This window comes from Physella acuta, unplaced genomic scaffold (assembly GCF_028476545.2).
Source record: "Physella acuta isolate Inbredline_101_S28 unplaced genomic scaffold, ASM2847654v3 ptg000164l, whole genome shotgun sequence".
NCBI classification, from domain to species: Eukaryota; Metazoa; Mollusca; class Gastropoda; family Physidae; genus Physella; species Physella acuta.
The window spans coordinates 480,855-550,803 of NW_026731683.1; the positions used below are offsets into that span (position 1 = coordinate 480,855).

At 36.7% G+C, this 69,949-nt stretch overlaps 10 protein-coding genes across 14 annotated transcripts in view; all 10 read left to right on the forward strand.

Annotated features, from left to right (window-relative positions):
• The first annotated feature begins 218 nt into the window (after window positions 1-218).
• LOC131935910 (sodium-coupled monocarboxylate transporter 2-like) lies at window positions 219-5,283 on the forward strand. Its single transcript, XM_059292654.1, has 6 exons — window positions 219-407; window positions 1,823-2,030; window positions 2,510-2,601; window positions 3,139-3,309; window positions 3,565-3,694; window positions 4,571-5,283. Exons 1-6 carry the CDS (start codon window positions 219-221, stop codon window positions 5,281-5,283), a joined length of 1,503 nt encoding a protein of 500 aa, XP_059148637.1.
• Window positions 5,284-7,261: 1,978 nt separating this feature from the next.
• Window positions 7,262-11,417, forward strand: LOC131935911 (sodium-coupled monocarboxylate transporter 1-like). The gene is made up of 7 exons (XM_059292655.1): window positions 7,262-7,536; window positions 7,872-8,141; window positions 8,352-8,505; window positions 8,881-9,019; window positions 9,474-9,654; window positions 10,275-10,404; window positions 10,503-11,417. The coding sequence occupies exons 1-7, from the start codon at window positions 7,348-7,350 to the stop codon at window positions 11,357-11,359; spliced, it is 1,920 nt and encodes a 639-aa protein (XP_059148638.1). The 5' UTR covers window positions 7,262-7,347; the 3' UTR covers window positions 11,360-11,417.
• Window positions 11,418-15,857: 4,440 nt separating this feature from the next.
• Window positions 15,858-21,449, forward strand: LOC131935962 (sodium-coupled monocarboxylate transporter 1-like). The gene is made up of 7 exons (XM_059292721.1): window positions 15,858-16,067; window positions 16,167-16,436; window positions 17,515-17,668; window positions 18,174-18,312; window positions 18,544-18,724; window positions 19,904-20,033; window positions 20,531-21,449. Exons 1-7 carry the CDS (start codon window positions 15,879-15,881, stop codon window positions 21,385-21,387), a joined length of 1,920 nt encoding a protein of 639 aa, XP_059148704.1. The 5' UTR covers window positions 15,858-15,878; the 3' UTR covers window positions 21,388-21,449.
• A 2,097-nt stretch (window positions 21,450-23,546) lies between these two features.
• LOC131935912 (sodium-coupled monocarboxylate transporter 2) lies at window positions 23,547-26,668 on the forward strand. Its single transcript, XM_059292656.1, has 7 exons — window positions 23,547-23,946; window positions 24,482-24,751; window positions 24,970-25,123; window positions 25,430-25,568; window positions 25,751-25,931; window positions 26,160-26,320; window positions 26,593-26,668. The coding sequence occupies exons 1-7, from the start codon at window positions 23,758-23,760 to the stop codon at window positions 26,666-26,668; spliced, it is 1,170 nt and encodes a 389-aa protein (XP_059148639.1). The 5' UTR covers window positions 23,547-23,757.
• A 102-nt stretch (window positions 26,669-26,770) lies between these two features.
• LOC131935914 (sodium-coupled monocarboxylate transporter 1-like) lies at window positions 26,771-27,801 on the forward strand. The gene is made up of 2 exons (XM_059292657.1): window positions 26,771-26,804; window positions 27,039-27,801. Exons 1-2 carry the CDS (start codon window positions 26,771-26,773, stop codon window positions 27,782-27,784), a joined length of 780 nt encoding a protein of 259 aa, XP_059148640.1. The 3' UTR covers window positions 27,785-27,801.
• Window positions 27,802-28,776: 975 nt separating this feature from the next.
• On the forward strand, window positions 28,777-34,448 carry LOC131935963 (sodium-coupled monocarboxylate transporter 2). Of its 3 annotated transcripts, none has more exons than XM_059292722.1 (8): window positions 28,777-29,116; window positions 29,440-29,677; window positions 29,941-30,210; window positions 30,422-30,575; window positions 30,787-30,925; window positions 31,405-31,585; window positions 31,801-31,930; window positions 33,344-34,448. In XM_059292722.1, exons 2-8 carry the CDS (start codon window positions 29,489-29,491, stop codon window positions 34,120-34,122), a joined length of 1,842 nt encoding a protein of 613 aa, XP_059148705.1. In that variant the 5' UTR covers window positions 28,777-29,116; window positions 29,440-29,488; the 3' UTR covers window positions 34,123-34,448. The 3 variants fall into 3 exon arrangements, with proteins under 3 accessions (XP_059148705.1, XP_059148706.1, XP_059148707.1); XM_059292723.1 differs by lacking the exon at window positions 28,777-29,116 and adding an exon at window positions 29,220-29,352; XM_059292724.1 differs by lacking the exon at window positions 28,777-29,116 and adding an exon at window positions 29,232-29,287.
• Window positions 34,449-35,767: 1,319 nt separating this feature from the next.
• Window positions 35,768-40,153, forward strand: LOC131935964 (sodium-coupled monocarboxylate transporter 2). 3 transcript variants are annotated; one of them, XM_059292726.1, is made up of 8 exons: window positions 35,768-35,900; window positions 36,018-36,213; window positions 36,754-37,023; window positions 37,235-37,388; window positions 37,497-37,635; window positions 38,220-38,400; window positions 38,604-38,733; window positions 39,122-40,153. In XM_059292726.1, exons 2-8 carry the CDS (start codon window positions 36,025-36,027, stop codon window positions 39,883-39,885), a joined length of 1,827 nt encoding a protein of 608 aa, XP_059148709.1. In that variant the 5' UTR covers window positions 35,768-35,900; window positions 36,018-36,024; the 3' UTR covers window positions 39,886-40,153. The 3 variants fall into 3 exon arrangements, with proteins under 3 accessions (XP_059148709.1, XP_059148710.1, XP_059148708.1); XM_059292727.1 differs by having other exon boundaries at window positions 35,771-35,815; XM_059292725.1 differs by lacking the exon at window positions 35,768-35,900 and having other exon boundaries at window positions 35,989-36,213.
• A 276-nt stretch (window positions 40,154-40,429) lies between these two features.
• LOC131935915 (sodium-coupled monocarboxylate transporter 2-like) lies at window positions 40,430-42,972 on the forward strand. The gene is made up of 6 exons (XM_059292658.1): window positions 40,430-41,158; window positions 41,475-41,744; window positions 41,839-41,992; window positions 42,300-42,438; window positions 42,648-42,828; window positions 42,928-42,972. Exons 1-6 carry the CDS (start codon window positions 40,970-40,972, stop codon window positions 42,970-42,972), a joined length of 978 nt encoding a protein of 325 aa, XP_059148641.1. The 5' UTR covers window positions 40,430-40,969.
• A 12,258-nt stretch (window positions 42,973-55,230) lies between these two features.
• On the forward strand, window positions 55,231-58,782 carry LOC131935947 (soma ferritin). Its single transcript, XM_059292704.1, has 3 exons — window positions 55,231-55,505; window positions 57,315-57,461; window positions 58,316-58,782. The coding sequence occupies exons 1-3, from the start codon at window positions 55,401-55,403 to the stop codon at window positions 58,580-58,582; spliced, it is 519 nt and encodes a 172-aa protein (XP_059148687.1). The 5' UTR covers window positions 55,231-55,400; the 3' UTR covers window positions 58,583-58,782.
• A 133-nt stretch (window positions 58,783-58,915) lies between these two features.
• Window positions 58,916-69,949, forward strand: part of LOC131935943 (hydroxylysine kinase-like) — a 13,682-nt gene continuing 2,648 nt past the window's right edge. Inside the window, exons 1-4 of the mRNA XM_059292699.1 lie at window positions 58,916-59,214; window positions 60,734-60,985; window positions 62,075-62,194; window positions 63,770-63,894. Coding sequence (XP_059148682.1) covers window positions 59,028-59,214; window positions 60,734-60,985; window positions 62,075-62,194; window positions 63,770-63,894 — 684 coding nt within the window. The 5' untranslated portion in view covers window positions 58,916-59,027. The remainder of the gene's footprint in view (window positions 59,215-60,733; window positions 60,986-62,074; window positions 62,195-63,769; window positions 63,895-69,949) is intronic.

The window sequence follows — 69,949 nt, forward strand, 5'->3', positions numbered from 1 at the left end:
TGGGATTAATAATATTTTATCTAAACTATTTCTGTAATGATTTTGTAAGCCAATATGAAGTTTTATTATTAAAATTCTCGCTTGAATATAAGCTTAAAATGAACTTTATAATTAGTTAATTAGCGGCTTTGTTTTTGTCTACACAAATGTTGCTAAAAACCCAATTTTACTAACAACAGGTGTAAAGTATTTGACACAGCAATAGACACAGCATAAAGATGGACGTAGAGACCAGCATCCAAATGGCCGACTATGTTGTATGTGTTGTTGTCTTGTTGATTCCTATGGCCATCGGGATTTTGTTCGCTGTTAAAGACGCGAAAAAGGCGACCAGAGAGGAATATTTGTTTGGAGGAAGACGGATGTCTGTGGTGCCGGTGGCTTTGTCACTTTTCGTCACGTTCATTGTAAGTTCTTCTTCGATATTCTAATTGTAAATTGTGATTTGGTTCACTATTTGTAAGTCAAAGACGTTTTTTTTACAAAATTAATAGTGTTCATAGTTACTTTTGGCAACCATTAAACTTACTCCAAGACTTAAAATTACATAAACGTATGTGTACTATCAGAAAAAAATGGATTTGTTTTTACAAGCTTTTATTTAACTCACTTCCTAGTTAGTTTGTCGTCAGTCTGTCTGTCTGTCTGTCTAGATCGAAACGCCGGAGCGATATTGCAGGCACATCTTCTTGACAGATACGGTTCGTAGTTGGTACATGGGTCAAGACATGAAGACAATGCATCATGACATTCAATTAGACTAAATTGGTAGCCTGATTAATTTTTTATTAATTAATTAAAAATTAGTTCAAATTAGAAGGCAGTTCTATCCAACTACTCCACACGCGTCATCACGTTCAAGAACGCGTCTTCTCGTTCACTAGGCGCGCAATGGTTTTTAGTCATGTAAAACTATTGTAAATAAAACATGTAAAGTACTGAAAAATAATTCATAAAAAACGTTTTAATAACAAGCTTTTATGTAATAATGCACTAAAAAGTAGAAAATAAATTATAGACTACTATTTAAATAATTATAAAGAAAAGCGTGGATCTCTTCTCAAATATTAGTAAAGGTATCAAAAAGGTACTAAAGTGACCCACGCTTTTCTTTATAGTTATTTAAATAGTAGTATATAATTTATTTTCTACTTTTTACAAGCTTTTATTACAAGCTTTTATTTAACTGACTTCCTCTGTCGTCAGTCTCGATCGAAACGCCGGAAATTACAGACACTTCTAACAGACAGATACGGTTCATAATTGGTACGTGGGCCAAGACATGAAGACAATGCATCGTGACATTAAATTTGACTTAATTGGTCGCCTGATTAATTTTATATGAATTAATTAAAATTTGGACCAAATTAGCAGGCAGTTCTATCCGCACGCGTAATCACGGCAAAAGCGCGTCATCTCGTTCAATAGGTGCGCGACGGTTTTTAGTCATGTAACTCTATTGTAAATAAAAACATGTAAAGTACTAAAATTTTTTCATAAAAAACGTTTTGATAACAAGCTTTTATGTACTAATGCACTAAGAAGTAGAAAATAAATTATAGACTACTATTTAAATAACTATAAAGAAACATTCCTAAACATTAGTAAAGGAATACTTAATTTTTAAGGAATACGAAACGTAAAAACATTATTAACTACGATTAAGGATTATTCTTTCTTTACACAAAGTTTTTCATGGATTGCTCATTGAAAAAGATCAACCATTTTACAGAAGCGATAAATATTATTATTTATAAAATGTTATTTATAGATATCTCAAGAAATCATACATCTTTTATTCCCCTTATATAATTAATTCCAGTCTGCCATTGCCTTGATGGGAAATCCCGCAGATATTTACAGTTATAGCGTAATGGTTATCACCCTATATGGAGGCTACTCAATCAGCTATGTTATTAGTCTGTTCGCCATTGTGCCACTGTTCTATTCCCTACAACTGACAAGTATCTATCAGTACTTCGAGTTGAGGTTCCACTCACGTGCAGTGAGGATATCAGCACTGACCGTTGGTATGTTACAGACCATCTGCTACATGGCTGTAGCTCTCTACAGTCCAGCTCTAGGGCTACAGGTCAGTTTTATTCTAATCATCAAATTTTATAATTTATTAATAATCTAGCAATATTAATTTTTTAAAAAGTCAAGTAATTAAAATCATATATATTTAGCTTTAATGGCACAGGATCTTATTTAGTGGAAGGATTAAATTTAGCCCGAATTGTTCTAGACAACAGCAAACATCCCATTATGGATGTCTATTGTTATTGTTGGCATTATTCGGCACCGTGTACTCAGCTCTGGGTGGTATCAAGAGCGTTGTCTGGGCGGACGCTTTTCAATGTTTTGTCATGTTTGGTGGGGCTCTTCCTATTATTATCGTAGGTATGTCTTTTTCCTATTTTTAGTAGGCCTATATCTTTATCTATTTTTTATTGCAGTTAGTTAAGCTGTTAATTTGTTCACTTTAAATTATCGTTATATTTATCAGGTATAAAAACTGCTGGAGGATGGTCAGAGGCGTGGCCACTAGCTGTGAAAGGTGGAAGAGTTTCATTTGACGTTTACGACTTTGATCCAAGGGTGAGACATACATGGTGGGGCGCCACTGTTGGGGCTACATTCTTGTGGTAAGGTTTTTGTTTATAAAAAAAAGTGCATGGATACATTATCTATATATATAATCCTCTTCTTTGAGACGTTAGAAAACAAGCTGGGTAGGGTTTGGGCGAAAGGAGGGTGGGGTGTGGGTGGGTATCGTCCTTAACGAGCTACTGATAGCGTTAGCAAATATTTTCAGTGGCAGCATTGGTACTGTCAAATTCACAAATTATGAATTACTGTAAAAGTAGAAAAAACAACAACTAAATAGCGGCGTATGATACGCCGCGGGTCGGCTAGTATATTATAGAATACAACAGGCGCTGTACGAAGTTCGTATTAATTTATTTTCAGGCAACTGTTATTCATTTATAGTGTACAAAAGCTGATTCTTTATTTTCATATAATAATAAACAAACACCATAGAAACGTCTTGTTGTGAGGTGTTTGAGTTACAGTTTTTCTTCTCAATTTCTCTTTAATTTGACTTAACACACGTCAATCGTGTACATCCTTTAGGCTTGGTACTACATTCAACCAATCAACCATCCAAAGATTGTGACAATGAGAGACGCCAAGATTTCTTATATATTAAACATCCCAATTATGTTGGCTTATGGTGTTCTGCTGTTTTTTGTTGGATTCGCAATTTACGTCCATTTTGCATTTCTACGCTGTGATCCTTATGAAGTTTGTTTATATTAAGTAAATTAGTGTAGTAAAAATAACTAGATTCATTTAAATGTTTTATAAAGTCTTTTAAAAATAATCTCGAATCTTTGTTTATATAGGGCACTGCCATCGCTTAATTTGCAATTTATTTACTCCTAAATGAATTTAGAATATTATTTGATGTTTTCAATATAGACAGAATGTAAAATAACAGATTCATTTTTTTGTGTGTGGATTTCATTGAAAATATTATCTTTAAACTATTTCTTTCAGGGCGGTCTAATTACCAACAGAAACCAACTGAGTCCATTTTTCGTCATGCAAGCTTTTCAAGACATGCCTGGGTTTGCCGGTCTTTTCATGGGGACGATGTTCAGTGGATCTCTCAGTACTATATCATCAGGTTTGTTCTTAATATAAATGTTTTGAAATATTTGCGTTTTGGGACAAAAATGTATTTTGGTTCTGTGGTGATGTAATGTGTATGAAAGGTGAATACGTGGAACGGTTCAATGCGTGTGTGTATGTATCATGTAGTGAGGCGCGAGGCCGGGTGTGTTGACGTGTTTGTTGTTGTACGGAGTGAACGAGGGTACAAGGGAAGCGACTGGTCGGGTGACAGTGGCTGTGTTGTGGGCGAGAGAAAGGTGGTGTGTAGGAATGAATGCGGAGGACAGTTGAAGGTTGAGTGTGAAGCAAGGAGGTTGATGTTGGGACTGGAGGACGGGAGATAGAGAAATAAAGAATACTGTAATAGCCTCAATCGTGTTGTGCTTTCTTTGAGATTCAGACGCCCTCACAGGTTCTTCTTGAAAATGTATCTGAAATAAAAAGACTATTAAATAAATTTTCAGCCTGTTGAAATTTATGTAAAAGCTATTAAACGTATTATAACCTGCTATGACTTACATTTGAAAGCAAATGCTTTCGTCATTTTGGCCCTTATTTTGAAACGTACACCTAACACATCTTTGTCTGCTTAGAAAGGGTAGCAGAGTAGTATAGCACGTGATTAGTGTTTGTTCTAAGAACTACGACCACACCAAGACTGACCAATTGTACAAATAATTCGTAAGGCGTGGTCTTTGCCTGAGCCAGTAGCTAAACAATTACAATTGTTCTCTGCCCACACAAAGCAAAAATGTTGGCTAGCATACTGCATTTAATATAAATTACTGCCTCAATGGTGCCATTATGCACTTGCTAAAGCCAAAAGATCATCTTCATTGCGTATGTTAATGATATCCACCTTATGAAATTTCTTGCTTTATTTCTGCAGGAATCAGTGCTTTGGCGGCAAACACAGTTGAAGATATTCTATCGAAATGTCTAAGTGGTTTTAAAGAAAGCAGTATCACGCAACTAACAAAAGTACTGGTCTGCTTGTATAGACTTGCCATTGTTGGACTTGCCTATGTAGCTGACTCCATAGATGGTCCAGTCACACAAATGAGTTCGTCAGTTTTTGGAGCCTGTGGGGGTCCTGTGTTTGGGGTGTTTATACTTGGGGCGTGCATCCCCTGGAGCAACAAGTACGGCGCCTTAGGTGGAGGTGGGCTGGCTCTTGTTTTCAACGTGTGGTTGGCCATTACAGGACAGATGTACGGAAAGAAAACTCGACCACTACAACCCCCATCTATAGAGAACTGCTATACGAACTCCTCCATGTTGCTAAACCTTACTTCTACAATACTAACTGCTGAACGATTCCCAAATGACAACGACTCATACAGTTATGGTTTCTTCTTGTACGATATATCCTACATCTGGTATGGTTTTATTGGATGTTTTGTGGCCTTCACCTCTGGTGCTCTCATTAGCTTTTGTTTTAAGAAGTACGACCACACCAAGACTGACCCACGCCTCATTATACCAATAATTCGTAAGGCGTGGTCTTTGACTGAGCCAGAAGCTAAACAAGAGGAAAGCTCAGCAACGATGAAATGTCAACTCGAACTTTTAAATTGCTCTGACGATGTAAAATTTCGTTAAGTGATGGAAACCGTGTTAAAAACTGGCCAGATTAAACTTTTTCAAAACTTTAAAATTTGGACTTGAATCGAAAGTTTAGTAGTATAAACCGACTTGCTGTTTTAAAATAGTTTTCGTACGGTATAAAAATAAACAGTTTAGTTAAAAGAATTTTATCTTAGTTGTATTTTTGACGACACTGAACACTTTAATACATATAATGATAACACAGTTACTCTTGCAAAAAATAATTTACTAAACAAGAATGCTTTTGGTAATAATTTACATTCACAATGTAATGTTGATAATTTAATAAGGTATTGTTTTCTTTCATTTTTTGTTACATTATGTCATATGGGCTTAAAAAATTCGTATTTATTTTTTGTTTTACATTCAGTTATCGAATTAAACAACGTTGAGGCTTATTATATAAATTCCTATACTATTTTTCAGATTTATTAAAAAACTCAAATGTCGCCTAGAAACAATCACACGATACAAATTGTAATGAAGAAACACACACACACACACACACACACATATATATATATATATATATATAATATAATATATATATATATATATATATATATATATATATATATATATATATATATAAAATACATATATATATATAATATAATATAATATACACGCACGGACACACACAGACACACACACACATATATATATATATATATATATATATAGATATATATATATATGTATATATATCCTTTAAAGCTCAAATTGGCTCTGTTTATCTGTAAATGATTTTTGATGTGCGTGCAAATAGTGAAAACCTCCACTTCATCGCAAATGTGTAATATTTTAACCTAACCTATACTATACTAGTGTATATACTATACTACGTGCTAAATTTCAGAATTTCCGTTGTCTATGTCGACCCAGAGAGATAGAAAGGCAGACAGAGGAAGCAAGTTAATTAAAGCTTTTAATAAACATTTACACATTGTAAGGAAAAAAGGCTTTTATTATACTCACAAGTGACATAACAATCACAAATAAAATAATGCGGGAGTGATCTCCCATAAACTTTCTCGAATAGTATTATCATATAACAATAGGGTGAATGCAACTCGTGATATCGACATAATTTTAATCCATTGTTAATTACTAAAAAAATTTAAAATAGAATATGGTACGACAAAGAATAGGCATGAACAGTCTATGTAATCATACTAAATTTAAAAAAAAAATCTTTTAAAAATATGTCAAGCGATAAAATTATAATTACATTTTTAAAAATTAAAGCCGTTTGGAAACCATCGATTAAACTCAAATTTATATTTTTATATCGAATATAATCCGTTGAAAAGCGGCGGAGAGTAAAACAATAAAAGTTAGAACAATGGTTTACATGATAAAAAGTACACAATAGTGATCTATGGCCATATAGGTCAAGGACTCCCAGTTGCACCCACTTTTCTCTTTGGATTTGTTTCCATGGCCCATGCCCAACCATGAACAGACTGAAAGGCGGAGTTCGTTTGATTTTAGAGGTGTCTCCTATATGAGTTGCTGTCCTCAGCAATCTGCCAGGGATTCGTATTCGGGAATGAAGTCTAGATGAAGTGGAACCTATTTTGTTTGGTATATTAAACAGTTGTAATAATAATTATATTAACACCTACATATTTAACTATCGTCAGTATATATGTATATATACAAATAGATATGTATTTGTTTTCTTCCTTCTTTTATGTTCATTTCACAAACAAATCGTAGAATTAGGTAACGATACTGCACTGTTTAAACCTACCCATTTTGTACTCAGATTCACAACTGCTTACACATGCTTATATGTTAATCTGCATAGTCTCGATACACTTATAACCACTTCCATGCATTTTTCACACCAATTAAATTTGTTCTAGCTTTAAGCATGTCTAAAACAATATCAACGTTTCCAGCTTATCTTTGTAAAATTGCATGTCTTACTTTTTATAAAGTATGACCCGTGCTGAGTGTACCTTAAACATACACACCATTGTTATTGAAAAACTATACAATCTTTTCCAAGTAGACCTACAATTTATTCTCATAAGCATTTAGATTTTCTCAATGGACCACAACGTGAGTTTACAGACCGCGGACTACGTGGTGACAACGCTGATGTTGGTGGTGCCGCTAGCCATTGGCATTTTCTATGCAGTTAAGGACTACAACAAGGCGACACGGGATCAATACCTGCTGGGAGGGAGGCAGATGTCCATGTTACCTGTGGCCATCTCGATTTTTGTCACGTTCGCAGTAAGTACACGTTAGTAAAATGTAGCAGTAATTTGAGGGTTATTGTAGCATAGAGAGGAATCGTAGTAGTAAGGCAAATCGGAGTGGTAAGTAGATAGTAATTGTAGCTATAAGTAGAGATGAATCGTAGTAGTACAGGGCAATCGTAGCAGTAAGTATACAGTAACTGTAGCAATAAATAGAGGGTAATTTATCATTAAGTGAGGTAACTACAGTAGATACATGTAATCGTAATACACAACGAAACATTCATACTGAAAAAACAATGTTTGTGTTAATATTTGTTATCTATTTCTACGGTCCCATGAACGTAAACAAAAAATTTTCTCTTTCAGTCGGCCATATCCCTAGTTGGTGTCCCCGCTGATGTTTACTTCCACGGTCCCATGATCCCCATCTTCCAACTGGGATTCGCCATCGGCTACTTGCTGGGGGTCGTCACCATGGTCCCCCTCATCTACCCCCTACACCTGACCAGCATCTACGAATATCTCGAGATGAGATTTGATTCCTCGTTTGTCCGGCGTTTTACGGTCATCATCGGCATGTTGCAGACAATGTTGTACATGGCCATGGCGCTTCTTACACCAGCCCTTGCACTGCAGGTATGTATTCCATTTTTTGTCATTGTGCATATTTCATTCACTTTCGTGATGACATGGTCTTAGTGGGACCCTAACAATATCCGATAACCAGAAAAAATTATAATTGATAAATAGAAGATTTAACTGTTTTTGTCTTTGTCACTAATTGTTTTTCAAGATGCATTACTTTGCCTCTGTGTTGATTTTATGATTATTTGTATATGATTCCAGACAGCTGCAGGGATCCCACTTGAGGTGTCAGTCCTGATTGTTGGTGTGACCGGCACTGTGTACACCACATTGGGGGGTATCAAGAGTGTCGTGTGGACGGACGTCTTTCAGTGTGTCGTCATGTACGCTGGGATCTTCATCATGCTCATTAAAGGTTGGTCTATTTAAGCATTAGACGTATGTTTCTTTATCCAAGAAAGTATGGTCTTCATTTATAAAATCTTAGTTAAGTTTCGAATAATTCTGAAATTAATAGGTAGCTATTACGTCTATAAATAATTCATATCACGAATCAATAGTTTGTTTTCAATATATTTCTTTTTCGTATATTATTAGTTTTTTCAAAATAAATTTTCTTTAATGACTAATATGTTTTCAATTGCATATTATGTAACTCACTTTGAAGCAATTAATTGATATCTTGGTTACACTTAATAAATAAATGCTATAAAAGTGGATGGAGAGTTGCTCTTAATAAAAATAAATCGTCTAAAAACACAAACATTCAGAAATTGTGTTTGTGTTCAAGGCGTGATGTTGGTTGGCGGTGTTGACGTGACTTTACAGATTGCCAAAGATGGTGGACGGACATCGTTCATGGCATTCAGTCCCGACCCTAGGACTAGACATACCTGGTGGGGGACAACTATCGGTGGAGCATTTATGTGGTAGGTGGAGGGTGGGTACAAATAAACGCGGAGATTTTATGTGGTAGAGGGAGGGGTGGGTACAACTATAGTTGCAGCATTGCAGGTGGAATGTAGGGCACTACTATGTATTATTAAGTGTATATATATATATATATATATATATATATATATATATATATATATATATATATATATATATATATATATATATATATGGTTCAAAGAGCATAAATTATTACTATTTTGAAATAAGTGTCATATATTGCAAGTTATTTTGCGAAGAGTATATGTGATATTTAACACAGTTGTGTTTTAGTTTTAGGTGTAAGTTAAAATTTACTGTAAACCATTCTGTAGATGATTACAATAGAAAATGATAACGTCATAATATTTGCTCTAAAAATGGCATCTATTTTTTTAAACAATCAGCTATTGTTCAGTTTATAAAAACAACTACAAACTTCGTTTGCAGGCTCGGTAACATATTCAACCAGTCCACTACACAGCGAGTCTGTTCCGTGAAAACGATGACCGCAGCCAGAATATCTCTGATCATTAATGCGATTGTAACTGTTGTGTACGGCGTGCTGCTGTTGCTAGTTGGCATCGTAATCTTTTCGTACTTCTCTCACATCCAATGTGACCCGTACGAGGTTAGTATACAGAGTGACCAGCAAATCTGCGACAAAACTGCTGGGTACACCATGCGCATGGAAACTTCGTACACTGAATTATTGCGACAAGAAATATTTACGCACCAAATTCCAAATATTAAAAAATAATAATAGTTTTTGTATACTAACTAGTTAACTTTTCTTTTGGTTTGTATCCTTAAGTCCATGTCAATACCAAAGTAAGTTTCTATTGAGCTATGTAAAGAGTCAAGTTCACTCTTAAAATTGTACGGTACATTTCGCTGCAGAGGGATCGAGCCTTATCTCTGGCAGATAAGGTTCGATCCCTCCCAACACTAAAAATTAAGAACGAAGAAGAAGAAGAAGCTGCAGTATGTGTTATCCTTTGATCATAAAAATAAGTTGCATATTTTATTATTTCAAGAAGTAATGAAAAGAAAAATCATACGTTCTTGATAAAATACCACAGTTCAACTTATTATAATTTAAAAAAAATTATCTTTTAAAATGTTTAGTAAACATAGCACATTTACAAATGTAGTTATTTGATGAAGTAACATTCTCATCCAAAAGTATTATTATAACAGTCATAAAAGACCACACATGTCAATGACTAAAAATGCTTCTACTCTAAACAGGCTGGATTAATAACAAACAAGAATCGGATTCCTGCATATTTTGTTCTGCATTCGCTTCAAGATCTTCCGGGCATGGCTGGAATTTACATGTCAACACTGTTCAGTGGCTGTCTTAGTACTTTGTCTTCAGGTTAGTTGATAGATGTAGCCTCAATACTTTTTCTAGATACACATGTGCTCGTATACACAGATGATGTACATCTAACATTTTTATTTCCATTGTTTAAGGTATCAATACATTGGCAGCTGTTACAGTGGAAGACATTTTGAAAAAACCACTAGAACGGTTCTCAGAAAGCAAGGCCACAATGATCACCAAGATTATCGCCTGTGTGTACGGGGTTATAATTATAGGCTTGGCATACTTAGCCGACCAGGTTAAAGGTTCCATCGCTCAGACAGCAATGACCGTATCTGGTGCATGTTCTAGTCCCATAGTAGGCATATTCCTACTCGGTGCAACAGTGCCTTGGGCTAACAAGTACGGAACCTTGTCTGGAGGTGTTATCGGCATCACTGTCAACATCTGGATCTCTCTTGCAAACCTCTTGTACGGCCGTAAAGCCGCTGCACTCCCATCAGCTTCGACTGAAATGTGTTTCCAGAATATTACTACGCTGCATAACATTACAACAAATATCATGAATAGTACTTCACTGACAAATATATACCCCTATTTTAACAATATGTTTACACTGTCGAATGGTACCCAAAACATCACTGATTTTGGTATTAATGACAATAAAAATTTCACTAAGAATGTTACAGATTTTGATATTTCGGAAACCAACGTTTTTCTTCATTTCATTTACAACTTATCTTATGAATGGTACGGCGTTATAGGCATAATTATAACTTATTGTTCTGGATTGGTTATCAGTTATTGTACAAGACATTACGTTCAAAATCAGATCAATCGGGAACTAATTTTTCCGTTTGTTAGAAAATTCTGGAATTTACCTAAAATCCATAGAAAAGAAACAGACGAGGAAAATTTTCAAGTTGTAGAAAAGAAAAAAGTTCCGAAAAAATTGTTGGAGAACTACAAAGAAACAAAACTATCAATTAATTTAGGTACTAATTAACAAGCAAGATGCTGATAAGGATTTAAACGTATTAGTAATGTGTGTCTTACGTACCCAGTGGTCGAAGGAAACTAAATATGAACTTCCAGAGATTTTAAAACATTATTCCAAAATAAAAGAAAATTAAATTGCATTTATATTATGAGAGTGTTATTTTATTTAAAATTTACGTTAAAATATTTGAATGGTTTACGAAAGCAAAATGAACTTTACTTAAAAACGAATGATAAAATAAAATATTTCGTTATTGTTATTCGTGTATTAACTTGGTTGTTTCCCGTTTGTTCATTAAAATTCTAGAACAAAAAAAAAATCTTAAAAAATCTATATATATAAAAAGCAATGTATGTCTGTCTGTCAGCTTTTATGCATTACTACAACTTTTATCCGATTGCCAAGAAACTTTGGGAAGTTGTAAAGAATATTCCCGGGGAGGTTTCTGCGGGAAAAAAATTTCAAATTCGCAGGGGTGGCGCCCCAGCAGGGCGCGATTTTTTTTCTTCTTTATTTACATATATAAAAATAAAAGTCGATTGCAGTTTTACACCGTTCATTCGATCGCCATCAAACTTTGGGGAGTTAATTAGAACACTTCAGGTGAGGTTTCTGTAAAAAAACATTTTTCAATTTCGCAAGGGTGGCGCCATGGGATGGTGTGATTTTTCCCTATAGACGGTATATAAACATAAAAGAATATTGCGGTTAGACACAGTTTATCCGGGTGCCATAAAACTTTAGGGAGTTGATGAATACTCCCGAGAAGTTTTCTGGGGTGGGAGGGGATATGGGGTTGGGTGGGGGGAGCGGGAATTTAATTTTGCATAGGCGTTCGCCCGGCAGGATGCGATTTGGCGCCCTGGTCTTTCCAGTAAGCGCTATAGCGACTACGTTGGGTCTAAACAATGCGACAGACAATGGATAGGATGGGGCATTACAAACGCTCGCTAAGTTGAATAAGCGCCCTGGTAGGGTGCGATTTGGCTGTAAATAAAATTTTCTGTTTGGGCCCCCAAAGGCTCACATGGGCCGCTAAGGGCCATGTAATACGTTTTCTTTTAATAATCAGAAATTAACCAAGGTTAGATTATTAACTAGGATGTTTCTTTTTGTCCGTAAAAAAATCCAAACAGTTTCGTCACTTTGCGAATGATGCAATTAGCATCTATTTTTAGACAATCCAATCAGAATTTGAGATCGAGCATCTAATAATAGACAATTAGTAACGCTAACATATTGCATCACTCACACTGATGTTTAAAACACGTCAAATAATTTTTTTACATGTTAAAGAAAAAACCCTGTTCATATGTGTTACTTTAGCAAATGACGAAATCTGCATCAAAGTTAACAGGATGCTATTTGGCTCTCTGGGTTATCCCATGAGCATGATGGCGCCTGTTAGTTTTAAGGAGCCTATGCGGTAGTGTAAGCGGGGGGGGGGGGGGGCTCCTGAAAGCGTTCCTCTACGTCCCTTACACATGGGCGGTCACCGAAGTGTGTTATACCTCATTATTTCGGTAAGTGATTTATGTACACTCAAGGTTTTCATGCGGTAGTGTAGGTAAACCCGTTGCACTGATATTTATGATCCAAGCGCAGGCATTATTTACGTCTAAATAACTCACTTTTAGAAAACAAGGTCACGTGTCTAAGAATATAGGATTGGTAACGCATGGATGAAACCCTTCTTATATATTTCGTCGGACTTTCTTCTATTCCCGCGTCAATGCGCGGGGACGGGTACTCTAGTAGTATATAAAATTATTATTTATACACCTATAGTGGGTTTTATGGTTAGAATAAATTTTTGTTTAGAAAACATAGTACCTGCCATCGCTTAAAACTGTCATTACAAATATAATGAAGACAATTTTAATTTTATATAGACGGATTTTATACAACATCAAATAAACTGTGTTGGTGGTAATCCTTCTTAGTTTTGTGTGAGTCTTTGTATCACTCTCCATGTAGTATTAAATGCAATTACAGTTCACCTGTTTCAATTGCCTTTGCATATGACGACAATGCAGTCAGCACTATGCCCATACGCCTTTACTTACCCTGAGTTAGGTAACCAATAATTGGTATAATCAGACGTGGGTCTGTCTTGGTGTGGTCGTAATTCTAATGAGAGCACCAGAGATGAAGGCCACAAAACATCCAATAAAACCATATATATATATATATATATACATATATATATATATATACATATATATATATATATATATATATATATATATATATATATATATATATATATATTACTAGCGTACCCGTCCCCCGCGCGTTGCAGCGGGGATAGAAGAAAGTTTGACGAAATGTATTAGAAGGATTTCAACAACGCGTTACCAATCATCTGTTCTTTGACGCATGACCGTCTTTTCTAAAAGTGAGTAATTTAAATGTAAACAATGCCTGCGCTTGGATCATAAATATCGGGACACGGTTTTACCTACACTACCGCATGAAAACCTTGAGTGTACATTAATCACTTACCGAAATAATATCGTAGAACACACTTTGGTGACCGCTCATGTGTCAGAGACGTAGAGGGGCGCTATCAGGGCCCCACCCCCCCACCCGATTACACTACCACATAGAAGCGGCGTAAGACCCCTGGCTCCTTAAAACTAACAGGCGCCATCGTGTCAAATAGCATCCTGTTTATAATGATGCAGATTTCGTTATTCGCTAAAGTGACACAAATGAACAGGATTTTTTCTTTAACACGTAAAAAAAGTATTTGACGTGTTTTAAACATCAGTGTGACTGATGCAATATGCTAGCGTTACCAATGGTCTATTATTAGATGCTCGATCTCGATTTCTGACTGGATTGTCGAATAATAGATGCTTGTTGCATCATTCGCAAAGTGACGAAACTCTACAGTACGCTCCTCATATTCAAAAAGTTATTTTTTCATCTTTGGCATGGTGACGAAACTGTACAGAAGGATTTCCTCGCGTTACAAAGTTATTTTAGAAGCCTGTTGTAGTTTTACCGCCGAATATAGTAGTACCCCTTACTCGCTATGCAGGACGCTCGATTAAAGGGTGCCAAGTGCCAACATAGTCGCTCTAAAACTCTGGGCGCCAAACCATGTATTAACGAAAGTTGTACCCTATATGGCGCCGCCCATAATAAACTTTAGTTTTCTTTTTCGCAGAAATATTCTCGGGAGTATTCTCATCTACTTCCTATAGTTTGATGGCACTCGGATGAACCGCATCCGAGTTTTATTTTTTATATACCGTGTATAGAAAAAAAAGTCGCCCCCCTCCTTGGGGGGCGACGCCCTTGCAAGATTAAACAATATTTTTTTTTTGCAGAACCCTACCATTGAGTTGTCTAATTATCTCCCCAAAGTTTCATGGTACACGGATGAACGGTGAAAACGAAATTGACTTTTATTTTTATAAACCGTATATAGAGAAAAATCGCAGCCTCCCGTGGCGTCGCCCTTGCGAAATTAAAAAAGGATTTGTTTTTTACAGAACGCTTCCCTGAATTGTTCTAATCAACTCCCCCAAAGTCTCTTGGCTACATGGTCTGGTGAGCTGTGGTTCACGCTGTTTACAATCGTAGAGCCGGGTTTAATGACGGCTATTAGGGGTAGATAATTTAGTTTGAAACGATTTTAAACTTAGGGGAGGTAACTAAGAGGAATTAACTTTCAAGTGGGGGGTGGGGGGGGGGGGGTGAGGGTGGGGATGGGGAAAGAAGGGGGGGGGGGGGTTATCGTCCTTAACGAGCTACTGATAGTGTTTTAAAGCAAACATTTTCAGTGGCAGCGTTGGTACTGTCGAATTCACAAATTATGAATTACTTAAAAGTAGAAAATAAAACAATTAAATAGCGGCGTATGATGCGCCGCGGGTCGGCTCGTACTAGATAAAGGAGATACCGTAAAAGAATAAACCATAACTTTAGGAGTTTTTGTTGATTGAAATAATTTTAGAAGCTGTGATTGTAGGAGTCCGGTTTACAGGAGTGTACTAACGCAGAAAGGAAGTTCAAATAAAGTGGTATCTTTTTTGTCTGATGTATAGGAGATGTAATAATTACATTAACACCTAAGAATTTAACGAGCGACAAAGTATGTATTATTCTAAATATTAGAATACGTATCTATTTTTAAATGTTCCATTGACATACACACCAGATAATTAGGTCACGACTGTATAATGTTTGCTTTACTACAAATCTTGTCCTAAAAAAATGTTCGCTGTTATTTTCACCGGCTTGTTTATAAACACACGAAATGATTACATGTTTATCCACTTTTTCTCGATACACTTATAACCACTTCCATGCATTTATCACACTAATTAAATTAGTTCCAGCTATAAACATGTCTAAAACAATATAAACGTACCCAGCTTATCTATGTAAAAATAAACTCGAGTCTTTTATTTTATAGAAGTAAAAATAGAGATTCATAATATGTACCTTAGTGCAAATCTATATAAACTGTTCTTAGCGAGAGTTTATTCACTTCAAAGTTTAGATTTTCTCAATGGACCACAACGTGAGTTTACAGACCGCGGACTACGTGGTGACAACCCTGATGTTGGTGGTGCCGCTAGCCATTGGTATTTTCTATGCAGTTAAGGACTACAACAAGGCGACACGGGATCAATATCTGCTGGGAGGGAGGCAGATGTCCATGTTACCTGTGGCTATCTCCATTTTTGTCACATTCGCAGTAAGTAGAGGAGATTTCTTGAAGTAAGTTGAGAGGAATCGTAGTAAGTAGAGGAACATTGTACTAGAGAGGATTTAAATAAAATATTTGTTCTTTCAGTCGGCCATTTCCCTAGTTGGTGTGCCCACGGATGTCTACTTCAACGGTCCCATGATCTCCATCTTCCAGCTGGGATTCGCCATCGGCTACTTGCTGGGGGTCGTCACCATGGTCCCCCTCATCTACCCCCTACACCTGACCAGCATCTACGAATATCTCGAGATGAGATTTGATTCCTCGTTTGTCCGGCGTTTTACGGTCATCATCGGCATGTTGCAGACAATGCTGTACATGGCCGTTGCTCTTCTCACACCGGCTCTTGCACTCCAGGTATTTACACCGTGTTTTATCATTGTGTGTTTATCTCTCTTATATTCGATCATTGTCGGCTATACCACTACAGGTATATACGGCGTGTTTTTATTATTATGTGTGTTTATCTCTCTTATTATCATTGTCGGCTATACCACTACAGGTATGTACGCCGTATTTTCTCACTGTGTGTTTCAACTATCTTTATCATGGTTATCTCTGGCACTTTCAATGCTCAGTATTACGTAACTCTACCACTGGTAAATATTACGCAGAACCCGGATTCTTTTGGGATGGTCCTAGACTGATGAATTACAAAACTAAAAAGACTACCAGAAAACAAAAAAACTCTTCAGGGACTCGAATCTAATATCTAGGGTAAAAACAAATACGAAGACCTTCTACAACTAATAAACTTTTAATCAATCTAAAACCTTCTAAAATGCAAACATGTCTAAATAATAAAATACTATGCACTAAAATATACAATGATGAAAAACCCAACTTACAATTTCTGGAATAACACACTGAAACTATTAACACTGGGTAAGGTATCTAAGTTATCACCACAACCTACACGTTATTAAAATAAGACACAGAAAATACTGAATACACTGGAACTTAGAGATAACTACTGCTTAATCTAGAAAATACAACATGGCGTCATGGCTCTCTCTCTCTCTCTCTCTCTCTGTGGGTTTCTAGTGGGCTCCTCGTGTGAGGAAAATTCCTCCTTTATATACTACTCTAAAATTATGGGATGTTGACCTCAAGGACCATTGGGGTGATGGAGCCACAGCACAAGTCACACGAACTCAGTGGTGAATACTATCACATGAGTGTGATGGAAATTTTTTGTTTAAACCACAGACCACTCAATGCCATTTAAATATTCATAAAATTAAACAATTACAAAAAGAAGACCTAAGTAGGTCAAATCAGTAACCAAAAATCTGAAAAAAATGTTAAATAGAATATTTTACTTTGTGTTTGTATGTTACTAATTGTTATTGTGGACACACATCTAGCCTGTTTAATAGTTTTAGCAATATATTTATTAAGAAAAGCAATAACACACATTTGTACACGGTACCAGACAGCTGCAGGTATCCCCCTTGAGGTGTCAGTCCTGATTGTTGGTGTGACCGGCACTGTGTACACCACACTGGGGGGTATCAAGAGTGTCGTGTGGACGGACGTCTTTCAGTGTGTCGTTATGTACGCTGGGATCTTCATCATGCTCATTAAAGGTTGGTCTATTAACGCATTAGGCGTATGTCTCTTTGACCAAGTTTTAAAATATTTTTAAAAAGTCATATTAAATAATCGTAGATCCGTTTCTTCATGCGTCAGTTATTTCCTTCTAGATCCACCAAAACGTTATATTCATAAATCAAACATGGTTTTATTTTTAAGTTGCTAGCATGTTCTGTTTATTTTTCAATGAAAGTAAAGAATGAAAAAAGTGTAACAAATTTTATCAGTTGTAATAATTATCAGATTATAATTAAAGCATACCTTTTGCTATCCATACAAATTTAATCCTTCCCTGAATCAACTGACTGCATAAATAAGTGTTTCAATGGTTCATTACCTTCGGTGACTAATGTATATTCAACAACATGAAGAGATACGTTTCTTTGAAACAATAGTTGTTCCTAGATTAAGATTGGGACGTCAGTGAAACAATAAATAAAAATGCCCATTAAAAATTGTAATGTCTACAAACATTCACACATTGTGTTTGTGTTCAAGGCGTGATGTTGGTTGGCGGCGTTGACGTAACTTTACAGATTGCCAAAGATGGTGGACGGACATCGTTCATGGCATTCAGTCCCGACCCTAGGACTAGACATACCTGGTGGGGGACAACTATCGGTGGAGCATTTATGTGGTAGGTGGAGGGATGGGAAAAACTGTAGGTGGAGTTTTAATTTGGTGAAATGCAGGGCACTACTCTAAAAGTATCATGTACTTGGTTGTGAATGGTATAACCGTTTGGTGATATGTGGAATATGAAGCAACTTATTTAATTGAAAATTACTGTAATGCATTCTTTACATGTTCTTTTAAGTAAAGTAGAGATAACCACAATATATGTCATGAAACACAACATCTATTGCAGGCTCGGTAATGTATTCAACCAGGCCACAGCACAGAGAGTCTGCTCCGTTAAAACGATGACCGCTGCCAAAATATCTCTGACCATCAATGCTATAACACACGTTGTGTATGGCGCGCTACTGTTGCTAGTTGGCATCGTGATTTTTTCGTACTTTTCTCACATCCAATGTGACCCTTATCAGGTGAGTACACTGGATGACCAGCAAATCTGCACCAAAACTATCGAGAAATATTTACGCACCAAGAAAAAAAACAAAAAAATGTTAGATATAAAAATAATTAGTAGTTTTTTTTTAAATATTCATCTGTTAAATTTATTCTTTATTGTTTGTAGCCTGTGCTCATAAAAAATATTGAATATTATAATATTTCCAAAAGTAATGCAAAGAAAAATCTCATGTTTATTGAAAAATAACTACAGCTCCAATTATTTTAATGTTTACAAAAATTATTTTATAATATTTTTAGCTTGGAGTATTATTATAACAGGCATAAAAAAAGCAAAAATATAAATGACTTAATAAAAAAATTATAAAAAAAAAACTTTATAATAACAAGCTTTTAAATGCACTGAAAATAAGAAAATAAAACTAACTTGCCTTCTTTAACAAAAAGATTTGGTCGCTCATAAGATCTTCTACATATTTAAGCGACAAAAGCTTTTATTAAAGAATGACAATTAGTTTTATTTTTTTTTTATTTTCAGTGCATTTAAAAGCTTGTTGCTATTAAGTTTTTTATATTTGAATTATTTCTACTTTTTAGTGATTCCTAATTTATGAAATCAACTTGACTAAAAATATTTACTTTAAAAAAGCATTAGTTGCTCACTGTATCAGAAAGACGATTATCTGCCCCGTGAAAGCAGCCGTCCGTGACCATACTTTACAGACAACAGAAAGTTCTAAATCTTCTTACCTCCACTTAGTTTCAAATAGTTTCAAACGTTTCTGCCCCTAAAAACCTTCACTACATCAACCGGCTCTACGATTGTAAACATTCTCGTGAACCACAGCTCACCAGACTGTTAGAGTGATCGCGTCTATCTAGCTATCTTCCTTTCTGTTATTGAATAGAGTAATCTATCGAGTTATTTAATTTTGTTATCTCCTTTTAGTTCAAAACCGTTTAATTAATTTTTAATGATTGATTTAACGGCTAATTAAATTAAAATAAATAAATAGACTTGTTTTGTCATCGAAGTAGTACGTATATGAGAAGTTTTAACGAAACCGCAACATTAGAAGGGGGTAAAAAATTGAGTTACAATTTGCCACAAACGCACACACAAACAAGCTTACAGAAGTTGCGAACTGAATAAAAGCTTTTACTAAAAAAAAGTTTGTAAAATGCTTCTACAGGCTGGATTTATAACAAACAAGAATCAGATTCCGGCTTATTTTGTTCTACATTCGCTTCAAGATCTTCCGGGCATGGCTGGAATTTACATGTCAACCCTGTTCAGTGGTAGCCTTAGTACACTGTCTTCAGGTTAGTTGATAGAGGTAGCCTCAGTACACTGTCTTCAGGTTAGTTGATAGTCATGTCCTCAATATTTACTAGGTTAGTTAATAGAGGTAGCACCAGTACACTGTCTTCAGTTTAGATTATAGTGTTAGCCTCAGTACACTGTCATCGGGGTAGTTGATATTGTTGTCCTCAATATTTACTAGGTTAGTTGATATAGATAGCCTTAGTGCACTGTCTTCAGGTTAGTCGATAGAGGTAGCATCAGTACAATGTCATCTGGGTAGTTAATAAAAGAAGCCCCAAAATTCGCTGGGTCTATTGATAGTGAGAGCCTCAGTACACTATGAATGGGTGAATTGCTAGAGGCAGCCGCATGACACTGTCCTCATGTAAGTTGACAGCGGTAGCCTCCTAGCAATGTGTTCAGCCCAATACACTCTCTAAAGACAAAAGTCCCCGTACACATTTACACACACTATGCCGAGTATGTAAACTATATTTCTTTTAATTTTTTTTAGGAATCAACGCATTGGCAGCTAATACAGTGGAAGACATTTTGAAAAAACCACTAGAACGGTTCTCAGAAAGCAAGGCCACAATGATCACCAAGTTTATCGCCTGTGTGTACGGGGTTATAATAATTGGCTTGGCCTACTTAGCCGACCAGGTTAAAGGTTCCATCGCTCAGACGGCAATGACCGTTTTCGGTGCATGCTCTAGTCCAATAGTGGGCATATTCCTACTCGGTGCAACAGTCCCTTGGGCTAACAAGTATGGAGCGCTTTCTGGAGGTCTTATAGGCATCACTGTCAACATCTGGATCTCTCTTGCAAACCTCTTGTACGGCAGTAAAGCCGCTGCACTCCCATCGGCCTCAACTGAAATGTGTTTTCAGAATATTACATCGCTCCATAACGTTACAACAAATATCATGAATAGTACTTCACTGACAAATATATATCCTTATTTTAACAATATGTTTACTCTGTCGAATAGTACCCAAAACATCACTGATTTTGGTATTAATGACAATAAAAATTTCACTAAGAATGTTACAGATTTTGATATTTCGGAAACAAACATATTTCTTCATTTCATTTACAACATATCTTATGAATGGTATGGCGTTATAGGCACAATCATAACTTATTTTTCTGGGTTGGTTATCAGTTATTGTACAAGACATTACGTTCAAAGTCAGGTCAATCCGAAACTAATGTTTCCGTTTGTTAGAAAATTCTGGAATTTACCTAAAATCTCTAAAAAAGAAACAGACGAAGCAAATTTTAAAGTAGTAGAAAACATAAAACTAGCGAAAAAATTGTTGGAGGACTACAAAGAAACAAATCTGTCAATGAATTTGAAGACAAGTTAACAGAAGCTGTTTAGAATTTTGACATTGCTGATATGTGTTGTAGATTTCAAGTTCTCTATAAAGAGCAATATAAAAAACAAATCTATATATTTTATTTTTAAAAAAAATTAACGTGAACATCTTTGGTTAGTCGACGAAAGCAAAGTGAACTTCACTAAACGACTAATTACAAAACTAATTATTTCGTTATCGTTGTTTTGTTTGTGTGTTCCAATAAACATAATAATAGCTAAGAAGATTTATTATGTATGTTTTTCTATTTATATAAATATTTATATATTGCATTATATATTGTATTAAATTATACCTATACTGTGCCTTTTGGCTAAAATACATTTTTAAAAACACTTACTGAGAGTTATGGCTCAAAACTGTCGTAACTAAAAATTACGAAGAAGAAAATTTGAAATAAAGATAGACGACATGCATAATAAATCAGATAAGCTATGTTGTCGGTAACCCTTTTTTGTGTTAGTCCGTGTCACCAGTGTTTCTTTCAGATTTTTTTTCTTCAGAGGAGCGGGGGCGCATGAAATTTTCTGAGTGTGTGTGTGGAAGGGGGGGGGGCGGACTAAATTTCTAATTTTTTTTTTAGAGTGGAGGGAACTGGTAAATGTATATATTTTCTATATATACTCTATTTTGTTCGGGTTGTGGGGGGGGGGGGGGGGAGGCTTTGCACTTCCGAGGAGATACCTGAAAGAAACTCTGCCTGACATTCTTCCTGTAGTAAAAATGTTCTCCTGCGAACCTTATCGTCAATGGAGCAAGTGAAATGGAGTTCAACTGTTTCAATGAAATCGGTGTATGAAGAGATGTGTTCAGCACAGTATCCAGCCGCCCTTAGTCAGGAAACCATTAGAGCTATATGGACATGGCAGTTGGTTGGACATGTATTTGGGGCAGCGAATATTTGTTACATACCACAAAAGTGTAATTTATTGGGACTCTCCATACTTGTTGATCTATATAAATGAAATGGCCGGAATTTTAATTCCTTGACAGTCTTAGTTACAATCTGACTGAAATAAATAAATAAATAAATAAATAAATAAATAAATAAATAAATAAATAAATAAATAAATAAATAAATATATATATATATATATATATATATATATATATATATATATATATATATATATATATATATAATTCTCTACGTCGCCCGACAATCCGGAACACCAACTCGCATTCATGCACGCCGACGCTCTAACTCTCCTCCACCCCCCCCCCCCCACCCTCGCTCTCCAGGCAAGCGCAACAAACCTTATCGCTGTCAATTGGGGTTAGATAATTAATTTTTTTAACTGTTTAAAACTAAGGGGAGGTAACAAGATCTGCTTGATCTTTTCATTGACGTCTGTAAACTGCTTTCACGGGGGTGTGGGGGGGGGGGGTGGATAATAATCCTCCATAAGCTACATATAGTTTTTTAAAGCAGCATTGGTAGAGTCGAATTCACAAATTATGAATTACTAAAAGTAGAAAATAAAATATTCAAAAAACCTATATTTATCTATAAATATAATTCTCTACGTCGCCCAACTATGCGGGACACCACATACGCACGCCGACTCTCTAACCATTCTTCCTCCCCCTCCCTCTCTCGCTCCAGGCGTGCGCAACAGTGTACCCACCCACCCCTTTTTGACAACTGTGTCTTTCATGAAGTCTTCATCCGTCACTAAATAGCGGCGTATGCCACGCAGCGGGTTGTCTCATTTATTTTTAAATTAGTCATACATCTATTTTCTGGTGTAAAATTTTCGAATCGGGTCAAAGACGCATTAAATTTGTGCATTTACGTTTTAGTATAAACATTAAACAATGAATAAATAAATTTGTATTAGAATAAAATAAAGAAAATATCCTCAAAATGTTTTCTCAAAGAATGGACTCTTTCTAATACCCGAACACCTTCACTGCAAGAAACGTTCATAAATATACGTGCATAAAATTTAGACACGGTTACTTAGAGAATACATTAACAAGTTTTTGTCACGGCTGCTCTATTTGATTTAATATTCCAGACATTGTGACACCAAGACAAGGACAATGTTAACTTAACATATAGTCAACTTTAAATCTGCAGGATGTATAATTTTCCATACAGCATTATCATTATAAGATAACAAGATATTTTACAGCCAAGCATCCATAACGTATTTATATTTAAGAAACATAAAAACCACGAAACAAAATGCAGAATATTTTCTTAAACATTATGGTACGGAAATTTATTTTCACATTTCAAAGAGAATAGGACAATATAGCTTTAAATGTAATATAAAAGCTCGACAAAAAACAAATCTGCAAACTGTATCTGTAAATCTAGTTGGTCTTTTAAAAAGCAGTCACAGTCTAAAGATGGACGTAGAGACCAGCATCCAAGTGGCCGACTATGTTGTATGTGTTGTTGTCTTGTTGATTCCTATGGCCATCGGGATTTTGTTCGCTGTTAAAGACGCGAAGAAGGCGACCAGAGAGGAATATTTGTTTGGAGGGAGACGGATGTCCCTAGGGCCTGTGGCGTTGTCACTTTTTGCAACATACATGGTAAGTGTGGTCTTTCAATGAAGTTACGCGAGTATTGATTCTACGGATTTTTAAAGAAAGTTAGCCAGTTCGTCATTATTTTCAGTAAACAGAAAAAGGGTAATATTTTAGTCTTAAGCTTACTAAAACGTAAATATTTAACAAAATAATTCAAATGGTTGTAAAAAAAATGTTGGTCCATAAGAGGAAATGTGTTTATTTTGTCCAAGCATCTCAAGTAGAATAAGACCAATGTGTAAAAAAAAAACAACAACAACAACAAAGAAGTCCCTACAGTGTTGTTATAGTGGCACTCATTTTGTTTATGCATTACAACCATTAATTCATCATCTCCACCCCCCCCCCCCCCTTACGACTATCAACTGTCTGTAGATTATGATAGTATTGAAGCATAGATAAAAGTTTTTTAAGTATAGCACCAAATTTGATAAATCCGAATTAATATTCCTACAAGCAGTTTAATATCCAATGAATTAGTTTATGAAAATTATTTTTAAAAAGAATCCTGTTATTTCAATGTTTCATTTTTTTTCAGTCAGGCATTGCTATAATCGGCACCACTGCTGACATGTACACGAACGGAGCCATGATAACCATCATGTATGTTGGAATTTCTGTCAGCTACGCAATCGGTCTGTTCACCATTGTGCCGCTGTTCTATTCGCTACAACTGACAAGTATCTATGAGTACTTCGAGTTGAGGTTCCACTCACGTGCAGTGAGGATGTCAGCACTGACCGTTGGTATGTTACAGACCATCTGCTACATGGCTGTAGCTCTCTACAGTCCAGCTCTAGGGCTACAGGTCAGTTATGATTGTTATCATTTCGTGTCCAGCAAATAGTTGTATTGCTAACATTTTAAGACCTTATTAAAATCACACATAGTTTGTTCAGATCAACACAAAATGTTAACTGTTAAGGTCATTGAAATAGTTACAATTACATAGGACTATATCAATATTTTAGAAAATTACGTTCTTAAAAATGACAATGAAAATTGGTTGTATTTTTTTTAAAATAGACAACAGCAAACATTCCATTATGGATGTCTATTGTTATTGTTGGCATCATCGGCACCGTGTACTCAGCTCTGGGTGGTATCAAGAGCGTTGTCTGGGCGGACGCTTTTCAATGTTTCGTCATGTTTGGTGGGGCTCTTCCTATTATTATCGTAGGTGTGTTACTACGTGTTCTTTTACTTATTGATTGTAGGTCTTACATTATGTTTGTGTTGGTTTACCATATATACTTTTGACTATTTCTTTTTTTAGTCACCTAGATTTGTCTCAATCTTTATATCGTATTGATTTGTTGAGGTATAAATTAATCGCTAAAGCTAGAGTGTCAGTCGATGTCAAGTAATACTCAATATAAACAGGAAAAACTATTTTGAATCTTAAATGATATTTTTAAAATTATAATGTAAGGATTTATGTAAATGGTTTCTGTGTTCATTTTAAAGAACTATTTATTTAAAACAGGTATAAAAACAGCAGGTGGGTGGTCAGAAGCGTGGCCACTAGCTGTGAAAGGTGGAAGAGTTTCTTTTGACTCGTTCGACATTGATCCTAGAGAAAGACATACCTGGTGGGGAATGGTCCTAGGCTGCGCTTTCATGTGGTAAGCTTGATTTGTAACAGCACAACTAATTAAACATGCAACAATTTTGGTACATCTTTGATACAAAATCAATAAAGCTAATTCCAATTATGTGTCAACGATTGAGTGACATAATAATTAAAAACATCTTCAAAATAACTTTATTTTAAATCTTTCATGCTTTGTTTTCCAAATTTTCCCAGGCTAGGCAGTACATTCAACCAGTCAACCATCCAAAGGTTGTGTGCCATGAAGACAATGAGAGACGCCAAGCTGTCGTTTATCCTAAACATCCCAATTATTTTATTTTACGGCGTTGTGATGTTTTTTGTTGGCTTCGGAGTTTACGTGTATTTTACAACCATTCAATGTGACCCAGTTACTGTAAGTTTCCTTTTTTTTCTTTTTGTTATAACCATTTGTATCAAAATTAGGTATGAGCTTTTACATTTATATTTTTCACAACTCTTCGTGATGTTGAGTTAGAAATAAATTTTAAAAAATTACATTGTACTAATATGTGATTATTTGTTAGTAAGTAGTATTGCATGCATTTAAATATAATGTTCGTACTCTTTAAAATAACCCACTTTTATTTTGTTTTATTTTAAGAGCGGTTTAATCAGCAACAGAAACCAAATTATGCCATTCTCCGTGATGCACGCTCTAAAAGACATGCCTGGGTTGGCTGGTCTTTTCATGGCCACACTGTTCAGTGCTTCACTCAGTACTATTTCATCAGGTTGGTTCAGTGCTTCACTCAGTACTATATGGTCAGGATGGCTCAGTGCTTTATTCAGTACTATATGTTCATTATGGATTAAATATCGCAGGCACTACGTTTAGTACATATAATATTTATCGCTCAGTCATTGCATGAAAACTAAGTTAAAACATTTAGTTTTTTAAAAAATCGAATTTTTTTGTACACATGTACAAAATTAGCTCATTTCCTACATTAGTAACATAAAACTACCCCTTCTTAAATGTCAAATCTGTATATTATTTATAACACAAAGCTTTCACATGTTTAAACTACTGCCAGGTGTCATTTGCGCCTGGAGTTTTTCAAAGACACAGCTCTGGCAACTAAAGCACCACAGCCTTATGTAAAGCCTTAAATTTATTTTCGATAAAAATTACTTGATAACAACATAACAACCAAATAAAGGAATGCTCTATAAATAACACGACAACTTATTATATAGAACATCAAATTATAGATGGAAGTGCGTCCTTTAATAGTACTAACATCTTGTAATTTACAGACCAGCAATAAATATATAGAGACTGTTGTTATTTTATTTTTACACTTTACAGGTTGTCTATCCCATTTATATTTGCGATGATAGTAAACATAAGGATTACGTTTGAAAGTTTATTGTGTGGTTCGCAATCATTACATAAATGGTACACAACTGCAATGCTAAGTTCAGCTAAACTTATATTTATTTTGTATGTTTGATTCTTTTTATAAATTTTTAATCACAGGTATCAGCGCTTTGGCAGCCAATACTGTAGAGGATATTTTGAAGAAGTGTCTTGGACGTTTTCGAGAAAGCCGGATAACATTTTTTACCAAGTTGCTTGTCTGCTTCTATGGATTTGTCATTGTTGGTCTTGCATACTTGGCAAATTCACTAAAGGGCCCCGTAACACAAATTGGAGCATCAGTTTTTGGAGCCTGTGGGGGCCCTATGTTTGGGGTGTTTATACTTGGGGCGTGCATCCCCTGGAGCAACAAGTACGGCGCCTTAGGTGGAGGTGGGCTGGCTCTTGTTTTCAACTTGTGGTTGGCCATTTCAGGACAGATGTACGGGAGAAAGACCCGACCTTTGACCCCTCCTCCAGTAGATAACTGCTACACCAACAACTCGATGTCACTACGCAATAATTCATTTACTTTTGAAAATATAACAAAATCTTATACTGTAAACAATATCACACATGCCAAAGATGTACACAGTTATGGTTTCTTCTTGTACGATATCTCGTACGTCTGGTATGGTTTTATTGGTTGTTTTTTGGCCTTCATCTCTGGTGCATTCATAAGCATTTGCTTCAGAAACTACGACCACACCAAACCTGACCCTAGACTCATTGTGCCCATGTTTCGTAAATCTTGGTCCGTGTTGAAACACAAGCCCTATCCAAATGACATCTCGGGAATATACGTCAGTAGTAAACTTGAGAAGCTTGATTCCAAACTTAGTGTAACTACCTTTATTAGCAAATAAACCAGCTAGCCCATGTCCATGTGTATATCTCGAATTGATATTTGATCAGTGGTGAGAGCTATGTTCAGAGTTGTTCGCGATGTTCGGAGGTGTGAGCTATGTTTTTTTTTTGGAGGGGGGGGGGGGGGCGGGGGAGGGGGTTATGTTTAGAAGTGTTGGCGATGTTCAGACGTACTGCTTAGTTTTCGGAGGTGTTGGCTTTGTTCGGTGATGTTGGCTTTGTTTGATGGTACAGGCTACGGTCCGATTTGTGCGCTATAATGAGAAGTGTGGGCTTTGGTGGGAGGAGTTTGCGATGTCTAGTAGTATGGAGGTTGAACGCCTTTGGTGCTTGGAAAAATGCAAGATATTTTTAAATGGTCTGTATTTCATCAACATGTAAATAAAAAGAAAAAACTCAAAACATTTTGTTTAAGATTTTTTTGTTGGAAGAGTATTATTTAAGCCTTCATATTTCCTAAAGCAATTCTAACGACAATGTACGGTTGAATGAATGCATTTTTTCTGTTCATTTTTTTAAAAAGGTTTTTAGTTTTTCTTTTTTTTGGTTAATTTTTCAAACCATGTTAGTAACTTTTAATCAATTTTTAGTGCATAAGAAAAAGTGTTTGGCACTTGGCATCAACTCACCCTATCAGTTTGAACAAAAATGTGTTTACAATAATTAACCCCGGAACAGTGTTCGTGATATAGCCAAACAAATATAAACATTATTTAACATCGTGTTAACAGATAAAGAAACATTAAAAGACCCGACAATACGATTTGCATGTGAAGAAACACATTTGAAAATTATAGTAAATAGCGGAAACACTGTAAAATTTTCTTATATGGTGATCCGCTTTTATTGCACATGCGCAATGGCGCTCTTAATATAAGAGATGGTCCATGGACTTGAGTCAAAGATCCGAGCTTGAGACTTTTGGGTTGAATACAATTTACCGCCCGACCATGCCATACCACGAATCAGGTATATATAGGAGGACTGAAAAGCAAGCTCTCAAAAAAATATATAAAGAAGTCGTTTAAATGAGTATTGTAAAATTTTGCCAAAAGTTAAAGATTCCTCGAATTGTTGCGTCCAGATCAGAACACGGTTTCGCAACGTCCATTACTTTAATTTAAAGATAATGCATTAACTAAGTAATGCCATGTCTACAACCAGGTAATAACACAGTTAAAACCATGCAACGACATGCTTACCTTCACCTATTACATTATTTCAGCACGACCAAAGCATTTGCATTTATTACCTGTGTCACTGAATGACGTAGGTTGCATTATTCCGCATGGAGTAATCCTACATGCTCTATCACTTTTACATGATATAATGTAAATTTATTTTACTAACTGTGCATAGATGTGGTTGTGTTCTATTATCTTACACAACATAAAAGAAATAAGGACATTTACTTATTTATGATAGATGTTTACTATTTTAGATGCACAAATGAACAAATTAATTTTATTTAAATATTTTGACATTGAATCAACTTGCACAACGTAATCTTTAATAAAAATCCTATCAAGTGAATATAATAAATTAGAATTGCAGATATCGAATACAAGTATGGATATTTCTAAAATAAAAGGTAACTATCTCATCAATAATTAAATGTACTAATTTATTATCTATAATATTCTTTGCTTCTCAGCTGTATAACTTTCGGACAGTTGACCAAGTACTAGCCTTAGTCCATAAAGATGGACGCAAACACGACTATCCAAGTGGCCGACTATGTTGTATGTGTTGTTGTCTTGTTGATTCCTACGGCCATCGGGATTTTGTTCGCTGTTAAAGACGCGAAGAAGGCGACCAGAGAGGAATATTTGTTTGGAGGAAGACAAATGTCTGTGGTGCCGGTTGCTTTGTCACTTTTTGTCACGTTCATGGTAAGAAAGTGTTCCTTGCTCAATTAATTTAAGTTCTAATTTAAGTTACAACTGTGTGTCAGACAAGATTAGGTGATAAACGTACTCTTAAAACAATGTTATTTTACATTTTCTGATAACTGCGTACAGCTTAGAAAAATATACATTAAAATGTTTATCCTTTAATTAAGAAACTTCGGAATTTTTAATAAAAACTTATTGGCATATTTCCAGTATGTTTTTTAACAACTCATAATTTACCATTTTTTGTACAATTATTTTAGTCTGCCATTTCTTTGATGGGAAACTCGACCGACATGTATACATACAGCGTGATGGTAATGACTATATATATAGGACTTTCGCTTTCTTACGTCGTCGGTCTGTTCACCATAGTGCCGCTGTTCTATTCGCTACAACTGACAAGTATCTATGAGTACTTCGAGTTGAGGTTCCACTCACGTGCAGTGAGGATGTCAGCACTAGCCGTTGGTATGTTACAGACCATCTGCTACATGGCTGTAGCTCTCTACAGTCCAGCTCTAGGGCTACAAGTTAGTGTTTCAATTACACAATTAAAAGAAATTGCAAATAATGTTTTTTACATTATAAGAAATTTTTAAAATGAAATTAATATTTAGAGATAAATTTTTGAATTTATTATATTTTTGAACCATAAAAAATGCATTTTTGAAAGATAATTTATAATTTGATTATGATTAAGCATTGCAAATATTTAACAAATTACTCACACAAATATTCAAGACAACAGCGAACATTCCATTGTGGATGTCTATTGTTATTGTTGGCATCATCGGCACCGTGTACTCAGCTCTGGGTGGTATCAAGAGCGTTGTCTGGGCGGACGCTTTTCAATGTTTCGTCATGTTTGGTGGGGCTCTTCCTATTATTATCGTAGGTCCGTCTTTACTTCGTTGTTTGTCTAGCTTGTTTCATTTCTAGCTGGCTCGTTTACTTCCTATGAAAATGTCTTTCGATAGATTAATCTTTTACATAGTAATCGCATCTTTGCCATATTTATTTATGACATGGTATGTAGTTATTCATTACAAAGTTTGAACCTAGTAGTAATTTATTAAATAAAACAGTAATGTTACAAACTCATAAAGGTATAAAAACTGCTGGAGGATGGTCGGAGGCTTGGCCATTAGCTGTGAAAGGTGGAAGAGTTTCTTTTGACGTTTTTGACCCTGATCCAAGAGTGAGACACACCTGGTGGGGATCTATTTTTGGTGCCATTTTCATGTGGTACGTATTTTTGGAGAAACACTTATAATATGCTTAACATGATTCTTGAGGTTTGCAACATGAAAACGTCTATCGTAGTATTACACAAATGTGTAATTTCCAAGTCTTGTATTTTATGAATTTTAATTTAGTAGTATACTATTCCACCATGTCAATCGTTTGAAAATAATAAGCATGCAGAAAAGGACACAAAATCATTTATTCTTCAAATCTCAAAATCTATATTCTAGAAATATCTCGACAAATTACTCATTTTATGGCGACGATTTATATACTCAAGAAAATTAAGAAGAACCATTTTTAATATATTCGGCTTCTCATAACATAACCCAAATATTCAAGAATGTCTCTAAAGTCCAATGTGTTGGATTAAAATGATTCTTCATTTAATTTGAAACTGTTATTTATAATTATATTTGATTATATACTTTTACAACATATCAACTGAACTAATCCTTTATACTGTACATTGATACCAGGCTAAGCAGTACATTCAGCCAGTCAACCATCCAAAGATTGTGTGCCATGAAGACAATGAGAGATGCCAAGATTTCCTTTATTCTAAACATTCCAATTATGTTAGCGTACGGCGTTCTGCTATTTTTTGTTGGATTCGCAGTTTATGTCTATTTTGAATTTCTACGATGCGATCCTTATGAAGTAAATTTTGCATTTTTATAAGTATTATATTTAAAAAATATTCTGTCTTGTTTTAAAACTTTGATAAACCTTGCAGGCGAATATGAGATATAAACTAGGACTTGTTTAGTTACGTCAATCATGTTCAAAGTAATATTCAGTATATTTTATTTTGCTGATTTACTTTGATTCGTTTTAACCGTATTTGTTATTTAATTTTCATTATTACTTTTCAGGGAGGCTTAATTAGCAACAGAAACCAAATAACTCCATTTTTAGTCATGCACGCACTAAAGGATATGCCTGGGTTGGCTGGTCTTTTTATGGGCACGCTGTTCAGTGGGTCACTCAGTACTATATCATCAGGTTGTTCTTTAATACATATTTGATTATATAAAAGAAGAAAATAAGGAGCGATTTAAAAAGTATACATCAATGATCCTAATATATAAAAGACAATGTGCGCACTTCTCTCTCTCTCTCTCTGTCCGCAAAATATTTTCGCCGGATATCACATCAGAATCTGCAGCGATAAATGGAGAACTTGATACGGACTTTAGTTGAAAATAATATGGTAGATATTTTAAATGTATAACCAACATGTTATTTAAAGAATAAAAATAAAAATAAAATAAAGGCATATTCGAATGTAGAAAAACAGTTTTAATTATGCAACAGGAAAAGGGTTTATAGTTGAGAAAAAGAACCCATGAAACAATGACGTCATTTTTGTTTATATATTAACTAATGACGTCATCTGAGAAGTTTAGAATAAAAAGAAATGAACTATTTCATCCAATTTGATTTAGATCTACGCACGCTATGAAATGTATACAATACTATTTTCCCGACCTAAACTTATACATTTATTTTATCTAATTGGATTCTAGATCTAGAGATTCTAGATCTAGACTAGATCTAAATCTACGCAAAAACTAGACGTAGACGCTAATAAGTCGCTAAGATCTAGATTTAGACTCTATCTACTCTAGAATCTATTCCGAAAATAAATTTCTATATTAAACTATTTCAGGCTTTAATTATTTTATAGAAATCTTTGTTTGTTTAGCTATGGAACTGGCTAATTTGGGATAAAAAAATTAATTTGAAAGAATTTGATCGAGACACACCAGGTCAAACTTACTTTGTATTATTTTTTATATATGTGAATCTTCCGATTTTAGACTATAAAGAAAGGAACTATTTCATTCAAATTTGATTTTTAGATCTAGATCTATAGATCTACTCATCAAGTTGTACGCTATGAAATATATACAATTTTATCGGTCAAACTAATACAAATTACTTAAAAACAATATAATGACCATTGAATAGCCAGATTTTTAACGTAATCATTTAAGTCACTTAATCAGTGTGTGCCTGTGTTATGTTAAATGTGTTGGATTTTTAGCTAATTAGTTATTTCTTTGCTTTGTCTCTAAAATCGTTAAGTGTGTAGTAAAGCACATTGCGTTTTGACCAATAACTATTTCATAAATTATTTTTCTCAAATAAGTACAACATTTTAAAATATATAAGCCTATAATTCACGTGAAACGGGTACCGATGGCTAGTATTTATATATTAGAGATACATATTGCCGTATAAATGGCAATAAAAATAATAACTTTTGATTCAACTTAAAGATTGCATCCACTCGTATTAAATTAAATATGAAATGTTCATAGTGCTAGTAGTTTTTATGGTGATTTTTTGCAAGTGTGCAAGTTTTTTTTATTTTTGAGAAATGTAATAGCGTTTTAAAATTTTTCACGACAGGAATTAGCGCTCTAGCGGCTAACACAGTGGAGGATATTTTAAGGAAATCTATTGGAGGTTTTCAGGAGAGCAGGATCACATTTTTTACCAAAGTAATTGTCTGCTTGTATGGACTTGTCATTGTTGGACTTGCCTATGTAGCTGATTCCATAGATGGCCCAGTCACACAGATGAGTTCGTCGGTGTTTGGAGCCTGTGGGGGTCCTGTGTTTGGGGTGTTTATACTTGGGGCGTGCATCCCCTGGAGCAACAAGTACGGCGCCTTAGGTGGAGGTGGACTGGCTCTTGTTTTCAACGTGTGGTTGGCCATTTCAGGACAGATGTATGGGAGGAAAACTAGACCACTACAACCCCCATCTATAGAGAACTGCTACACCAACGGCTCTATGTTACTGCAAAACGCAACATTTACTTTTGTAAACCTGACTTTAACAACACCAGCAGTTCAACCTATCTCTAACAAAGACCCATACAGTTATGGTTTCTTCTTGTACGATATCTCCTACATCTGGTACGGTTTTATTGGATGTTTTGTGGCCTTCATCTCTGGCGCTCTCATTAGCTTTTGTTTTAAGAACTACGACCACACCAAGACTGACCCACGTCTCATTATACCGATTCTTAGAAAGTTATGGTCTTTGCCTGAACCGGAACATAAACAACACAGACAAGACAGCTCTACCATCAACAGTAGAAGTGATCTTTCTTCTTTTGCCAAGGAATTGGAAATAAGCCTTAATGATTTTGGGTTAATTAACAATGGGCAAAAATTGAAATAATTTGTTCTTGCTGTAATGAGAAATGAAATGTATAAGAAACACTATAAGGAAATTCTTGTTCTTTATTTTGAGAATCTACCCAATCCTTTACTTGGAATGTAACAACGTCAAATTTTCATGCAAAATAGCAAAATTATTAAAAAAATTTTGCTTTTAAATGCAAGTTTACTACTCGCATCATTCTGTTATACAAAAGGTTGAGTTTAAAAGCAAATAGGCTATATATAACACTTGGGTGAAACCATTCAATTCCTCGGAATAAATAACAACAAAGAAACACAATATTTAAATGTGGTGTGCACTGATGTGTGTTGTTAACTCTTTATTTGAACACATTTAAATTTGCTCACAATTTTTCTTTTATTTGATGAATTCATTATGACGTGTTAGAAGTAAAAGGGAATATTGTAATTGCGTACAAAGTCGAAATATGAAATTTGACACTCCATATTTCAAGAGTCCAAAAATCCTAGTTTTAAGTTTTCTCGCAACATCTGTCCGTTTGTCCAATATTAAAGTTGATGCATCGTCTGCATTCGAATTCGATATTTATATCATCGATCTATGCATATAAAATGAAAGTATGTTTGTTTGTGGGTTTGTACTATATGCTTGATTACATCTTTCATCCGAACATCACAAATCTTTAGGGAGTTGATGAAAAGGGGAGGTTTCTGTAAAAAAAAAATCAATTTTGCACGGGCGGCGACCAGGAAATCTGCAATTTGGCGCCATGGTCTATCCTATGAGTACTATGGCGACTACAGTCGTTTTAAAGACAACCATGGCACACGGCATTCGATGTTTAAACCAAGACACGGGAAGTACGCGGCGCCCTTGCCGTGGTGTAACCAGGGGCTCTCGAGAGCGCCCCGCTACGTCCGTGACACCTGGGTCGGCATAGAAGTGTGTTCTACTTTACTAGAGAGTGATTAACGTGCACTCAAGGCTTTCACACAGCACATACCGGGGCATGCTGGGCGGTAGTATGGGCAAACCCGTGCCCATACAAATATGATCCTACTATTCGTACCTTATTATTATGGTCTATGTGTTGGTTTGCTTTAGTTACCATGGCATTTATTTAAGAAAAACGCCCACTTACTAGTGGAACATTGAGTAACAGTCAAGGTATACCTTTAAAATTGCAAATTTTTTGTGAAAGCATGTAAAGTAAAGGAAAAAAAAGTAAAATTTCCTTTTCGGGCCTGGAGTTCAATGAGGCAGATTACACTCCTGTGACCACGGCATATTAAGAGATAGTGTGGTCAGTACTACGCCTCCCGCCTGTTGAAGGCATGGTTAACTTCAATAATGTGACGTCCAACTGAAGACAATATTAATTACTTTCATGTGTGATGTACAATTGAACATATGATTACGTTCACACTAAGATTTCATGGTTTACCTTGTCAAAGTGCCGTCCAGGTGAACCATGGTTACCTTAATACTATATAGTACATGTGACGACAAGTCTACCTGACAAGAGGAAAATATTGAAATAAATTCTCGCAGTTCGTCCTACATTTTAAAGCTAATTAACATAGTCGCGGTACGACCTAATTAAACTTAGCGCTGCAAGTAATATTAGCCATGGTGTATTAACTCTGCAAGCAGTAAAATTTTTGTCCAATGGGTCTAACAACATGTTTTGTTAATGTTAGTGCAAAGATTTTTATAACATTGAAGACGCGTATGTTTTTCTTTTGTTATATTTCAAATGTCAGACGACTTTTTAAAACAACAGCTTAAACTAAATTTTAATTCGATTAACACAGGTGATATGCTTTAATTTGTTTTTGTTAAAATCGAATTAAATATAGTATTACAAATCAAATCGTGCTATATATTATAAATTTTATTGAAAGTTTACAAAAAGTTCAAATAAAACACAGCCTAAAGATGGACGCAGCAACCAGCATCCAAGTGGCCGACTATGTTGTATGTGTTGTTGTCTTGTTGATTCCTATGGCCATCGGGATTTTGTTCGCTGTTAAAGACGCGAAGAAGGCGACCAGAGAGGAATATTTGTTTGGAGGGAGACAGATGTCTGTGGTGCCGGTTGCTTTGTCGCTTTTCGTCACGTATACGGTAACCTTCTTGTTTTCTGCTCACTAAAAATTTAAAAAGTTTGCTGGTTTATAAAATGCAAATACATTTGAACTAAAGTTTTTTTTAGTATTAGGTTTATATTTTGTAAAATAAAAAAGCTTTATGTTGTGTTGATAAAAACATTGTTTATCGTGAAAGTTTGAAAAGTTTTGATTTTAAATTACACTTAACCCAAATTAATTTTTTTAAATATATCTAACACTGGTACAGTCAGCATTCAAAGTGAATGGAAACATTATTGACAGCAAGATAGTATTATGTAAAATGTAATATTAAAATCCGATTATTATGAACAAACGGCAAATGTTAATACAATTAGTTATTATTGTGTAATGGGAAGTGCTCTGTAGAAAAGGAATTTTCTTTAGAATTTGATTGAAAGTGGCGATTTTATTTTTATAGTTTACGCTCTAAGTTAACCGATTAATAACTTTTCAAGATAAATTTAATTTTAGCAGCTTTGTTAATACTATAATTAAAAATTTGAAGCATGTTAATATGTAAATATTTTTTTTACAGTCTGCGATTTCTTTGATGGGAAATTCTACTGACATGTATACATACAGCGTGATGGTTATGACTATATATTGTGGCTTTTCTCTTTGTTACATTGTGGGTCTGTTCACCATAGTGCCGATGTTCTATTCGCTACAACTGACAAGTATCTATGAGTACTTCGAGTTGAGGTTCCCCTCACGTGCAGTGAGGATGTCAGCACTGACCATTGGTATGTTACAGACCATCTGCTACATGGCTGTAGCTCTCTACAGTCCAGCTCTAGGGCTACAGGTCAGTGTTTTCAATTATAAAATTAAAAGAAATTGTAAACGAGGTTTAACATCAAAAAGAATTTTTTTATGAAATTAATATTTAGAGATACATTTTGGAATTTATTATAATTTTTGAATCATAAAAATATATATTTCTGAAAAATAATTTTTAATTTGATATTGATAAACCATAACAAATATTTAACAAATTACTCACACAAAAATTCTAGACGACAGCGAACATCCCATTGTGGATGTCTATTGTTATTGTTGGCATCATCGGCACCGTGTACTCAGCTCTGGGTGGTATCAAGAGCGTTGTCTGGGCGGACGCTTTTCAATGTTTCGTCATGTTTGGTGGGGCTCTTCCTATTATTATCGTAGGTATGTCTTTGTCTATTTCCTATTTTTACAATACCTTTATCTAGTTTTTTTATAGCATTTAGTTAAGCTGTTAACTTATTCACTTTAAATTATCGTTATATTTATTAGGTATAAAAACTGCTGGAGGATGGTCAGAGGCGTGGCCACTAGCTGTGAAAGGTGGAAGAGTTTCCTTTGACGTTTACGACTTTGATCCAAGGGTGAGACACACTTGGTGGGGCACCACTGTTGGGGCTACATTCTTGTGGTACGTTGATTCTTTATAAAGGGAAGATGTCTTGAGAAGCGCTTCAATTATTTATTTAGTTATTTTGCTTTTGGAATTTAAAATAGCTTTTATATATCATACCAAAAGACATAAGTCACATCGCAACTCATTTATAATTGTAAGTTAAACTGTTTAAATGTACTTTATAATACTCTTCATGATTTATCTACATTCTTGTTATTCTATTGGAAAATGGTTAAGTGCCATATTTATTTTAAATTCGATGCAAAACATCCATCTTGTCATATTTCAATTAAAATTGTTTTGTTTGAATTAAGTAGGCAGTATTTATTAGCAATAGTTACTAGTTGATTGTTGGTACATCTTTGTAATTTGGTATATATTTTTAGCAATGTAATTTGAATTTTAAACATATTTCTTACCACATGTTACCGCTATTGTTTATTTTCAATGAAAAAATGAAATATCTTCCGTTTTTTAAAACAATAAAACTTAGCAACAACTTGACACATTTAAAAAATAGAAGCTAAAATAATAAAAACATGTTTACAAGCTCTAGTACCCAGATATTCAATATGTTTTATTACCCCCCCCCCCCCCAGGCTAGGCAGTACATTTAACCAGTCAACCATCCAAAGATTGTGTGCCATGAAGACAATGAGAGATGCCAAAATATCGTATTTGCTAAACATCCCAATCGTGATCTGTTATGGTGTTCTGATGTTTTCTGTTGGCTTTTCAGTTTATGTTTATTTTGCGTTTCTTCAATGCGATCCTTATAAAGTAAGTTTTACTAAACGACTTACTATTATGACATAAAATTAGATATCTGTTTTTAAAACTAATGATTGACGAAAGAAATATTTGTTTTTTACCAAGTCAAACTCATCTAATTAAATCGATTACAATATTTATTAGACTGAATTTTCATTTTTTTATTTTCTAATTTTAACAAATCATATTAATTAATTAATTGCATCTTATAGGGTGGTCTGATTAGCAACAGAAACCAAATAACGCCATTTTTAGTCATGCACGCTCTAAAAGACATGCCGGGGTTGGCTGGCCTGTTTATGGGCACGCTTTTTAGTGGGTCCCTCAGTACTATATCATCAGGTTCGTGTTTTAATTACATATGTCTTCATCAACAATTCCAAAATAAAAGTTTAATTTAAAAACAAAATTTGTTTGCTATTTTGTGTTACATTAGAATTATAAAGTTATTTTTGTAACTTAAAGAGAGGCTATTCACACATTTTAAGGGAGCAGTAGATCGCATTAATGTTATGTGTACGTTCTAACATTACCGTGAGACTATAATGAGCTTTGGAAGATCGTCCTATTGTTTTAAAAATTAGAATCACCAGGCACAATAAATATTGGACGTATTCGTTTGCGTATCTTTAAAACTTGAATTTGAAAAACATGAACATAATTAATGTGTCTATATATTTTGTAACTATTTTTTTTTTCGAACACTAAAACATATAACTTTCGATTGCAGGAATCAGTGCTCTATCGGCCAACACAGTGGAGGATATTTTAAGAAAGTCTATTGGAGGTTTTCAGGAGAGCAGGATCACATTTTTTACCAAAGTACTGGTCTGCTTGTATGGACTTGTCATTGTTGGACTTGCCTATGTAGCTGACTCCATAGATGGCCCAGTCACACAGATGAGTTCGTCAGTGTTTGGAGCCTGTGGGGGTCCTGTGGTTGGGGTGTTTTTTCTGGGGGCATGCATTCCCTGGAGCAACAAGTACGGCGCCTTAGGTGGAGGTGGGCTGGCTCTTGTTTTTAACGTGTGGTTAGCCATTACAGGACAGATGTATGGAAGGAAAAGTCGACCTTTGACCCCACCACCTGTAGATGGATGCTATACCAACGGCTCTACGCTTCTGCAAAACGCAACATTTACTTTTGTAAATCTGACTTTAACAACACCAGCAGTTCAACCTATCTCTAACAAAGACCCATACAGTTATGGTTTCTTCTTGTACGATATCTCCTACATCTGGTATGGTTTTATTGGATGTTTTGTGGCCTTCATCGCTGGTGCTCTCATTAGCTTTTGTTTTAAGAACTACGACCACACCAAGACAGACCCACGTCTGATTATACCAATTCTTAGAAAGATGTGGTCCTTGCCTGAACCGGAACATAAACAACACAAACAAGACAACTCTACCTTTAACAGTAGCAGAGATCTGTTGCGTTCTCCTAACAATATAAACACTGAGCTAAGTGATTTAACTACCAAAAACCGATAAAGTGTTTTGATATTTAACTCAAAATAATGGGAAAAATTTTCAGCTGAGACACAGGTGTTTAACAATAGTAAACTAATATATATGTATAACTCGTACGCTTGAAGTTTCCAAACATGTTTTCTATACATATGTTTAATTTGTTTTAGAGTGCCTTAGAGGAAAATAATTAATATACACATATTATAAAAATACATTTTAAACAATGATTTAAATAAAATTTCTGTTATAAAATAGGGAATACAGAATGAATTTTGTGAAATTGAAATTGTATGGTTTTTCTTATAAAGTGCAAATACTATGTTAATTTTAATTTATTTTCCCACATAACCAAGAAACTATATTGTGTTTACTGCTTACGTAAATCAATTATGTGGGAAAACATTCAACGGAAATAAGTTTTCTAAACCTTGTCATGATAAACCAATCACATGTGATCATTTTCTCAACTATACACGTACAATCAATACATCTCACACGTTTTGGACATTCATCTGTACCAACACAAACTCACTTAACATACTTTTTGTTGATGTATAACAACAAGAAGAAAGTAAACAAAATGTTGGAAGTCTGTGTGTTGAAACATACACTTGTTATTTATATGGCATCATATAAACTCAGTACATGTGTTTTTGTGCAAGTCATAAACAGTATTGTTTAAAATTGTAGGTAAAAAATGCCTTTCAAATCGTGGCCCGTATAGCGGAAAAGATTGGACGTGAAGAAGAAGATAACAGTAAGTTAATTCGCGATAAGACGAGACAACAATGCAGCGTGGCGTGATGGTGCATACATTAGAACATTGTACCTAATCATTTTTAGTACTCCTAAACATCATTAGTATGTTAAATTTTCACCATTCAAAGATAAATAAAATGATATTGTAACTAGTTATAAAAAAAAACGTTTGATTATTTCTAAAGGTTTCAATAAGTAAGATGACAATAGGTATAATTGTCACATTAGCCTTGTAAAGGACATCTTCAGATAATAAAAGTTAAAATAAAATCCCAGTCGTTTGTTAAGATATCCACACTACAACACATCAGAAGAGTTTACACAGCTATAAACACACAGACTAAAGATGGACGTAGAGACCAGCATCCAAGTGGCCGACTATGTTGTATGTGTTGTTGTCTTGTTGATTCCTATGGCCATCGGGATTTTGTTCGCTGTTAAAGACGCAAAGAAGGCGACCAGAGAGGAATATTTGTTTGGAGGAAGACGGATGTCTGTGGTGCCTATCGCTCTGTCTCTCTTTGTCACCTATACGGTAAGATAGCGTTAATTTTCCATATTCGTAAGAACTGCTGCGGTTAGACTGACACCGCGTTTTGTTATATGTATTATTATAAAGTTGAATGTTATATATAAACAGATTAAAAATGAAATATTTAACATTAATAAATTTTAACAGTTGAAAATGTGTTTTTTCCATATTTTTTTTCTTTACTCATGTATTGCATCAGCGTTTAACAACTATTGTGCAATTTCTTAAACACTTTTGTCTAATTCCATCAGTATCCCTATTTTTTCGAGAAATAAATTTAAAAATTAAAACGTATACATTAAAGTTATTAATTTTTCAGTCGGCTATTTCTTTAATGGGCCATTCAGTGGACTTGTACACATACGGTGCCATGGTGATCGTGATATATATAGGATGTTCTCTCAGTTACCTCATAGGCCTGTTCACCATTGTGCCGCTGTTCTATTCCCTACAACTGACAAGTATCTATGAGTACTTTGAGTTGAGGTTCCACTCACGTGCAGTGAGGATGTCAGCACTGGCCGTTGGTATGTTACAGACATTGTTTTACATGGCAATTGCCCTTTACAGTCCGGCTTTAGCTTTGCAGGTTAGTGTCCCCTTTTGCGGTTCGACTAGTTTAAATTATGCTATTTGGCAGATTTTATATTATGAATTTTGTATTAAAAAACTTTTTTTTCTAGACAACAGCGAAGATCCCATTATGGATGTCTATTGTTATTGTTGGCATCATCGGCACCGTGTACTCAGCTCTGGGTGGTATCAAGAGCATTGTCTGGGCGGACGCTTTTCAATGTTTCGTCATGTTTGGTGGGGCTCTTCCTATTATTATCGCAGGTATGTCTTTATGTTGTTTTTAACTGAGTTTAATTAATAGCATATATATATAAATATATATATATATATATATATATATATATATATATATATATATATATATATATAAATATATATATATATATATATATATATATATATATATATATATATATATATATATATATATATATATATATATATATATATATATATATATAGATATATATATATATATACAATTTAAACGGTAACGAATATAAATAATCTACAAGCGAGTAAAAGATACCAGAGAGTATAGCAAATACACTTCAATGTTTTCCATCAGGTATCAAAACAGCAGGTGGCTGGTCAGAGGCGTGGTCACTAGCTTCAACAGGTGGAAGAGTTAATTTTGACGTGTATGACTTTGATCCAAGAACGAGACACACCTGGTGGGGCACCTTAGTGGGCTGCACCATCTCCTGGTAAGTTTTCATGTTCATCAAGTTGTTGGCTGCTGTCTTAGAATCCATTTTTCGAGGTGTTTTGTTAATTTAGTTTACAGTTTTCAATGGTGATTTGTCCAGAACCTTTTATTTAAATCCTCCATTAATATAATTTATATTGTGTAATAATCCTTTTAGAAAAATTAACATATTTTACGCATGCTGACACAATATCTGATATCCCCCAGGCTAGGCAGTACATTCAACCAGTCAACCATCCAAAGATTGTGTGCCATGAAGACAATGAGAGACGCCAAGATTTCCTATATTCTAAACATGCCAATTATGCTATTATATGGAGCTATGTTGTTTTTCGTTGGCTTCGGATTATACGTGTATTTTGCATTTCTTCGATGTGATCCTTTCACAGTAAGGTTAAATTCTTCTCCATTCATAAATAAGCAACACAAATACGCTCATCACAGACATTCTATATTTTTATAACACCAATTTTTTTCTAAACCTCAGCTGTCAGGACGGAGAAGTCGAATAGTTAAAATCCGAGTTCAATAACGTCGAACATCGTAAGTCTCCGAGCTTTGCTGGATACCTGATTCACTTTAAGCCAGTGGTTCCCAACCTTTTTCGAGTGGCGACCCCCTTTTATAAAAAGTAAGTGACCCGCGACCCCCATAGAATTAAAAAGCAGAAATTAGTATGGAAATTAATAAGCACTAAAATAAGATTTTCTAGTAGACTTTCAATATGAACTACTCTTGATAACTGTTTTAATAGCTTGAGTAAAATTGCATACTATTCACTAAACCTTCGTTAAGTTTTTAATTTAAAAAAAAATTTGTTAACGCCAACCTATGTCATTATAATTATCTTAATTTTGTTTTTAATCGAAGAATAGTGTTGAAAATATATTCTCGAAAATTCAATCAATTTTACGTTTGTGTATGAATGGTGAATACTACACCAAAATTGTGTCTGTAGTTTTTCACCTTACTCGGAATCATTCTGCAAATCAAAGAATTCATCTTGTAATTCATCGGGAATGCTGGCAAAATCAAGGGAAGAAGAGAATGGGTAATGCGTAAATGCAGATTCTTCTTTTTTCAGCTCAGAGAAATAGCGATGCAGTTCGTTTTCAAGAGATTCAAGATGCCCAGAAATAGCTTCTTTCAAAATTTTAATCATCTCACAATCAGATTCATCTACCACACCGCAGAGTTTCTCAAATTTACAATATTTCCTAGATTTATTTTCTTCGCCAATTTTGTAGCTTTGATAAAAATGCCCCGAGATTATCATGGAAAGTTATAATATTATAATATTCGATCACTTTCCCTGAAGCTTCAGGTTAAGCTTATCTTGATGTTCGAACACATCTGCTAGGTATGATACTCTCTCCAACCACTGTATGTCGTTTTAAGTATACCAAAAAGTCTTGTTTCCTTTGCACTTCCAAGAACAATTTGATTTCAGATTTCAATTCAAAAACACAATTTACAACATTTCGTTTGACAGCCAGCGTACTGTAGTGTAGAAGAGCAGAACCTCGTGATCTATATTAATGTTTTTGCTCAGTTCTTTGAAGGCTCCAGATTTTATAAAATTTACGACTTACGCTAGCAATAGACTCTTGATGTCGATTGGTTAGGGCAGTGGTTAGGGAGCTGTTTTTCTGTTTTCTGAAAGCCCGATTTTGAGCTAAACATAGATGGCGCACCATCCGTACAAACCCCCACAGCCGTTCTAACCCATTTTAATCAACCAGTTTCAAAAAAGGTATTTATTTTCTAGATGCTATCTCCACAAAATAGCAACTCTTCTTTGCTATCATCCGCATGAATATAGACACAGACCAGCAACTGCCAACACGAACTCACGTCTGTTGATTTATCAACTTGAAAAGCAAACAATGGTGAAAGCTTAATTTCAATAAAAATGTGTTATTTAACATTTAGTCATTTACGTACATGCAGCTTTTGATGAGATTTTCTCCTATTGTTTTTTTTTTTTTGCATGGCATTTTCTACCGCGACTTCATTTGATGCTTGCACTAATGCTGGTGAAAACTTCCTGTTCGATCAAGTTTCTGGCGTTTGCAACTAGCTTCTTACCGACGAAAGAACTCCATATATTTTTTGGTGCGTTCCGAATGACTCGTCTCAAATGATGTGTTTAGTTTTGAAGATTTCATAGATTCGTGACTGAGAACAACTTTGTACAGTGCGCTTTGTTTCTTCTGTATTATATTTCCAATGATGTTAATGAAGCCGAATTTCAAAAATTCTTCTAAATATTTATGTTTTGTTTCAAATTACTAAGGTTTAGTATACCAGTTGGCGACCCCCCAGAAAGACCTTCGCGACCCCCAGGGGGGTCGCGACCCCCAGGTTGGGAACCCGTGCATTAAGCAAAGTAAAGACGGCTTGGCGTAGTGTTGACCACACTATCTCTTCATATGCTGAGGTCACAGAAACAGATCAACTCTACGTCACTTGCCTCATGGACCGTTTGGTTCGAAGGGGAACTTTACTTTTACAGCTGTGCTACCTAATGACGTGGCTTTCTAGTGCAGTCGAATAAAAGAAAATAGGTGTTTTTTTTTTTCTTTTTAAGAGATTCACCTATTAATGGGCTTGTATTTACAGTCAACCACAGTGAAACCACGCTTTTTAGATATTATTTTTCTCCTGCATTATATTTATATTTACATAAAACTTGATCATATAACATTTGCACATTTGATCTTAATTTCTCAATCATAACACATTAACACGCACTTGTGTAAAAAAATGTAACCTATTAGCTTTCAGTGACATTATCTGTGGGAACGTGGAGCACATTTTAAACCGACCATACATAGTAATTATACATTGGTTGTGCTTACCATTTAATCTGTAACGCATGACTTTAAAAACAAAACAGTTCCCTGTATTTGATAAGGTTTTAAAAAAAAAAACATAAACAATTTTACCCTGATTTAGGCCAAAGTCTTAGAAATCGAAATTTAAACACAAAAAACATTTTCACCTTTAAGTTCTGCAAAAATTAAAATAAATTTAGTTCATTGGGAAATATTACAGGGAATAGACGGCAATCAAAAACAGTCAATTATTCTTAATGCTTTAAAGATAAAGTTACATTATTTCTTGTTTACATTTTTTATTTTGGAGCTCATTTTCGGCCGTTTAATAGATAAAAGCCAGTTATGTTTATTTCTATCCAGAGTGCTACAACTAAAGTCTATTTTGATTATAGATGGCAATTTTGTGTGTCTGTGTCCAGTGTTTCTTCCAGACTTTTTTCTCCGGGGGGGGCACTTGAAATTTTCGGGGGGGGGGGGGGGGGCGGTAGACTTTCTTCGGGGGGGCGGACACTGTTAAAAGTATATATTTTCTATATAAATTATATAAATTTCTTTTTCGTTGGGGGGGGGGGGGGGGCGGTAAAAATTTTTCGGGGGGGGGGGGGGCCAAGCCCCCCCTAAGAGATCCCTGGAAGAAACTCTGTCTGTGTCTCTAACCGCAAAGAATTTATTTTATTAAAAATGTTTGTCAGGGCGGGCTAGATTACCAACAGAAATCAACTTACGCCATATTTTTGTCATGAACGCTCTAAAAGACATGCCTGGGTTGGCTGGTCTATTTATGGCTACACTCTTCAGTGGCTCACTCAGTACTATATCGTCAGTTGCTCTATAATTTTATTCATTTGTGAATTATATGTTACTTGCTACGACACACCTTAAGAAATAACTTAAAATCAAATAAAAATTGCCATAAGATGTTTAACACAAAACATCCAAACTGTAAGTTACTGTAAAGTTTATTGAACAAACTGATCCTGCTACCTACTTCAGAGGCGTAGCGGGGGGGGGGGGGGGGTGGCGGGGGGACGACATATGTCCCCGGGGGCCGACCTTAGGGGGGGGGGCGCCAAATTGAAGTTTGAGGCGTGGGTGTGTAAATGAAAAGTTCGAGGGGTGGTGCAAATCGAAAGTTTGTCCCCGGGCCCGTGAAGGGATCGCTACGGCTCCTGACCTACTTTTACGAGGAACATTATTAAGGACTTTTGGGGCGTTACAGACAACATAAACAAAACAAAACCCACATGCATACATACATAATTTTACTACTTGAGAAACGAATCACTATTATGTTAGTAGCTTAGGTTCCGAACATGAAAATATGTTTTATCAGTGCAGGAATCAGTGCTCTATCGGCCAATACAGTGGAGGATATTTTAAGAAAGTCCTATTGGAGGTTTTCAGGAGAGCAGGATCACATTTTTTTACCCAAAGTACTGGTCTGCGTCTATGGGCTCGTCAGTTGTTGGACTTGCTTATGTAGCTGATTCCATAGATGGTCCAGTCACACAGATGAGTTCGTCAGTGTTTGTGGAGCCTGTGGGGGTCCTGTGTTTGGGAGTGTTTATACTAGGGGCGTGCATCCCCTGGAGCAACAAGTACGGCGCCTTAGGTGGGGGTGGGCTGGCTCTCTGTTTTCAACGTGTGGGTTGGCCATTTCAGGACAGATGTATGGGAGGAAAACTAGACCACTACAACCCCCATCTATAGAGAACTGTTACACCCAACGGCTCTATGCTGCAAAACGCAACATTTACTTTTGTAAACATGACTTTAACAACACCAGCAGCTCAACCTATCTCTAACAAAGACTCATACGAGTTATGGTTTCTTCTTGTACGATATCTCCTACATATGTGTATGGTTTTTATTGGATGTTTTGTGGCCCTTTTTCTCCGGTGCTCTCATTAGCTTTTGTTTTAAGAACCTACGACCACACCAAGACTGACCCACGTCTGATTATACCAATTCTTAGAAAGGTGTGGTCCATTCGAGAATTAGTAGCTAAAGCAGACAGTAGAGGAAAATAATATAACTGTTCGTGATAGCATCGAGCTCGCACAGTTATGTAACGGGTGGCGCTATCAATCTAAGGGACGTGACTCGTGTTAACAACTCACAAAAGCCATTGTAAATTTTGATAGTCTCCCTTTATATGCCTACATGACGCGACATTATTTGTAATTATATCCCTTTCGTTAATTAAGTTAATAAGTTTTTCATATAATTCCACACAAGTTATTGTTTTGTATGTACCGTGCATTAATTCAATATTTTATACAGAAACTATTTAAACGATCGTTTAATTGTACCTGTATCTATCTATATTTATCAATAAATATTTCAAAATACATAGTTTTAATATACACGGTTGGATGTCTGCTTATAGATGAAACCTTTAAAATTAAAATAAATTATTCATAAATAATCTGCAAAATATATTTTATACTTATAACGTGAGGTCTAGAGGTCAGTGTATTATTAAGGCTCCAGTAGATACCAGGAAGGGATCTAAAAACAGGTCTTCACATAACTTAAGCGGATCTAGAAATACGTGGTTTATTTATAGTTTTGTCTGACATACATTCTATAAATACAGTGATTATTTATTTTTAAAAATAGAATTTCGTGCTAATAGCATAATCAGGAGCTGCTACCATAATTGACCTATGGTGAGGGGGAAAATTTTTGAAAGCCAACCAGCGTTAAAAAAGCTTTATTATATTAGTAATTTTGTTTGTATTTAATTGAATTTGTTTAGTACTTAATTTATTTGTACATATCAAGCAACCCCACACAAAATATTACAGGCCAGATTTGTCTAAGAATTCAGGGTTACGTTACCTGAGTATAAGGACATAGTTTGATCTGTATCAAAAATTATAACATAGAAGACAAAATATTTGTCCGGGGGATAGCATGGTGTTCAGTGGAGTGACAAGTTCACTCAACACCTTCTGCACTCGCAAGCTTTTGTATTATTTACGAGTTAGATGTTTATGAGCAGTGTTGTCAGAAGTTAATACGTAGTAGGGCGAACTGTCTAAAACCTCTTTTTTCGTCAGTCTGTTTACTGGAGGCCATTTTGCCAGTTAATGTTAGACAGTTGAGACAGAGTATTATGTTATGTCTAACCTTTCCCCCCCCCCCGCCCTTTGCTAGCAAAGAAAAGCCGTTTACGACATAATTTTTTATGTCCATGCTTTTTAGACTTATGCTGCTGTTTATGTTTTTTTTTTAAACCTTTTCGAAAACATTACTACTGTTTTTTTTTTGTTTTTTTTTTAAATCTGTCAGGTGTTTTTTTTTTTTTTTTTTGTGGGTCTTCTCTTTTCTTTGATTTTGATCCTTGTAGATTTCAAGAAATGCCATGTTTGTACCTGATTTCTCTCTCAAACAATTTCCCGATGTTTTTGTCCTACTGATGTATCCTGTTCCATTCCATTCTGCTGTGTTAGGTGCCTATCAAACCCCTCTAGTGATTCGCACTTTGTGTTTATTTTGTCATGGTCTTTTTGTGGCCGAGCTGAACTGTAGGCTACAGCCAACATTCCTATGTTGGGTCGTTTATTGTTCAGTTCCAGTGAAAAAACAACTAAACACTACACTCAATGTTAAAAGTAGGTTGTTGGCAATATATCAATAGTTTCTCAACATACAGGCCTCTCAGATCTACGTAGACTCAAGTGGGGGGGGGGGGGGGGAGAGGGGGTAGTGGACCCTCTCATACAAATGCCCATAAGAGTTAGGTTGAATTAAGAGTCGATCACTGTTTCAAGGTGGGGGGTTAAAGCTAGGTGGGCTCAAAGTGGTGGTGGTGGTGGTGGGGGGGGGGGGGGTCTACGTTCTCAAGCATATGTCCAACAGTGCTAGGTGGACAGGTGGGGGAATGTCACCGTTCTTAATCATATGTCCAACAGATAGGTGGACAGGTGGGGGGGGTGTCAACATTCTTAAGCATATCTCAAACAGAGATAGGTGGACTGATGGATTTACCATTCCGAAAATGGTCGCTAAAAGGCTCAGTCGTTTTGGCTAAAATCTTTTTTTTTCAAAACCTATATCCGACGACGATATAGGCTAGTAATGTTTCTACCAATACCATAGTACTAATATCTAACCTTCAAGGAAAAGATTTTCGATAATACATCTTTATAACGTACTTCTATATAATTTTTAATGAAGCATACATGGGACTTTTGACGCCCCTAATAGGTTCGCCCCCCCCCCCCGTGTTGACACAATATAGTTTCGCCAAGGTATCCCCCCCCCCCTACCCCGGAGGAAAAAGTCTATAAGAAACATTAAAAAGAAACACTGTCATGACGACAGGCCGTAAATAAAAAAAGTTAATACAAGCACATATGTGTTTATTACAAAACCACTATTTATGGTCGGATTTTGGGCCTTCTATATGCCCCCCCCCCCCAACTCCATCCCCCACCTCACATACACACATCATATCACAATCATATGACACAGCTGTAAGTATATATGGGTACCAGTGAAGTCACATGACACAAATTATACTTAGGTGTAAAGTGTAGCAAGACAGACATAAAACACAAGTAGTTACAGATGTAAGTGTACACATACATAACATTGTACAAAGCCTATAGAAAATATGAGCCAAATCTCTGCAATACGCTGCTGTCTTACACACTTCTCAACTCGATAGGGGCTGACACGCACACACACACACATACACACACACACAAACAGCTTTAAAATACATTTTAAAATATGAACACGCCTTGGGCTATTTTAAGCCTTATTTAATTGAAATATTTTCCATACTTCGTGCACATTTAAAGACCTCTTTCTTTAAAATCCTTTTCTATTTTCCTATGTAGGGCATGGTTTTGACATTTCTATTCATCATATTGAATTAAACGTTATCATCTCTACATTGTATGTGGAGCGTCGGATCATCTGTTATAATTAAACACACATATGTTACCAACCACTGCATTGATGTATCAGAACTTCATACAACTATTAAAGCTAACAATAAAAAAAATTAACGAAATAGCAGAACGTAGAGAGGACCAGCTTCAGAAATCAATTAGACGCGAGACGGCTGGATTGGATGAAGCAACCTTGACTGAACATTACACACCCGCTTGCTGAAGCTATTTATATCGTGGAGACATGCCGATTGGACACAGCATTACACTCAACAACACACGTGATGTTGCTCTATGTCGTCAATAGTCACATGATGAAAGCTTTGTTGTCAACAGTCACGTGATGAAAGTATTGAAGGCTATGTTGAAAGCTATCAAACAGCGGCAATATTAACACACGTGTTGAAAGCTATAGCTATGAAACCGTGGCAAAATTATGGAATAACTCTATGTAGTCAATAATCACATGTTTCAAGCTATGTTGAAAGCTATGTTTCAAGCTATGCTTAAAACTATGAAACAGTGGCAATGTTAACACACACTGAATGACTCTATGTAGTCAATAATCAAATGTTGAAAGCTATGTTGAAAGTTATGTTGATAGCTATGTTGAAAGCTATCAAACAGTTGCAATATTAACACACTTTGAATGACTCTATGTAGTCAATAATCACATGTTTCAAGCTATGTTGAAAGCTATCAAACAGTGGCAATATTAACACACTTTGATTGCCTCTATGTAGTCAATAATCACATGTTTCAAGCTATGTTGAAAACTATGTTGAAAGTTATGAAACAGTGATGTATGTATATAGTCGATAATCACATGTTGAAATCTATGGAACACGGCGATGTAAACTTAAATTGTCTCTATATATTATCAGTATGCACATTGAATACCTCCGTCAAGTCAATTTAAAAATGTAAAAAAATAGTTACTTAAACTTAAACACACATGGAAATTCTCCATATACAAGAATCACATATACAAGTTGTGTTGCAATGGACACGTAGACATACACATATAATCCCTCAATGTAGTCAACAATTACATATTTAAAGCTTTGAAAGAGTGCCTGCTTGATATATTACAATATTTGTGTAAAAAGTTTAACAGTGAATGTCTAATATTTTGTGTTTACTTATATGATTTGTTATGTTATAGTTGGGAAGAAAAAAAATGTTTAAGCTAATATCTATGGCTTCCAATCCATCTACAAGTTTATCTTTGAAAAGTGGTAGGCCTTGAGTGGAAAACAAAATGGCGATTTTCTCAAGTATGTTAACTGACCTTTGAGTTTTGTCATTCGGTCAGCTGTCCCATTTGTCCCCTCTCTATCTAATTCAGCCCATGTAGGTCAGGTGTTTCCAGTAGCTAAACAAAGGGTCAGGTGTGTTCATTGACCCACCGGCCAGTGCTGGCGTACGGTGTGTGGTTCTTGTTTATCAAATAACTGGTGGTATAGAGGCCTCGTCTCGGATAACACGAAAGGTCGCTTGTTCATCGTCGATATCGGTCATTGGTGATGTTGATGACAGGTGATCTTGATAAACATGGACACAAATGGCCAGTGGCATTGATAAACATGGACACTAATGGTCACTAATGGACACTAATGGACACTAATGGTCAGTGACATTGATAAACATGGACACAAATGGCCAGTGACATTGATAAACATGGACACTAATGGACACTAATGGCCAGTGACATTGATAAACATGGACACAAATGGCCAGTGACATTGATAAACATGGACACTAATGGCTAGTGAAGTTGATAAACATGGACACAAATGGCTAGTGAAGTTGATAAACATGGACACTAATGGACACAAATGGCCAGTGACATTGATAAACATGGACACTAATGGCCAGTGACCTTGATAAACATGGACACTAATGGCCAGTGAAGTTGATAAACATGGACACAAATGGCTAGTGAAGTTGATAAACATGGACACTAATGGACACAAATGGCCAGTGAAGTTGATAAACATGGACACTAATGGCCAGTGACATTGACAAACATGGACACTAATATCCAGTGACATTAATAAACATGGACACTAATGAACACTAATGGCCAGTGGCATTGATAAACATGGACACAAATGGACACAAATGGCCAGTGACACTGATAAACATGGACACTAATGGCCAGTAACATTGATAAACATTCTTTAATATCTTCATACGATGTACATGTGTTAGTTACTCGTGTGTTAGTTACTCATCACAAAATCTACCACATCCTATCGCCGTTTAAATCGCTGTACAATTAACGAAACAATGACTATTTCGATATATGTTCGTAAAATCATATTATATTTAAAAAAAAAACAGATTTATGATAAAAAAAAACGGCGTAGTCTAGGCAACCAGCTGATAAACAATTTAGTCTAATGGCTGATCGATCTATGTTAAACTTCTCAGCATATGTGACAACTAATTCTCAGTGTTTAAAGCATGTTTTCAAAAGACTAAGCAATTTTATTCCCACTTCCTCGCACAATTGCATCAGCATTGTGTTCATCAATAGACCAGTAACTACACCACGTTCAGATTGCGTCTAAAACTTCACATGGTTTCAAAGCATTTCCTCTTCACTGAAGAGTCTTCAGTGTTATATACCATACCACCCTTCAGTGTTTCTTTCAGAATTTTTTTCTCCGGGGAGGGTGTAGGCATTGAAACTTTTGGGGAGGAGAAGCACTTAATTAGCCGGGGGCATGGCATCCCCTTCCCCAGGAGAGATGGCTGAAAGAAACTCTACCTCCCCTGTTTCGTACATATTGATTCTAACCCTCTCCCCTCCAACCACATACCCAATAACGATCTTAAACGTTTAATTTAATGTTCTGTGGCCTAACTAGCTTGTTGCTTTTCACAAACTTCATATGCACTGAAACTAACTTCTTTTAGTCTCGAGTTTAGGGTTAGCTGTGCTTAATTTAGGTTCCCCTTAAAAGTAAGGTTAGCTGTGATTTGTTGGTTCTACTATCGGGTTTAGGGTTAGCCTATGATTAGTTTAATAGTTTTCCTGAATTTTGTTTAGGGATTGTTGCAGGGCCTATAGGTTTAATCGATATGAAGGTGTCAGGTCTCACATACGTTTCTTCATATTGGAAGAGAAAGAAAAAAAATACATAATAGTCTAATATAGATCTCTCTATGTATAGAAGACTAACCTTGACATTGTGTGAATACAACACACACGAGTCTGTTCGGGAAAGAGAAAATATAGTGAAAGATTTGGATAGCAGGCTAGGAAATAAACAAAACAAGTATTATGATCAACGATCAGTGCTCAAGACTACTAGTCTAAATATAGGATGTATCAGATTTCCTATGTTGGTCTACTTTCACTTATTCTATATGAAGTCGATCTATGACTAAACTTTAGACTTTAGACATCACAAGATACTAGCAATTACAGAGTTATTTTTTCAGCATTTGGTTACGTCAATAGGCGCATATTTTAGCTGTTATATAATGCTGTCACTTAGACCATCAATGGCGAAATTTTGATGCATAAGACGCCATCTAAATATAGGATTCTTGAGGAGAAAAGTGACAAAAAGCAAGATATGTCTAAAATGTACGAGGCCTTGTTGGGGATATTTTAAAAATGGTATAATCAATATCTCTCGCTTATCACTATCATTCAGCATGTTGGGCTATTGTTACTTTCACTTCTTTACAAAACAAATGTCTTTATCTTAACGGAAAAAAGTTGTGTACGTGAAGTGTCGTGTCACTGTCCGGTATGTCAACAGGTACAAATAGTTTAAAACAAAGTTCGCTGGCTTAAAACGGGGTGATAAGAATGGGAATGGTAGGACGCAGGTCCATGTGCACTATATAGAGCAAACGAAGGAAATCTGTTGCATGTAGATCTATATGCAGTATGTTATCAGTGTTTATTACGTTGTTCGTTTAATAAAAACAACAACAGAAATGTGTAGAAAACAAGGGAAAAAAATCCATATCTGTATTTAGGTCAAACCTTGTTGACAGTTGGCTGAAAGCCAAAATGGCCGCTTGGCACGACAAATAGACTGGAATTATGTAACTGGCAGGATTTCAGAGTTTGGTATTGATAAAGCAGTTTATCAGATGTTCTGTTTAAAGGGATGGTGAATTATACGGGGTTAAATTTTTGTCGACTCACGATGAATCACTCTAGTGGCGGAAGAATGCACTTGATATCACGTGTGACGCTCAGGCAAAAGTGAAAAGTAGCAATGAAAACAAGATTATACTTCACCGAATAATTAATTAATAGACCTACATAATGTAAAATCTGTTGACGTCTTTTTTTATTGTGTTGCGTCACTAGAGTTTTTATTTATTTGGCCTAGGTCTAACTCAAAGCTCACTAAAATATAAGCTTACATAGGCTATAAAAGCTATTATTTATAGGAAAACATTGCAGCTTCTATATTAGTCTATGTATTAGGGTACTAGCCTATCAATAAGGGCTTGAATATAGGGCCTAAAACATCATTACAAAATATCAGCCAGTCTTTGAATCCCCAAATATATAATACATTCAAAAGAAGAGTTATGTAAGCCAGATGACACGTATTGAGTTCACACACATGGGCGTCAACGGGGGCTGTGGTGCAGAACTTGAGCTTCAGTGTGTTGGCCGGTCCCTGCTTAAAGTGTAACAATCTACAGATTATTACAAACAACACAAAATTAAGGAGTTTTTTTTTAAAGATGTATCAGAGAAACTCTGAATATATTAAAAATCACTACATTACATACCAAGGCTGACCCAGAAAGTTGAATGTTTTAATAATAAAAAAAAAACAACGGTTAATTATATTAACCTACTAAAATTAGAACATACCAGGTATATTCAAGTAAACAAAACTCATTCTTTTTAATTTCGTCAAAGGACTTTGCACTGGTTGATAAAAATAAAAACATTTAATTATAAATCTAATTACATAAAATAAAGCGAAAAAAAAGTAACCCTGCAGAATAAAAACCCTCGCAGAACCCCAATCCGGACGAAACAGCCGAGTCATGTGACCAACCAGTATATATAGCTCAGGCGCAGAAACCAAATCAGAGTTAGTTGTCTTGCTACGTCAGTGAACGTACAGGCAATCTCGAGCGAAAAATCCAGTCTTTACCAAACAACTCGTCGTTCGTTTCATAACATCTTCGACACTTACGTAAACACCAACTGCAAGAAAATGGCCGTTAGTCAATGTCGTCAGAATTTCCACTCGGAAAGCGAGGCGGGGATCAACCGTCAGATCAACATGGAGCTGTACGCCAGCTACTGCTACCAGTCTATGGTGAGTCACTTCACATTTTTTGTATTTGCTAGATTCTACGCTTGAGCGGCATCAAGAAGGGGAGTTGATCAGTTTGTGCCGTCTTGCACAACGATTCTCGACTCGACAAAACTTGGCGCGACGCCGGGGCCGCTCCAAGGTCGTGACATTTTTTTGACGAGAGAGCCATGTTGACACGCATGATTGAACTATTGGATTGACCTTCACCCTGGACGCGAGTCTTCAATGAGGGCATTTATGTCACGAGTTAAAATAAAAATAAACAGTCGTAGGGTACATCTAGATTTGGATGCTTGCTACTGTTTTTTCAAAGCATAGGCCATATTTATAATTTGGATTATTTTAAACTGGGTTACATCATGTTAATTATTTGACTAGATGGCTAGATCTTTTGATCTATGATGAGACTTTTTAAAAGTAGAGCTAGGGCCTATAAAATTTTGGTAATCTATCGTTTTGGGTAGGTAAAATGGCCCGCAACACTAGTAATGTGAAAAACAGGTGACCCCCTTTAATTTTAAGAATTATTTCACATTTTGAGGAGGATTTATGTTTTGAAAAATTCTTGTTTCATTTATGTATCTGTTTTTAAACAATTGAATTGAAACTTTTCAGTAATAAATGAAGACTTTCGATGTTTCCAACAGATGCAACCATGCTCATTTACTATAGCAACCATCTTGTTTAAGTTTTTTTTTTGTAAACTTATAGCGCACGATTCAGGGGGAAGCCACTCTATTTTACAAATGGCTGCTTTTTAAATAGCAAATCTTGCTCGCAAACACTACTGTTTAAAGTTAATTTCTGGCATATATTGATATATTTAGCCATTGATTTAGGTTTATTGTTCATTTATCTATATTTGACACAAATATATCACAATATACTTCTATTAAAGCCTTGACAATGAGGTAACTTTTGTACATTAATAGCCGCGGGCAATTTTACGTACCCAAAAGGATAGATTACCCAAATTTTAATATTTGAGAATAGAGGTGAGGGGGAAATTCTATAATTGGGCATGTAGTCCTATGCTTAAATATATCTATGCGTTGGCACAGTGGGTCTCCAAAGCAGTTTTGTTTTGGAGTGGGAGGGATGATACATTAAAATTGTGTCATAAAAAGATGAGGCCCTATATGAATCATAGAATAAAAATGTTTTCCCGCAGGACACTTGTTAAAAATGTGATCCACAAAAGCTTAAGAAAACAAATTCCTGCTCATAACCCACTTGTTTTTTTATTTTGTAATTTTTAGACTTTTTACATTGCTTTTTATTTTTTTTCACATTTACTGTTATAATATCCAAAATATTGTCGCTGGCAGAATGCTTTATCCCATAGCATTTGCATATCTTTTTGGGCATACTACTTTGAACCTACCATTTGTATATTTCTTTAGGCCTTCTTCGACCTTTACATGTACACATCTATTTAGCCCAACTATTTAACTGGAACTTTTATATCTATTTAGGTCTACCACTGTCTTTCATACTTTATCCTTAACATTTGTATATCTCTCTAGGCATACTACTTCGACTCCACCATTTATTTGGGCCACTACTTAAACCTATATATTAAACAATCTCTCTAGGCTTACTATTTTATCCTTAACCTTCGTATATTTCTCTAGGCCTACTACTTTATCCTTAACATTTATCTCTCTAGGCCTACTACTTTATCCGTAACATTTATCTCTCTAGGCCTACTACTTTATCCGTAACATTTATCTCTCTAGGCCTACTACTTTATCCTTTATATTTATCTCTCTAGGCCTACTACTTTATCCTTTATATTTATCTCTCTAGGCCTACTACTTTGACCGAGATGATGTTGCACTTCCCGGCTTCTCCAAGTTTTTCAAGCACCAATCTGATGAGGAGCGTGAGCACGCTGAGAAGTTCATGAAATATCAGAACAGGCGTGGAGGTCGCATTGTCCTGCAGGACATCAAGGTAATCTTTTTGTCCTTAAAATTTCAGTTGCTAAGAATTTAAAACTTTGTCCTTAAAATTTCAGTTAAAATGCTTTTGCTACAGTAAATATCTGTTCGGCTAGAGAATTGTTGCCTTTAAAAAAAGTTTTTGTACCGTACCTGAATGGCTGTTTGGTATTGATTAGAGGTCTTCCGATTCTCTGCCTATATATAGATATTAACTTGTGACAGCATTTAAATCAAGATGCCTTTACCTCTTTGCATTATTGTATAGTTTAAATGTAAACTGTGGGGAATATAACATTTTATAACAAACAAAAAAAATTCACTTCACCTTTCTTTCAATAATTACATCCAATAGTCTGTTCAAATTCTTTGCCGTTAATATAAGCTACTAGTTTTAATGTTTGTCAATGACAGTAAAGAAATGTATGAATGTATTATGTGAGGTGTAAAACTACTTTATTGCAAGAATAACCAACTTTATATTGACTTGTTGAACTGGTATAGAGTATACACTAATATAGACCCAAGACTGAACATAGAATAGATTATTGATTGTCAAAGGTTTTCTTATAGTTCAAAGTAAATGTTACAGTGGCGTAGCCAGGATCATCTCAAGGTGGGGGGGGGGGGTCCAATTTTTACCCGGGGACAAACTTTTGATTTGCACCCCCCCCCTCATACTTTTTATATATATACTGAGGGGTCTATGGGGGGTTATGACCCCCCCTAACCCCCCTGCCTACGCCACTGAACTGTTATGAATATTTTCTGCAATAAATTTGCCCCAGAACAGATTATCTTGTATCTTTAGTTTAATGTAAGCTGTTACAAATAGTATTCTGTATGTGTTAATTTTGTTTGTCCCAGAAACCTGAAAGGGATGAGTGGGGAACAGGCCTTGAAGCCATGCAGATGGCCCTACAGCTGGAGAAGAGTGTGAACCAGTCCTTGTTAGACTTGCACAAGCTGTGCAGCAGTCATGATGATGTCCAGATGGCAGATTTCCTAGAGTCTGAGTACCTGGAGGAGCAGGTCAAGTCCATTAAGGAGATCAGTGACCACATCACCAACCTGAAGCGCGTGGGACCTGGACTCGGAGAGTACATGTATGACAAGGAGAGCCTCAGCAGTTAAGCCGCTGACCAGCTGCCAGTCAAGGTCAAGTTGCTGACCGTATGGGCCATGTCTACGTGTTTGTCCGTCTTGCTTTTGGAGTAGAAATTTTAAACTAAAGCCGTAAGATCTACAAATTTGGAATCTCTTGTTTTGAAAAGATTTTCTTGTTTTATAACTTGTATAAGAAAAAGGGCCCAATAAATTTATGTCAATGTTAATTTCTTGCTTTTGTTTTGATTTTAAATAAATATTCTTTATAAATGTTTCTTAGAAATATTTTTATCTGGTAGAAATGTATTCAAAAAATAAATGTTTTCCTTGAATTTGAGTAACTAGTGTAGTATTTCAAAAATTAACAGTAGGGAAAAAGTTTTTACATGAAATTTTGATCAATTCTAGAAGCTTGATTGTTAGCTAAAGATAATGTAGGATTGTTAGTAGTTACTAACTGCTCATATATGACATGGGTATTTCTTTACAAATACGAATTAAATCTCTTTGGAAGAAACTGCTTTTAGACTTAAAAATAAGGCTATTTGAGGTATGCCCTGACCTACTTTTTAAATTACAAGGGGAAGCTACTGGCATTGCCTCCTGGGTATCCAGTAAGGAAGAATCTAGCTCCAGAGCTCAGAAAATTGAGTTAACAGGTAAACTTGTTCAAATTTTTTTTTTTGGAAGCCTGAAGATCATTTACAGGGTTAAACTAGAGGAATTTGTTGGGAGTTGTTCTTTTATAGTAAGTGCTAGTTCTGTCCAAGGATTAGTTTTAAACCTGAAGTAAGTAGATATAAAATAGAAATGTTATCAAATGCCTTTCCACATTGGCAATGTGCAACAAAATTGGCCAACACAGGCTGACCATGTGTAACCAGTTGGCCACTGCAGACTGTCTATAGATAACCAACTGTCCAATACTTGATGACAATGAACACACGTCAGCACATGCCAACTTGCCAGATGTCTCTCCCCACTGTCATTAAGGCCAGTGTCTACCATTCTAATTACATTAATTAGCATTCTTTACCAATTAATCGTCAGATAGACTAAATAAATTCGCGATCCACTATGCAGCATGTTTTTAGTGTTCTGTTATTTCTAAATTGAATATTTATGGGTGGTTCTCCGAGGAGACATGGCCAGGTCCACCCCCCCCCCCCCCCCCCCATAAAATCGTCATCACCCCCTCCCTTCGCCCCCTGCTACACACTGTCAGCCCACACAAGCTACGAACAGATAAGTCAACAAGTTGCTCCGTCCCTACAAGACAAAATGGCGGCGAGAGCTGGCGATATCGTTTCTAGGCCACACAGATAGCATTTACAGACAGGTCAGATCGTTAGCTTAGCCTTCTCCACCCCTCGTTTGTTGTTTATTGTTCTCGCGATATCTCAGAGGTCAAAGGTCTAATCCTTTCCGCTAACCTGTGTGTTGTCTTCTACAGGTAGGTTTCAGGTAATTATTACCTCCCCTGAATGGACTTATCATAAAGCAATTATTACCTCCCTTGAACTTGCTTTTATTAACTGCCCTGAGAGAACAGGCGTAGCTTAAAATTTTTACTTTATCTTTTAGACAAAAAAAAATACAAAAAAAAAAACGCGTATGGAGGTGTTAGCTATGACAAGCACAGCAGTGGGGTAAGCAGAAGTCTACGTTTAACTCAGTATTCATTGAATAGTGGCGTTCCTCACCCCCTCCCCCCCACCCCCTCCCTTATACTTCTACACAAAATGGACCCGGATTGTGTTGGTAATGAGCTAGATCTTGACACAATCTGCAACAGCTGGGTTCTTGCCGTATTATATCTAGTCTCTCTTGGGTTGGTTTCCTCCCGTCCTACTCCCCTCCTCCCCACCCACTTATACACATGGCCCGCTATCTCTTGTCTTGTTGGTAGTATCTTTTTCCCAACTTCAACCTAAACTAAGCCAGATACAACAACTTGTTGTTCTAGAGGCTTCACCCCCTCCCCCCGCACACCCACACATACCCTACTTCAACCCAAACTAAGCCTGCTACATTGTTGTTCTAAAGGCTTCCCCCCTCGCCCCTCCCTCCCCCACACACATGCTGCTAAAACTAAGTTGAAGTTAGGCTACTCCATCTGGTCTAAGTCGGCCTCTAGTTCTCGTACATCCGCACGTGATTTCCAACGTTTGTGTTTATGGCCAGGTTTCTCGGGGATGGCGAGCATTTTTAGGTCAACTTTGTCGGCAGACGACATTCCCGCGCTGGTCTACAGGCTGTACCGTCTAAAGGTCAGGGTCATCAAAGAACTGAGCAGCTATGACGATCAGAATTTTCTGGTCGAGGAGGTCGATGAAGGGGAGGATTGTTCGGGAGGGAAATGTCCGGATCGTGTCCAGTTTGTGGTCAAAGTACTGAACTCACTCGATTCACGGAAGCCAAGCGTGATAGGTAACTATTTTGTATGCTTGGTGGTAACATACAGGTTATATAACTATTTGTATTAGTTTTAAATACTAGATTTGACCAAAAATTATTATGGAATGAAGGATATGGATTAATTAAGTGCAGAGTTTCTTCCAGGCACCCCCCCCCCCCCGAACGAAATGAAATTTATAGAATTTATATAGAAAATATATACTTTTAACAGTGTCCGCCCCCCCGAAGAAAGTCTACCGCCCCCCCCCCCCCCCCGAAAATTTCAAGTGCCCCCCCCCCCCCCCGGAGAAAAAAGTCTGGAAGAAACACTGATTAAGTGGAACATTTTTGGAGAATTTCTGCAGGTGTGTATCTTGCAAATCTTCTTAGCGGTCAATAAACTTAAAAATGTGTAAATTGATTATCGAATGAGAACCGTTATTTCAAAAAATTAATAACATTTTGTCCTTTTTTTTAACTCTCATTAAAAAAGCCAGTGGTTAAGGAGAAGATAACCCGTATAATTCAATTGACTCAGAATAAAAAATAAATTACTTCCCCTTTGTCAATATTCAGATTCAATATCTATGTAAAACGTAGTTTAAAATCTTGCTAAACGTTTAATTGTTATATAGATCCAGGGGCGTAGCGAGGGGGGGGGGGGGCGGGGGGTGCGGACCGCACCGGGTGACACCATTTAGGGGGGGGGTGACACCAAGGCAAAAAATAGCAAAATATATAGAGAAAAACTTGAGGGGGGGGGTGCAAATCCAAAGTTTGAGGGGGGTGGGTGCAAATCGAAAGTTTGACGGGGGGGGGGGGGTGCAAATAAAAAAATTGAAAGTTTGTCTCCGGGAAGGGTCACTACGCCTCTGGGGGGGGTGACACCATTAAGTGCCGCACCGGGTGACACCCGACCTCGCTACGCCACTGTATAGATCTATCTAGCTAGCTGAATGAGTTAAAATATGATAACTCACTGAAACTACAGACGTGTATAATTGTACCTTTTTAATACTTCGTAAATGATAATTATATTAAAAACATCGTTTTATTACTGAATACTTCTACTTTTACCGAGAGTTTAAACATGTCCATTTTGTCCACGTCTGCATGTGACAGAGCAGCAGACCCGACTGATTGAGTACGTGAGACAGGCTGGCTACCCCACCCCCGGGCCTTTGATGAATGGTGGCGGCCAGTACCAGCAGCTGGTTGATCTGTCCACAACAAGGAGCAAACGTAGGTCTAAAGTAATCTTGTACTTCAGTGTGAATTAAAGTAGGTCAACAGTAATCTTGTACTTCAGTGTGAATTAAAGTAGGTCAACAGTAATCTTGTACTTCAGTGTGAATTAAAGTAGGTCAACAGTAATCTTGTACTTCAGTGTGAATTAAAGTAGGTCAACAGTAATCTTGTACTTCAGTGTGAATTAAAGTAGGTCAACAGTAATCTTGTACTTCAGTGTGAATTAAAGTAGGTCAACAGTAATCTTGTACTTCAGTGTGAATTAAAGTAGGTCAACAGTAATCTTGTACTTCAGTGTGAATTAAAGTAGGTCAACAGTAATCTTGTACTTCAGTGTGAATTAAAGTAGGTCAACAGTAATCTTGTACTTCAGTGTGAATTAAAGTAGGTCAACAGTAATCTTGTACTTCAGTGTGAATTAAAGTAGGTCAACAGTAATCTTGTACTTCAGTGTGAATTAAAGTAGGTCAACAGTAATCTTGTACTTCAGTGTGAATTAAAGTAGGTCAACAGTAATCTTGTACTTCAGTGTGAATTAAAGTAGGTCAACAGTAATCTTGTACTTCAGTGTGAATTAAAGTAGGTCAACAGTAATCTTGTACTTCAGTGTGAATTAAAGTAGGTCAACAGTAATCTTGTACTTCAGTGTGAATTAAAGTAGGTCAACAGTAATCTTGTACTTCAGTGTGAATTAAAGTAGGTCAACAGTAATCTTGTACTTCAGTGTGATTAAAAGTAAGTCAACAGTAATCTTGTACTTCAGTGTGAATTAAAGTAGGCCAACAGTAATCTTGTACTTCAGTGTGAATTAAAGTAGGTCAACAGTAATCGTGTATTTCAGTGTGAATTAAAGTAGGTCAACAGTAACCTTGTACTTCAGTGTGAATTAAAGTAGGTCAACAGTAACCTTGTACTTCAGTGTGAATTAAAGGAGAAGTAGGTCAACAATAATCTTGTACTTCAGTGTGAATTAAAGTAGGTCAACAGTAACCTTGTACTTCAGTGTGAATTAAAGGAGAAGTAGGTCAACAATAATCTTGTACTTCAGTGTGAATTAAAGGAGAAGTAGGTCAACAATAATCTTGTACTTCAGTGTGAATTAATGATTTTTCATAAAGGATTTAGTATATAGTCAACAGAAGATTTATTTTAAATATATTCACCCTTTTTTTAAAATAAATGTCGAAATTTTAATCGCTTAAAAGCTTATTCCAATAAACAGATAATTTATTTATGGTTCGACTATATTAATATTTTAATTAACTGCCTATTCATTTGTGGTTATATTATTTAAATATATCAACAGATGAGCCGTTCATTGCCCAAGTATTTAAATATTATAATCCTAGAGGAGTCTTTTATTGTCCAACTATTTAAACATTACCATCAACAGATGAGTACTCTATTGTCCGACTATTTTAATATTACCATCAACAGATGAGTACTCCATTGTCCGATTATGTAAACATTACAATCAACAGATAAGTACTCTATTGTCCGACTATTTAAATATTACTACCAACAGATGAGGCCTTCATTGTCCAACTATTTTAATATTACCATCAACAGATGAGACCTTCATTGTCCGACTATTTGAGTACATCCCTGGTGTTACTCTAGCCCAAGTGAGACTCACCCTAAAGTTGTGTTACCAGCTCGGGGTCTATGCTGGTTGGATGGACCAGGTCCTGGCGGTATGTAAAGTCAAACTTTTTAAATGATCCTCTCTTGTACAAAGTTGCTTCTTGCTTTACACATGGGGGTCACAGAGACCAGTCTAAGGTGTACAAACTATGAATTGTTTTCTTGTATTGAGAAAGTCTTCTTTATCTTGTCAATTAAACCATACGCACTGGGTATGTGGGTGGGGGGGGGGGAGAGGGCGTGTTACAGTATATTAACTATAGCGTAGTATAGCTTATTTCAAGTGGTGAGGGTGACAAAGTTACCTCACTATGTGTCATTCGACCTACTGATGCATTGCCGAGCAAGTTTCTTGTAGACCTACCATTCTCCCATAGACCTACCATTCTCCCATATACCTACCATTCTCCGATAGATCTACCATTCTCCCATCATGTAGACCTACCATTCTCCCATCTTGTAGACCAACCATTCTCCCATAGACCTACCATTCTCCCATAGACCTACCATTCTCCCATAGACCTACCACTCTCCCATCATGTAGACCTACCATTCTCCCATCATGTAGACCTACCATTCTCCCATAGACCTACCATTCTCCCATAGACCTACCATTTTCCCATAGACCTACCATTCTCCCATAGACCTACCATTCTCCCATAGACCTACCATTCTCCCATCATGTAGACCTACCATTCTCCCGTCTTGTAGACCAACCATTCTCCCATAGACCTACCATTCTCCCATAGACCTACCATTCTCCCATCTTGTAGACCTACCATTCTCCCATAGACCTACCATTCTCCCATAGATCTACCATTCTCCCATCTTGTAGACCTACCATTCTCCCATAGACCTACCATTCTCCCATAGACCTACCATTCTCCCATAGACCTACCATTCTCCCATAGACCTACCATTCTCCCATCTTTTAGACCTATCATTCTCCCATCATGTAGACCTACCATTCTCCCATAGACCTACCATTCTCCCATAGACCTACCATTCTCCCATAGACCTACCACCCTCCCATCATGTAGACCTACCATTCTCCCATCTTGTAGACCTACCATTCTCTCATCTTGTAGACCAACCATTCTCCCATAGACCTACCATTCTCCCATAGACCTACCATTCTCCCATCATGTAGACCTACCATTCTCCCATCATGTAGACCTACCATTCTCCCATAGACCTACCATTCTCCCATCATGTAGACCTACCATTCTCCCATAGACCTACCATTCTCCCATAGACCTACCATTCTCCCATAGACCTACCATTCTCCCATCTTGTAGACCTACCATTCTCCCATCATGTAGACCTACCATTCTCCCATAGACCTACCATTCTCCCATAGACCTACCATTCTCCCATCTTGTAGACCTACCATTCTCCCATAGACCTACCATTCTCCCATAGACCTACCATTCTCCCATCTTTTAGACCTATCATTCTCCCATCATGTAGACCTACCATTCTCCCATAGACCTACCATTCTCCCATAGACCTACCATTCTCCCATCTTGTAGACCTATCATTCTCCCATCATGTAGACCTACCATTCTCCCATAGACCTACCATTCTCCCATAGACCTACCATTCTCCCATAGACCTACCATTCTCCCATAGACCTACCATTCTCCCATCTCGTAGACCTACCATTCTCCCATCTCGTAGACCTACCAATTAAACCATACGCACTGGGTATGTGGGTGAGGGGGGGGGGAGGGCGTGTTACAGTATATTGACTATAGCGTAGTATAGCTTATTTCAAGTGGTGAGGGTGACAAAGTTTCCTCACTATGTGTCATTCGACCTACTGATGCATTGCCGAGCAAGTTTCTTGTAGACCTACCATTCTCCCATAGACCTACCATTCTCCCATAGACCTACCATTCTCCCATAGATCTACCATTCTCCCATCATGTAGACCTACCATTCTCCCATCTTGTAGACCAACCATTCTCCCATAGACCTAACATTCTCCCATAGACCTACCATTCTCCCATAGACCTACCATTCTCCCATAGACCTACCATTATCCCATCATGTAGACCTGCCATTCTCCCATCTTGTAGACCTACCATTCTCTCATCTTGTAGACCAACCATTCTCCCATAGACCTACCATTCTCCCATAGACCTACCATTCTCCCATCTTTTAGACCTATCATTCTCCCATCATGTAGACCTACCATTCTCCCATAGACCTACCATTCTCCCATAGACCTACCATTCTCCCATCTTGTAGACCTATCATTCTCCCATCATGTAGACCTACCATTCTCCCATAGACCTACCATTCTCCCATAGACCTACCATTCTCCCATAGACCTACCATTCTCCCATAGACCTACCATTCTCCCATCTCGTAGACCTACCATTCTCCCATCTCGTAGACCTACCAATTAAACCATACGCACTGGGTATGTGGGTGAGGGGGGGGGGGAGGGCGTGTTACAGTATATTGACTATAGCGTAGTATAGCTTATTTCAAGTGGTGAGGGTGACAAAGTTACCTCACTATGTGTCATTCGACCTACTGATGCATTGCCGAGCAAGTTTCTTGTAGACCTACCATTCTCCCATAGACCTACCATTCTCCCATAGACCTACCATTCTCCCATAGATCTACCATTCTCCCATCATGTAGACCTACCATTCTCCCATCTTGTAGACCAACCATTCTCCCATAGACCTACCATTCTCCCATAGACCTACCATTCTCCCATAGACCTACCATTCTCCCATAGACTTACCATTATCCCATCATGTAGACCTACCATTCTCCCATCTTGTAGACCTACCATTCTCTCATCTTGTAGACCAACCATTCTCCCATAGACCTACCATTCTCCCATAGACCTACCATTATCCCATCATGTAGACCTGCCATTCTCCCATCTTGTAGACCTACCATTCTCTCATCTTGTAGACCAACCATTCTCCCATAGACCTACCATTCTCCCATAGACCTACCATTCTCCCATCTTTTAGACCTATCATTCTCCCATCATGTAGACCTACCATTCTCCCATAGACCTACCATTCTCCCATAGACCTACCATTCTCCCATCTTGTAGACCTATCATTCTCCCATCATGTAGACCTACCATTCTCCCATAGACCTACCATTCTCCCATAGACCTACCATTCTCCCATAGACCTACCATTCTCCCATAGACCTACCATTCTCCCATCTCGTAGACCTACCATTCTCCCATCTCGTAGACCTACCAATTAAACCATACGCACTGGGTATGTGGGTGAGGGGGGGGGGAGGGCGTGTTACAGTATATTGACTATAGCGTAGTATAGCTTATTTCAAGTGGTGAGGGTGACAAAGTTACCTCACTATGTGTCATTCGACCTACTGATGCATTGCCGAGCAAGTTTCTTGTAGACCTACCATTCTCCCATAGACCTACCATTCTCCCATAGACCTACCATTCTCCCATAGATCTACCATTCTCCCATCATGTAGACCTACCATTCTCCCATCTTGTAGACCAACCATTCTCCCATAGACCTACCATTCTCCCATCTTGTAGACCTATCATTCTCCCATCATGTAGACCTACCATTCTCCCATAGACCTACCATTCTCCCATAGACCTACCATTCTCCCATAGACCTACCATTCTCCCATAGACCTACCATTCTCCCATCATGTAGACCTACCATTCTTCCGTCTTGTAGACCTACCATTTTCCCATAGACCTACCATTCTCCCAAAGACCTACCATTCTCCCATAGACCTACCATTCTCCCATCATGTAGACCTACCATTCTCCCGTCTTGTAGACCAACCATTCTCCCATCTTGTAGACCTACCATTCTCCCATAGACCTACCATTCTCCCATAGACCTACCATTCTCCCATAGACCTACCATTCTCCCATCATGTAGACCTACCATTCTCCCATCTTGTAGACCTACCATTCTCCCATAGACCTACCATTCTCCCATAGACCTACCATTCTCCCATAGACCTACCATTCTCCCATCTTGTAGACCTACCATTCTCCCATCTTGTAGACCTACCATTCTCCCATAGACCTACCATTCTCCCATAGATCTACCATTCTCCCATCTTGTAGACCTACCATTCTACCATAGACCTACCATTCTCCCATAGACCTACCATTCTCCCATCATGTAGACCTACCATTCTCCCATAGACCTACCATTCTCCCATAGACCTACCATTCTCCCGTCTTGTAGACCTACCATTCTCCCATCATGTAGACCTACCATTCTCCCATCTTGTAGACCAACCATTCTCCCATAGACCTACCATTCTCCCATAGACCTACCATTCTCCCATAGACCTACCATTCTCCCATAGACCTACCATTCTACCATCTTTTAGACCTATCATTCTCCCATCATGTAGACCTACCATTCTCCCATAGACCTACCATTCTCCCATAGACCTACCATTCTCCCATCTTGTAGACCTATCATTCTCCCATCATGTAGACCTACCATTCTCCCATAGACCTACCATTCTCCCATAGACCTACCATTCTCCCATAGACCTACCATTCTCCCATAGACCTACCATTCTCCCATCTCGTAGACCTACCATTCTCCCATCTCGTAGACCTACCAATTAAACCATACGCACTGGGTATGTGGGTGAGGGGGGGGGGGAGGGCGTGTTACAGTATATTGACTATAGCGTAGTATAGCATATTTCAAGTGGTGAGGGTGACAAAGTTACCTCACTATGTGTCATTCGACCTACTGATGCATTGCCGAGCAAGTTTCTTGTAGACCTACCATTCTCCCACAGACCTACCATTCTCCCATAGACCTACCATTCTCCCATAGATCTACCATTCTCCCATCATGTAGACCTACCATTCTCCCATCTTGTAGACCAACCATTCTCCCATAGACCTACCATTCTCCCATAGACCTACCATTCTCCCATAGACCTACCATTCTCCCATAGACCTACCATTATCCCATCATGTAGACCTGCCATTCTCCCATCTTGTAGACCTACCATTCTCTCATCTTGTAGACCAACCATTCTCCCATAGACCTACCATTCTCCCATAGACCTACCATTCTCCCATCTTTTAGACCTATCATTCTCCCATCATGTAGACCTACCATTCTCCCATAGACCTACCATTCTCCCATAGACCTACCATTCTCCCATCTTGTAGACCTATCATTCTCCCATCATGTAGACCTACCATTCTCCCATAGACCTACCATTCTCCCATAGACCTACCATTCTCCCATAGACCTACCATTCTCCCATAGACCTACCATTCTCCCATCTCGTAGACCTACCATTCTCCCATCTCGTAGACCTACCAATTAAACCATATGCACTGGGTATGTGGGTGAGGGGGGGGGGAGGGCGTGTTACAGTATATTGACTATAGCGTAGTATAGCTTATTTCAAGTGGTGAGGGTGACAAAGTTACCTCACTATGTGTCATTCGACCTACTGATGCATTGCCGAGCAAGTTTCTTGTAGACCTACCATTCTCCCATAGACCTACCATTCTCCCATAGACCTACCATTCTCCCATAGATCTACCATTCTCCCATCATGTAGACCTACCATTCTCCCATCTTGTAGACCAACCATTCTCCCATAGACCTACCATTCTCCCATAGACCTACCATTCTCCCATAGACCTACCATTCTCCCATAGACCTACCATTATCCCATCATGTAGACCTACCATTCTCCCATCTTGTAGACCTACCATTCTCTCATCTTGTAGACCAACCATTCTCCCATAGACCTACCATTCTCCCATAGACCTACCATTCTCCCATCATGTAGACCTACCATTCTCCCGTCTTGTAGACCTACCATTTTCCCATAGACCTACCATTCTCCCATAGACCTACCATTCTCCCATAGACCTACCATTCTCCCATCATGTAGACCTACCATTCTCCCGTCTTGTAGACCAACCATTCTCCCATCTTGTAGACCTACCATTCTCCCATAGACCTACCATTCTCCCATAGACCTACCATTCTCCCATAGACCTACCATTCTCCCATCTTGTAGACCTACCATTCTCCCATCTTGTAGACCTACCATTCTCCCATAGACCTACCATTC

Bases quoted from the DNA above. Each gene is read 5' to 3' on its own strand.
- LOC131935910 (XM_059292654.1), top strand. From the start codon at position 219: ATGGACGTAGAGACCAGCATCCAAATGGCCGACTATGTTGTATGTGTT. The intron at 2,031-2,509 runs GTATGTTACAGA...TATATTTATCAG, and splicing joins GATATCAGCACTGACCGTTG to GTATAAAAACTGCTGGAGGA. The intron at 3,695-4,570 runs GTTTGTTCTTAA...TTATTTCTGCAG, and splicing joins TCTCAGTACTATATCATCAG to GAATCAGTGCTTTGGCGGCA.
- LOC131935911 (XM_059292655.1), top strand. From the start codon at position 7,348: ATGGACCACAACGTGAGTTTACAGACCGCGGACTACGTGGTGACAACG. The intron at 8,142-8,351 runs GTATGTATTCCA...ATATGATTCCAG, and splicing joins CACCAGCCCTTGCACTGCAG to ACAGCTGCAGGGATCCCACT. The intron at 8,506-8,880 runs GTTGGTCTATTT...TTTGTGTTCAAG, and splicing joins CTTCATCATGCTCATTAAAG to GCGTGATGTTGGTTGGCGGT.
- LOC131935962 (XM_059292721.1), top strand. From the start codon at position 15,879: ATGGACCACAACGTGAGTTTACAGACCGCGGACTACGTGGTGACAACC. The intron at 16,437-17,514 runs GTATTTACACCG...ACACGGTACCAG, and splicing joins CACCGGCTCTTGCACTCCAG to ACAGCTGCAGGTATCCCCCT. The intron at 18,313-18,543 runs GTAGGTGGAGGG...CATCTATTGCAG, and splicing joins ATCGGTGGAGCATTTATGTG to GCTCGGTAATGTATTCAACC.
- LOC131935912 (XM_059292656.1), top strand. From the start codon at position 23,758: ATGGACGTAGAGACCAGCATCCAAGTGGCCGACTATGTTGTATGTGTT. The intron at 24,752-24,969 runs GTCAGTTATGAT...TTTTTAAAATAG, and splicing joins GTCCAGCTCTAGGGCTACAG to ACAACAGCAAACATTCCATT. The intron at 25,124-25,429 runs GTGTGTTACTAC...TATTTAAAACAG, and splicing joins TCTTCCTATTATTATCGTAG to GTATAAAAACAGCAGGTGGG.
- LOC131935914 (XM_059292657.1), top strand. From the start codon at position 26,771: ATGGAAGTGCGTCCTTTAATAGTACTAACATCTT. The intron at 26,805-27,038 runs GTAATTTACAGA...TTTTAATCACAG, and splicing joins TTTAATAGTACTAACATCTT to GTATCAGCGCTTTGGCAGCC.
- LOC131935963 (XM_059292722.1), top strand. From the start codon at position 29,489: ATGGACGCAAACACGACTATCCAAGTGGCCGACTATGTTGTATGTGTT. The intron at 30,926-31,404 runs GTACGTATTTTT...CATTGATACCAG, and splicing joins TTTGGTGCCATTTTCATGTG to GCTAAGCAGTACATTCAGCC. The intron at 31,931-33,343 runs GTTGTTCTTTAA...TTTTCACGACAG, and splicing joins ACTCAGTACTATATCATCAG to GAATTAGCGCTCTAGCGGCT.
- LOC131935964 (XM_059292726.1), top strand. From the start codon at position 36,025: ATGGACGCAGCAACCAGCATCCAAGTGGCCGACTATGTTGTATGTGTT. The intron at 37,389-37,496 runs GTATGTCTTTGT...TATATTTATTAG, and splicing joins TCTTCCTATTATTATCGTAG to GTATAAAAACTGCTGGAGGA. The intron at 38,734-39,121 runs GTTCGTGTTTTA...TTTCGATTGCAG, and splicing joins CCTCAGTACTATATCATCAG to GAATCAGTGCTCTATCGGCC.
- LOC131935915 (XM_059292658.1), top strand. From the start codon at position 40,970: ATGGACGTAGAGACCAGCATCCAAGTGGCCGACTATGTTGTATGTGTT. The intron at 41,159-41,474 runs GTAAGATAGCGT...TTAATTTTTCAG, and splicing joins CTCTCTTTGTCACCTATACG to TCGGCTATTTCTTTAATGGG. The intron at 42,439-42,647 runs GTAAGTTTTCAT...GATATCCCCCAG, and splicing joins GTGGGCTGCACCATCTCCTG to GCTAGGCAGTACATTCAACC.
- LOC131935947 (XM_059292704.1), top strand. From the start codon at position 55,401: ATGGCCGTTAGTCAATGTCGTCAGAATTTCCACTCGGAAAGCGAGGCG. The intron at 55,506-57,314 runs GTGAGTCACTTC...TTATCTCTCTAG, and splicing joins GCTACTGCTACCAGTCTATG to GCCTACTACTTTGACCGAGA. The intron at 57,462-58,315 runs GTAATCTTTTTG...TGTTTGTCCCAG, and splicing joins TTGTCCTGCAGGACATCAAG to AAACCTGAAAGGGATGAGTG.